This window comes from Trichoplax adhaerens, genomic scaffold (genome assembly GCF_000150275.1).
Source record: "Trichoplax adhaerens TRIADscaffold_4 genomic scaffold, whole genome shotgun sequence".
In the NCBI taxonomy this organism is placed as follows: Eukaryota; Metazoa; Placozoa; class Uniplacotomia; order Trichoplacea; family Trichoplacidae; genus Trichoplax; species Trichoplax adhaerens.
This window is the reverse complement of record NW_002060946.1, coordinates 1413123-1485211: the sequence shown is the minus strand read 5'-3', so window position 1 is coordinate 1485211 and position 72089 is coordinate 1413123. Positions and strand designations below refer to the sequence as shown.

The 72089-nt window shown below is 33.6% G+C and overlaps 12 protein-coding genes across 12 annotated transcripts in view; 7 read left to right on the top strand and 5 right to left on the bottom strand.

The window, feature by feature from the left end:
- Window positions 1–3726, top strand: part of TRIADDRAFT_55287 (uncharacterized protein) — a gene marked incomplete at both ends in the record, with an annotated part of 5223 nt that extends 1497 nt beyond the window's left edge. The window contains 9 exons of the mRNA XM_002111810.1: window positions 1024–1124; window positions 1602–1653; window positions 1751–1813; window positions 2001–2106; window positions 2430–2487; window positions 2632–2702; window positions 2866–2952; window positions 3046–3434; window positions 3539–3726. Of these exons, the coding sequence (XP_002111846.1) occupies window positions 1024–1124; window positions 1602–1653; window positions 1751–1813; window positions 2001–2106; window positions 2430–2487; window positions 2632–2702; window positions 2866–2952; window positions 3046–3434; window positions 3539–3726 (1115 nt within the window). The remainder of the gene's footprint in view (window positions 1–1023; window positions 1125–1601; window positions 1654–1750; window positions 1814–2000; window positions 2107–2429; window positions 2488–2631; window positions 2703–2865; window positions 2953–3045; window positions 3435–3538) is intronic.
- Window positions 3727–5479: 1753 nt separating this feature from the next.
- Window positions 5480–6865, bottom strand: TRIADDRAFT_24239 (uncharacterized protein; the record flags this gene model as incomplete). The annotated part of the gene is made up of 4 exons (XM_002111328.1): window positions 5480–5657; window positions 5777–5864; window positions 6252–6358; window positions 6735–6865. 4 exons carry the CDS (start codon window positions 6863–6865, stop codon window positions 5480–5482), a joined length of 504 nt encoding a protein of 167 aa, XP_002111364.1.
- A 732-nt stretch (window positions 6866–7597) lies between these two features.
- TRIADDRAFT_55285 (uncharacterized protein) lies at window positions 7598–9370 on the top strand (the record flags this gene model as incomplete). Its single annotated transcript, XM_002111809.1, has 4 exons — window positions 7598–7770; window positions 8141–8241; window positions 8726–8816; window positions 9337–9370. 4 exons carry the CDS (start codon window positions 7598–7600, stop codon window positions 9368–9370), a joined length of 399 nt encoding a protein of 132 aa, XP_002111845.1.
- A 1606-nt stretch (window positions 9371–10976) lies between these two features.
- TRIADDRAFT_55284 (uncharacterized protein) lies at window positions 10977–14778 on the bottom strand (the record flags this gene model as incomplete). The annotated part of the gene is made up of 7 exons (XM_002111327.1): window positions 10977–11114; window positions 11200–11418; window positions 11549–11620; window positions 11749–11931; window positions 12053–12187; window positions 12300–13909; window positions 14760–14778. The coding sequence occupies 7 exons, from the start codon at window positions 14776–14778 to the stop codon at window positions 10977–10979; spliced, it is 2376 nt and encodes a 791-aa protein (XP_002111363.1).
- Window positions 14779–24569: 9791 nt separating this feature from the next.
- TRIADDRAFT_55283 (uncharacterized protein) lies at window positions 24570–26269 on the top strand (the record flags this gene model as incomplete). Its single annotated transcript, XM_002111808.1, has 6 exons — window positions 24570–24763; window positions 25016–25139; window positions 25331–25501; window positions 25634–25797; window positions 25904–26045; window positions 26159–26269. The coding sequence occupies 6 exons, from the start codon at window positions 24570–24572 to the stop codon at window positions 26267–26269; spliced, it is 906 nt and encodes a 301-aa protein (XP_002111844.1).
- Window positions 26270–32580: 6311 nt separating this feature from the next.
- On the bottom strand, window positions 32581–35586 carry TRIADDRAFT_23890 (uncharacterized protein; the record flags this gene model as incomplete). Its single annotated transcript, XM_002111326.1, has 9 exons — window positions 32581–32679; window positions 32756–32815; window positions 32928–32968; window positions 33079–33198; window positions 33288–33418; window positions 33520–33751; window positions 34080–34178; window positions 34359–34480; window positions 35369–35586. 9 exons carry the CDS (start codon window positions 35584–35586, stop codon window positions 32581–32583), a joined length of 1122 nt encoding a protein of 373 aa, XP_002111362.1.
- Window positions 35587–36786: 1200 nt separating this feature from the next.
- On the top strand, window positions 36787–41174 carry TRIADDRAFT_55281 (uncharacterized protein; the record flags this gene model as incomplete). The annotated part of the gene is made up of 9 exons (XM_002111807.1): window positions 36787–36893; window positions 38556–38646; window positions 38893–38970; window positions 39468–39524; window positions 39627–39671; window positions 39983–40051; window positions 40174–40284; window positions 40364–40419; window positions 41093–41174. 9 exons carry the CDS (start codon window positions 36787–36789, stop codon window positions 41172–41174), a joined length of 696 nt encoding a protein of 231 aa, XP_002111843.1.
- Window positions 41175–42639: 1465 nt separating this feature from the next.
- Window positions 42640–44489, bottom strand: TRIADDRAFT_24440 (uncharacterized protein; the record flags this gene model as incomplete). Its single annotated transcript, XM_002111325.1, has 5 exons — window positions 42640–42924; window positions 43033–43138; window positions 43260–43597; window positions 44112–44297; window positions 44412–44489. Coding segments are annotated over 5 exons (993 nt in total), but the record flags the coding sequence as incomplete, so codon positions are not given.
- A 3651-nt stretch (window positions 44490–48140) lies between these two features.
- On the bottom strand, window positions 48141–49656 carry TRIADDRAFT_55279 (uncharacterized protein; the record flags this gene model as incomplete). The annotated part of the gene is made up of 2 exons (XM_002111324.1): window positions 48141–48313; window positions 49215–49656. The coding sequence occupies 2 exons, from the start codon at window positions 49654–49656 to the stop codon at window positions 48141–48143; spliced, it is 615 nt and encodes a 204-aa protein (XP_002111360.1).
- Window positions 49657–53468: 3812 nt separating this feature from the next.
- TRIADDRAFT_55278 (uncharacterized protein) lies at window positions 53469–57773 on the top strand (the record flags this gene model as incomplete). The annotated part of the gene is made up of 6 exons (XM_002111806.1): window positions 53469–53607; window positions 55049–55197; window positions 55368–55475; window positions 55650–55706; window positions 55914–56012; window positions 56163–57773. 6 exons carry the CDS (start codon window positions 53469–53471, stop codon window positions 57771–57773), a joined length of 2163 nt encoding a protein of 720 aa, XP_002111842.1.
- A 532-nt stretch (window positions 57774–58305) lies between these two features.
- On the top strand, window positions 58306–63454 carry TRIADDRAFT_55277 (uncharacterized protein; the record flags this gene model as incomplete). The annotated part of the gene is made up of 12 exons (XM_002111805.1): window positions 58306–59326; window positions 59541–60322; window positions 60449–60531; window positions 60720–60822; window positions 60913–61228; window positions 61340–61478; window positions 61684–61724; window positions 61874–61989; window positions 62115–62189; window positions 62356–62418; window positions 62754–62894; window positions 63098–63454. The coding sequence occupies 12 exons, from the start codon at window positions 58306–58308 to the stop codon at window positions 63452–63454; spliced, it is 3237 nt and encodes a 1078-aa protein (XP_002111841.1).
- A 5511-nt stretch (window positions 63455–68965) lies between these two features.
- TRIADDRAFT_24524 (uncharacterized protein) overlaps window positions 68966–72089 on the top strand; it is a gene marked incomplete at both ends in the record, with an annotated part of 6371 nt that continues 3247 nt past the window's right edge. The window contains 7 exons of the mRNA XM_002111804.1: window positions 68966–69562; window positions 69728–70006; window positions 70155–70272; window positions 70445–70633; window positions 71540–71692; window positions 71784–71893; window positions 72016–72089. The exon at window positions 72016–72089 is cut by the window's right edge and continues 133 nt beyond it. Coding sequence (XP_002111840.1) covers window positions 68966–69562; window positions 69728–70006; window positions 70155–70272; window positions 70445–70633; window positions 71540–71692; window positions 71784–71893; window positions 72016–72089 — 1520 coding nt within the window. The remainder of the gene's footprint in view (window positions 69563–69727; window positions 70007–70154; window positions 70273–70444; window positions 70634–71539; window positions 71693–71783; window positions 71894–72015) is intronic.

Genomic DNA, 72089 nt, shown 5'->3' with positions numbered 1-72089 from the left:
ACCTTGATTTACATATTCTGGATGGAACTGTTAAGACAGTCCAGCTTAATAATAGACTTGTGATAGCTCATCATCAAGTAATAATCTCGACTAGCAACTAGATTAGAATAAGACAGTTTTGCTCCAATTGGCAAGAGTCTTTGACCTTCCTCTTGAAATGATCTTTTATACCTACTTTGTACAAGATACCGTTCATTCTTTTACTCTCTACGAGCATCAACGAATTGTTATGCTACTATACTTTTGCATTATTTCATGATTACTTTTACAGTCATCTTACCGGTACAGTATCATTATGATCAAGATGTGTACGTGTTGACTAACATAAAATATAGTTTACATTGGGTTTGGAATAGGAAACTTTGGGGGTTATTACTTCATTCTTTTTTAGCACTGATTGACAGAGCCGTTATTTTCGCACAAACTGGGTGATCCTCATAGGTGTTTAATTACATTCCATTCCATGTAGTTATTAGCTACATGATAATAAATGTAAAGGTTTTGTCTTTATTGCAATAGCTTGCTATTTTTCTTTAGCCCCATGCTTATTGCCAAGATTATCTGATATTGTAACAAAATAAGTATTTGTGATAATCAATATTTTTGGTGTTAATAGTAGATATTTACTCGTATATATAATTCAGTTTGATTCTACCCATGAAATCCTTGTTGTTTGCACTCAAGTTGTATGCGATTAGCGTACACCAGATGTTGGCCTTATATTAATCAAATACAAATGAAACGTTTCTTGGAAAGATATAGGTGGAGATAGCATTTCTAGTTCTCTACTTGATGATAGATATAATACCCCCATTTTGTTCTACAATTTGATAAAATATTTAAATTTGTTCACTATATGCCATTCTTGGCTTGGTATAAAATAGAAAGCAACGCAATTGAATAGATTGCGATATAGGCTGTTCTAGATAGGTCTTCATGTTTGGGGTAGTAAAGCTTTTCTTACTAGATGCTAGTATTTAAAATCAATCAATTACATTAAAATGGTGTATTTATTAATTACAGGTCTAATCAATCGTGTAACTGAAGAATTTCGTCGCTTACGTAATCAGTCTATTGACCATGGTTTTATGGAAACGAATAAATTAGTTTTTCGCCTAGAAAAGGTAATAAACCTATCTTAGGTCTTATCTTTGAACATTGCGACCATGTCATTGTAGCATAGTATAGATAGATTAGTTAAATTATGACACACTTTCTGACTTACAGTACAATTGGATAATCTCGATATGATCAAAGCTTAAACTGTTATTTCAGCAAATAGTTGCAGTAATTATTATGTCGTCGAACTTAAAATCTACACAAGAAATAATATAATATAGTCTGAACGCTACATTTGATGCCCTAATTGTATGTATACTGAACTTCATTCTAGATTAATGATTTTATGTCTGATCGTATAGAGGCTGTCATTGTTACCCTTCTATGATATTCTAAATAGTATTGTTCTGCAATGTGTATCCGTATAACTAGATCAACAAAGTATATTGCTTTTATACTAGCACGAATCTAACCCAAGTATTTACTGTAGAAACTGGCATCGCTTTTTACCAAGAGTATAACTGATTTTTTTCAATCTTTAGTTACTAAAATCGCTAAACGAGGTTAGCAAGGTGAATCCACTTTATCGTAAAGGTAAGCTACATAGATAACTATGATAGCAAACAGTCGAATCTCTCCTGATTTAAATTTTCGCTAAAGTAGAAGAATCATTTCTCTTGTTTCAATATAGCTGCCGAGAAAAAAGTAGTGCCATGGACACAAGATGATGATGTATCTGCTTGCCAATGCTGTGGTAAAAGTTTTAACATTACTAGGAGAAGACACCATTGCCGGTTATGTGGTGTAGTCATCTGTGCAAAATGTTCCTATTTTATCCTTGTGTCCACTGCGAGTATGCTCAATAGATAATGAACTAGAGTAATTAACCATTAAAGATTCTGTAATGAAACTGATAAATTCATATTTTACTAATATCATAGAATATCTAGTTGAACCAACTGCCAGCTCTCGTGCTAGTAACAATCAGAAAGATGATGAAAGCGAACCATTTCGAGTTTGTCCAAACTGTAATGTTCGTTTATCAAGGTAAATAGGCATATATATTTTGATTCACAGAAACCTTTTAGGCTTAAAATTAACGATGTTGTACCTTTGGTGATGTATGTCTATCACGTACAGTAACTGCAGCCGATACTTCTTGTATTGTAGTATTTTGATATTTACTTTACTTTAAATAAATGATTGAATCCATAGTATTCATCCTTATGATCGCGGATTATTTACTCATTTCGTAATTACTGACTAGATAACTGTAAATGATCAAAATGTAACTAAAGGCACATAGTTTATTGGTCTTATAGGTTCGCCACTAGCAATAACATGTTTGTGTCTTATTAACTTAATAATAGGTATATGCAACATCTTAAGGAAAAATTTGAAAGCCCTGTCATTCTTGTATATTATGAGGTAGTAATAATTGTGTTGTTGTAGCAAAGTTAATACAATATTATGAATACTATATATGTACCCGTATGTATATGTTATTCTTTTGTAAAAAATGTGTACAGTACTTTATGTAAGATAATAATGGATACATAATTTGTAATTTAGAAAATGAAAGAAAATATGGATTCTATTACAAAGGGTATTCCAGATTACGAAAAAATGGCTAAATCACTCAGGTAAAATAGTCTTGCGGTTTCTATCTATCTAAAGATGTTTTTTGGTAATGTTAGAGATGTTTATATCAAAACATGTCCCATACCCATACCGGGTCTGCTGTGTTACCAGCTTGAATCTGTATATTTACGTGCATATTGTATCTACGATTATTTTAAAACTTAGTGCTGGAGGGAGTGAATATAGTTTAGAGGTCGCTGCCAATCTTCGCGTTAAGTTACTCAAGTTATTTGAACAAATTGATGGAATAAGGTAATGATATGATATGATTTACTGAAATAATAAATTTACTCTCTTTGTACTGTATGCTAATGAAATAAACATACACTTACTATATTATGGCAGCAAAAAAATCGCCGTTTTAGATGTAGACATGGCCGATTCCGCTACATTGTTTAACTCTGCTTCAGAAAAATTGCGACGCGGTATACGACAATTCGCAACTAAGTTTTTACAAGATAAAATGTTAACATTACCTGGATTACCTACTGAAGAGGAATTGAATAATCTACAACGGCAGCGAAAAGCAGTTATTCAAAGAAAGATTGAATTAGAAAGAGCCGAAAATTTAGTACGAGCAGAATATACAAAAAACCAGGCGTCGATGTCTCCTGATAGGGGAGAATCTACATCTAGAGTTGAATTTTCTAAAAATCAGCATTCTGTTGCTGTCAAATCAGATATTAATACAAATGATAGTTTCCAACGAAGACGAGTTGCTTCCAAGAATGACAGTACGTAAAAGTATATATCGATTTGTGCACTTGTCTAGCTTGTGTTTTATATCTATACAAATATTAAGGGTTATATACTATGGTATGTATTTTTACTGCAATAGCCAACCATGATTGGGTTGTACGCGGATCAATTAGTGCTCCATCGGAAGATGTAATTAATGTCTGGGAAGAGCAAGCTAAAAACTTAAGAAAATACATTGAAATAGCTAGAAGTGAAGGAAAATATGACGACGTTGCTTCATTAGAACGCAATTTATCTGAAATACAGGCCGAAATCATGAATCAATAACAACTGTTTATTATATTATCATATAAACTACAAAAGTTCTTAAATCAGCTGATCGTAAATTTTTTTACAACATTTATGATTATTATTAGCATTTCATACGCTTTAAATAGTCCTACAGTAATATAAATAGGAACTGGATAAGCTATGAAAAAGAAGGTCTGTTAATCAGTATATAACATATATATACAGTCTTATATAAAATCATGGATAAAGGACTAACTACGGTAGCTGTTATTGATTGCATACATAATTTTAGCATTAGTAGTTCGTAACCAGGATTGATTTTTACTTATGTACAGTGTATATTTTAATTGTTACAATATTGTAAATGCGCCAGAGGACAGTACTTTATGCAATCTGATGACAGCATTCTATTAACATTCATTACTTCTCAAATTGTATTCTCTGTAAATTAATAGGCCGATTTGTAGATATTTGAGTCGTCTAAATATACTAAATAGCTGACAACATTATAACATTTACATTGTATAGTAAAAGTAGGTGCGTAGCATGTCAATGTGCACGAACTCTGCTACTGTATATATCCTAATAGTTAGAATAATGGATTAAAATCATTCGATTTTGTTAGTATACAGGTTTATTATACTTAAAAATAGTGGATGGATCTACTAGCAGAGATTTAAGGCAACTTTGATTTATAAATAATAAATGGGTTGCCTGGTTGTTACATTCTCGGTCTCTAATGTTATATTAATGTGTCATGTCAATTAACTGAAAGTGGCCAGTAATAACCCTTTAAATGTATAGCTACATGTCTAATGCAGAGGGACAGTATTATCAATTAATAGGATGTTACAAAAGTAATTTGTCTTTCAGTAAGATATTTAAGACATATTACATACGTCCACCGAGAGGACAAAGAAGCGTAGGTTACGGTCGTACAGTATTGACTTGAGAAATATGGCGTTTTGAGGTAAGATAGGCTTCGCCCTGTATAATTTCACCGACACCTCGGTTCCGGTGAACTTTCTTGAAGAAAATTAGCGGTAACCTTAGCAATGAAATTCATGCAAACGAATTTTATTGCTAAGATTACTATTACGATATTTTTCATAAGTTGTCGGTTATCGGTAAACATAGAAAGTTTGATTGCAATTGAATCGTTTTACTGCACGTTATTGCCGCTACTTATTGCTTCTTTCCTTTTTTTTACAGAAAATACAGTAACTCGATAATTAATACATAATTAAGCATTGAATGAATTGAAATGTTAAGATTTTGCAAGTCTGTGATCAATTTAAAACTATTTTAATATGATAAAATTTCTAATTTGGTCTATCAATTAATTAATTATTAGACCCATATTGCTTTGCATTGCGCTGAAAATAAGTGATGAAGTTTTTAAGCAATATATCGATAATACATGTATCTTCCCTGATAGTAAGCATAACGGTAATATCGTTAAAATGGCACTCTGCACACAGTAAGATTAAGATTAAAATTTAATTCTGTGGTTAATCAGTGAGGTCAAGGCATTATCAAATATGAATACAGCAGAAAATATCATAGAGTAAAAGGATGTCTATTCGATCTATCAGAATATTTAAGGTATGAAGCTTTTACCGAGCTTTATCATATTGAAGTTACTGTATACCGTAGATACCTTGCGTCATAAATTTACGCTTTATTAATGCAGTACTTTATCGAAATGGTTTATATACAGCCGTATTGGAATCACAATGTACATTTAATTGCTAAAATAATGTATAATTTAACATGGTAATTTTGGTTTCTATTGTCCTTTCTGCATCCACGGTTTCTTTCTAAATTTCTCCGATAATAGCCTTTTTGCTGGACAAGACACCTGACCTGGAATTTCGCACATACAGAAATGGCCTTGTCGAGCATCTCCAAAGTTTGCACGGTTATGCTGGCTAGCTCTGGCCTGTTCTTCAAGCAATAAAGTTTTGCTATAACGAGGATAATACTATTGTTAGTTGTATCGAGTAAAATATTGTTATCCATATTGCATTTAAGGCCGATATTGCGACCAAGTTACATCATATGTATGAGCTACACATTTTCTAACCTGTCCTTTTTAGCTACAGACTCAAGTTGCATGACCAGTTCTTGCATAGAAGTTTTTTCAGCATCAATAGTCCATTTCCTTCCATCGTCTGCAAGAAGTATTTTTAAATTTTTAACGTGCACGTACAATAATTACAGAACTTGATATTTGATCAAAATGCATTTTTTTCCCAATTCTAACTGTAGCTACGTTAAACATAACATAAAATGAAATAGAGAGTCTATAATCGTAGTACCAAATGAACATGGCGATTAAATTTTGTAACACTATCTGCAAAGCTTGCTATTAATAGAACTTATTTCATTTTACAGTGAACTTATCAAACTGTACCCTAGCCTATTTATATGGTAAACAATCGATTATTACTCCCTTCGTGCATTTAATTTATTCCTTAAAGGTTATAATGATCAAGTATTGCACATAACCCAATTGATTGGAAGCCTACATGCAAGATTGATAGTTTTATTAGACTTACCATGGAATAGGGTTATGTTCGGCACGGGTGCGCGATTTTTAAATTTTAACATTTGGACTTTAGGATTGTTGTATTGTAGTTGCGGCAGTTTATATTTTACAAATTCCCTATAATTATAGAATTTCTCGGTATTATGAGCAGTAGACACCAATGATAGCTGAAAATAAGGTTAATACTATATTCTTGATGTAAGAAATTTATAGGCAATCAAGTTAAAGCTTTAGTAATCATCCTGTATAATTAATTGAGCTATTCTTCTGTGGAAATACAGTAGAAGACAGCCGATACGATAATCTTGACATAGATAGTGTAATCAGTTTGTAATACTGTACATAATGACTCGAGTACAGTAGAATAGGCGTCTACACCATTGACATTATACAAGATAGGGCAATTTTATGGACTAAATTTGTCAAGTGGCCATCAAGAGAGAATGATGATGGCATTGTTGCTCTCAGAAGAAGGAACATACGTCCTACTTACCTCAAACCTTTGCTTATACCTCCGTGTGTATTATAGGAAATTGTGATACTATTCACTGAATTCTTTAACGGTAGCTTCCATTTGGACAAATAATCCAGTGATCTGAGGAATATTTTGCTTTTACCCCTCATTTTTCTATCAATAATTTGAGTTTGAAGTTATGGCTGAGCGCTGCAAGTGGCCCCTTGGATAGAGAGCATGGAATGAGCTGTAGGCTCTCGTCTGTCCACAGTCTGTCCAGTCTAAGGCATGGGCGATTTTCGTACAGATCTGTTCGGTACGTAACACTAACTCTATACCTAAAATGTGCAAAACAAGTTGTCGCCCTTTAGAGACCTTCTCGTCTCTTTTCAACACGATACACATACGACTTCCTTTGTCATTACCAGATAAGGGCATGACAATGTATTTTACAGCCCCTGTACCTTCCTATACCCTATACAGTAAGCAGTTTACGGCATAACACTGGTCGCTACTGCACCCCACGCACCTGGCCACACAGCTTTCTTAATATTCTAATAGGGTTCTGTATGGCAATAAAGTGTAGTATGGTCAAGCTTACTGCCCGTCCACTACCAGGTCTTCCATAGTAAAACCTTTTATGATGCGTGGGTAACCGCGAGCCTCTTCCTCAGCAAGCTCCTTCGAGTTCTGCCTCCACTCTTCCATGTCCGTATGGTCGTCATTGCTTAATCTGAAAGAAACATTTGTAGCCCAGCTAGTATTGGACAGATGTGTTAATTCTACAACGATAAAGCAGTAGAGAATTGTTTAGACGTTGATAGACTGTTAGGTAGCGCTACTTTGGAGGTATAATCACTGATCGAAGGACCAGCAAGGAGGTGAATCGAAGAGCTGCTGTCATGGCGACTAGAAGTGCTAATAAATTACCACGTCTTGGAAGAGCAGCCATCAAAAGGTCATTCCAGCATTTAAATAGCGATAAAGTACTACTGAATGAGAATGTCCAACAAATGAAAATAGTAGCAGGACGGAATAGTCGAGGATCATTTGGAGCTAGGCAAGTATTCTTCATGTACGCGTATGCTTAAAAATGGGACAATAAGAGTGTGTACTGTATGTGTTGAAGATCGTTTATCCTACTGCTTATACTCGTATAGCATTCTTAAATACTCCTCTCATCACCAGCAACGGAATACAACTCTGGCTGCATATGCAATATATGTACCCTTATTTTTAAATAATTACTATTGCTACTTGATGTAAAATTGCTATGCATCCATTGTAATGATGCAAGTGGTCGAGGACTTGTTGCTGCATCTTGTTATATTGTATCGATTTTTACATTGAGTATCGACGCTGTGATACTTTAGACATGTTTATATATGATCGACTTGAGCTCGGTTTGTTTCATTTTCTCTAACTTTGATAATGCATTCTTGCAGGTATTTTTACTATGACAAAGTTCCTCAGCTAAAATTTCATAATCCTAGCGTTCTATTCTCTAAAAGTAAAGGCGATGTATCCGCTATCGTTGTTGAACTAAGTAAGTTTGTTGTAGTGGTATAAGGCTGATTTCTTCAATCTAATTATCTATTTCTTGCCTATGGGCTTATATAAAATGAGGCCAATGACTTTTTATGTACCATAGTATACAGAAAATTGTACCTACCTTTGAGATCAGGGATGTAATAGGTCTACTACACGTATACCCTAAACTATACTTTAATTCATACTATAAGCTATGCAGCAAACTCAAGCTATTCCAAAAGTATACCTAACGATTTTCAATCTACCGCGGTATTGCCTATCCCTGTTTGAGATAACATGCATAGAGTAATATGCAGTCCACGAGAAGCGATTGCATAATTTCTATATATAAATTAGTGAGCTGAGTCAAACATCCAACTGTAATAATTCTTAACTCCGCTTACCTTAACTGATAGCTTATTCTTACAGTGCAAGTAATTGTAGAAAGTTAAAAGCTAGACTTTATATCTAACGTGTATCTTCATATATTACGGTATAAGATGATGGTAATATGAAAACACTGAATATCCAAGGCAAGGATCCAGAGGAAATTTTGCAGTGTGTTAAGGACAAATTTGCCTTCACTGACACGTGAGTTGACTTCAATCGTGTACTTTAAGTTCCTCCAAATGTCTGCGTGAATACTATAAAATACCATCATCTGCGTCAGGATTATTCATTATTTTACTTGTGCATTAGAAATTGTATGTATATAAGTTTATTGCAAATAGTATAAGCTTTTACTAAGAATTTTGCTAATTTTCACTATCAGTAAACAATCACCGAATGCGAAATAGCAAGTGGAGGAAATCAATTTGGTTAAAATTGCTGGTAATGATATCTTACTTGGTTGCAGTGTACATGCAAATGAATTCGATGTTTTAATTTATATTACTGTGTTCTATCAAGTAATGTTTAATCAAAATCCGCATATAGCTAGACTGGAAACTGTCTTTGATATCATCTAGAATGTATTTATATAGATCACCGAATGATGATAAAATTTACTAAAAACTTCATGCTATGAATTAACGTGTTTAAGTAATATTTGAAAAGAAATATTAAATCTAATTGTATAATATTATAAATGTATAGTATTCCATTTTTGCAGGAGTTATTTTAGCTATCCTATTGTGACGAGTTAATGTGAAATGGTTGCAAATTATAATGGATAGGAATTGTGCGTGATAGTAATAAACATTAAAATCTCCTATGAGCATTTCCAGCGGTAACAAGCTATAACTGAAATTGTAATTGTACGCAAATTAACTAATAATGAATTGCCATTGATCAGTTATTCTACTTTGACTAAGATATACAAGTATATTATCATGCGTACAGTATACAATCTGAATGCAGATATATGCGAATAAACTTGTTTCCGCTACCACAAAATCAGTATTTTTGTTATTTCTTTTCTATGGACATTTTAATCACACGTAGGTCACTAATAATACAACATTATATAATTTTTCTTTACAAGAGCGGCAGTCGTATTAGATTATATATTTGATAGATGCAATGATTCATCAGCAAAGCAGTTCATTTATTAATGTTTACAACATATTTTGGAGCTTTAAATTTTAGATAAATGTCGTGGTTGCCACATTACCAATCAGAAATACTGCAAATACAGTATATAAATATATACTATATAATACATGTACGCAGATGATTTGACTTTAAAACAAAGGATAATTTTAATTTCTACCGCAGGAGTTATGCTGCACCATGCATCACTTGAGAAAGATATATTCAATACTTAAAGTTGTTTTATCAAAACTTAGGCGCAAAGCAAAATAGAATTCGATTAAGTTAAAAAGTGTTGCCTTAATAATTAGTTAGAGTTAATTATATACTGTACATAATAGTATACTCGTATCGCCATTATTACAGGTATGCAATACTTTAAAGCATCATTTTTCACTGCTATTTAAACTATATTTTAAATAAAAATTGGAAATGTCAGCAATTTATCATATCTCGTACGTATATATGGTAGGAATAGCAAGACACGAATATACAAAATATACGGCAATTATAACATAAGAAAAAATTTCATAGCAAACGATGAAATGATCATCAAAAATCGTGTAAATTAGTTAGCGATTGGTTTCATACATGTCCTACATACGAAATAACATGCTTTTTAAATAAATGATAGCACTGTATTATCGCAATTTCATTACAACTATTTTGAGATTTATGGAGCAGCAATGGTAGACTCGTACTATTCCAGCCAGCATAAAATTGAAATCTCACAATGGCAAAATTGCATGAAAGTATAAAATCAAGATAGTTATTGCATGGCATAAATTAATTAATTCGCAAATAATGTCACCAGGCTTAGGCCGTAAAGCTTATACGAAGTTATCGTACCATATTAACATTATTGCAATTATTGCGAGAGGGACTGTAAAAAATATAATTCAAGTTTAGCTCTATTTATGTCAATTATATATGTACTACACATCCAGTTTTAACTGTAAGATTACCCGTATGTCTTGTACAGTCAAACGAAAATTATTCTAGTTACATTAATTGTACATGCTACACATATTAGAACAATCTATAAAAACTTATCCTAAACAGGAAAAGTAAATTGCTGCAATGGATTTACACAATGAACTGTAGTACTTTAACAAGTATTGTGTACAGATGTATCATCTGAATAATTTATTGATAAAGCGTTAACAAGCAAAGCTTCCAAGGCCTTAGGGCTTAAAATATCTACGAGTAAGCCCGAAATCTTCAAGAGACAGTCATACTGCAATGCAAGGATAATAGGTAATTCAGAGTTAAGCGACCTCTTGTAGCTTGACGATGGATGTCACGGTTACTATGTTGATTTAGTTCCCATAAGCTATCGTGAAGTCCAGGTGTACAAAACTAAAGAAATATCAAGTTACATTTTTTAGAATTATTTTGCAAACTTTTTAGGTTAGCGAAGTAGCTATAAAATTATATTACTTACTAATATATCCCGCAATAAAGTACGAAGTTGTCTGTATTTAGATTCACTGCTTTCTACGGCTTTATTTCCCGTTCGTGCTCTTCGAGTCCGTAGTGGTGTCGGTACTTGTCTTAAAAAATGCCTAAGACCCTCTAGTAAGCTCGTAACTAAGGTAACAATTCTTAAAAGCAACTCTTCATCTGTATCTATCTTTAACCACGTTGATATTCTCTTTAAAGTCTGCAATAACACAATTATAATTGAAAATGTATGGTAAGCAAAACTGCATCAAAGATATATGTTATCGTTTCTATGAAAAAATTGGAAGGTAAAGAAGTCGATGTGAATTTTCTTCAATGCCAATAATTACCTGATGCTCAACCAAGTGGATAATATTGTTGATGTTCCAAGAAAATATGAGTAAAACCAATAGTGCGTGCAACTTAAAATAAAATTAATTATTACGTTAGTTCTAGTCCTATATTCGGTACTGTAGCCTGATTAAGATTTCATATGTATGTATGCATAAAGCAGTTTAGATTGTGTATAAATATTATCATAATGCTGTACCTGCATAGGCTTAACCGATGATTCAACCATATCAAGTAGGTATGGAATACAACTAATAATACTTGAATGAAAAGTACGACATGTTGATAAGTTAAGTAAAGCACTTGTAGCAACCATCTGCATGTCTTGATTGGAATGATTAACATCAGATTTTGTCCATTGCTGAATATGCGAAATCACCACCTTTTTGTTCATGGATATTAAAATGTTACATATTGACAATCATTGGTTTTTACATTATCAAAATGAAACAAAGCAAAAGATGAAGTTAAGATTTGTACATAAATGAAGCATTATGCTATACCTTGACTGTATCAAGGTCTTCATCATTAATTGCTTGTATTGACATCGCTTTAAGCGTAGTCTTACGTAAGTTTTCATTTTTGGACTCTAATAAAGGCTTTAACACGTCTTTACCTCCAATTTTAGATAAAATTTTCTATAAAGTGAACTTGTAATTAGTAAAGGTAAAAATATAATATTTAACAGTTAACAAGTCTAATATTAAACCAACAAATAGTTTTATAGATATTTTATTTACGTATTCTTACTCTTTGCTCGTCTTTAAATTCGCTATTGCACATTCGGTTCAATGCTAACTCAACATCATCAAATTCAGGATAAGATGAGATTTTACTTTTTGCGGTAACAAAATTCACTATCTTCCTTCCTAATTCAACCATTTCTGTAGAGTCAACGAAATATTTACTTATAACATTACGCAGTTCTTTATAGTCGCACTCTTTTTCTACCATATCACCACCACTGCTTGGTTGATCTGATGCTTTCTTATTACTATCCACACTTTCGATTCTTCTAGGTATTTTAGAATTTCTACTACTGCTACTACTATAGCTCGTCAAACTCTCACTTTCATCTTGTACTTTTGCATCCGTGTCTGAAACTTTTCTTGACAATACAAAAGTTACATTATTACTCTTAATGGCTGAATTCTCGTTACTTTCACTTGATAATGGCACAACAGCTGAACTAGAAGTCATTATTTTATGTTGTTTCTCGATAAAATTACTTCCGACTCGATTTTCACTATTCACCGTAGGAGGAATCTTATGACGTGTAGCTGCAGCGTTAGTAGTCTGTAACTGATGTAGTAACTTTCTATGATTCACACTAGAATTATTAGAAGAAGTTATACTACGACTATCACATGAGATTTCATCGCATACGTCTGGCTCGCACTCACTGCTCTCTTTTCCTGGATCGCAAGCCTCCCAATCTTCCTCCTTAATCCACTCATTTTGGTCTATACGCCGTTCTTCCTCGACCCACTGTTGAACTCGATCCCACTTCATCTGGCCATCACTATCTATTTGCTCACTATCTTGACGACGAATCGGTTCCGATGAATGTTCATGTTGTGCATTTGATTTCTTTCTAGAATGTATGTTTCGTTCACTTGAGATTGATCGCTGCTGGCGATATTCGTGACCAGAATTGCGAGAGATGTTCCTAGTTTTTCGATTTTCTAAATTAGAATTTATTGTATGGCTACCTTGGGAGACTTCTTCGTGTTTTGGAACAACTTTACTACTAGTAATTACTCGGCGTGAGCGCTGATTACTATTTCTATTACTACTATTAGTTGTCGAAGCACTAGAGTCTTTACCGCGACGTTCAATTTTATTCATTGTATCAGCTTCAATATCATTTAGCTCTTCAATGGATCGATCACTAAAATTTTGAAATAAGTCAGTCCAATTTAAGCAGGATGACTCCTGATTGTCAATGATAACTTGCTCACATATTTCATCCTGTGGGCTAACTTTTTGAAAGTAATCTCTTCTTAGCAACTCTTTATTAGCATAGATTGGATTATCAGCGTATTCTTCTACAGTTGTAGATGTTATCCTTTCTTCTGTATTTGACTTTTCGTCGAGTAATCTATAGGAAGAACTCATGGGCGCATTTGTTGCTAATTGGCAATCAGTACTATTACATTCGGTGTCAATTGAGAATTGCTGCTCTTCTTGTAATGTTGATGAAATTTTGGGACTACTTTCACAGACAATTTGATCTGAATTTAATTGTTGGTCTTTGAAATCGTGCTGTCGATTAATACTTCGTTTCTCAGCTTTCCATAACACTTTAATCACCGTGATGATTATTAAAAGTAATAGAGGGAAGATAAAAGAGAATAAACCTAACAATTAAAAATAAAACAACAATTACTATTATACAACATTGGTAATTCAAGGATTTCTTATTATCACATATCACGGATATTCCTTTGTTGTAATAAAAAAAACAATATAACTTTTCGATTAACATGTATTTTATACCGTATTTCTTGATAATAAAGCCATATACTGTATTGCTTATGATATGTTAAGGTTTTAAAAGGCATTATCCTTTATTCTATGGACAACAACATTATATTTGATATCCATATAAGTAGATATTCTGTAAAGTATTTGGTAACGATAAAGTAAAAAAATTATTGGTATCACGACTTTACAAGAATATCGTTACTAATTACTTTATCGAAGAAGGTTATGGACCGTACACTTTTTTACGAGAAATTAGTGAGTATAAGATCTGCTGATAGCCTACAAACTTGTATAGAAAAATGGGTACTATCGACGGTGGTCTAATATGACATTCAAACAATTTTTTTGGTGGAGCATAATAAAAATACGCACAGTACAGTATATTAGTTTACAACGTACGAATTTATCCAACGCGTATGTACAGAACTTTAAATCTTAAATCTGCGGTATCACGCGGTGGCTACAGTATATAGGATGGATATAATACAATTTATAAATGATAAAATGCTTGGTAATAAAATTGATCGACAAAAACATGTGTGAAAATGCTAGAAATTTAAATTAAAATTGCATGTAATCATTAATCTTGATGTACCAGTAGTAAAGATGATGGCATCAACTTAAAAACGAGTTCTCAGACATGGATAGCAGCAAAAATATGTAAGCATTGTCAAAATAATAGCGTTATAAAATAGACATGGATTTAGTCAATATTACTTATACCGTCATTGACATTTAGCATCACTCTGGTTTTTAGAAATGCACAAGGTAATTGAGTGAATTATTAAAGACGAGAAGGAGACCGATGTAAGAATGATACAATCAAGGAGATTTGAAGAATTAAGTAACGCAAGGCAGTTAGAATCGATCAGTTATTTATACTCGCATACACGTATACCCCATGCAGCCAAGGTTGGAATACAACATTAGTGCTGTGGTTGATCATACAATTATTATCTAATTTTATCTAATGTATTTAGCTTTATCTGATATTCATCAATGTGTATTCGAACAATAAAATTTAGAACTAGGAACTTTTACGCAGTTGCGTCTAATCTTTGTGTCAGTAAGGCAAAACCGGAAACACTGTAAGCAGTTCAATGGTCATTTGCAAATGCGATTTCCAGTACAAGAGAATAATAAATATTTATCAAATCAGTCAAAACATTGTATGATATTAATGTTATGCCCTATTCACGTATTGGTTAGAATTCGCTTTACTTTCAGACGATGCGTAAACTCTGCGCAGCTCTCTTCATTATGGAAATAGGAGGAGTACAGACAATCGAAATGAAGGTAGACATCAAAAAATTAATAATAGTTTTACAAGTCTTAATCCCTCCAGTACGTGCTCTTTACAACGTGCATACGCGTATTTTGAGTGACATTAGCATCTGCACTTTTTATCATTTTAATGGAGAGGAATGCCCCAGCGTCTAGCACAGTAATATCATGGTAAGACAAATTGCATGTGATAATTTAGACTGTACGTCATAGTTTGTGATTTATTCTTGTCATGATTGCTTACAGTTATAAAATAAAATATATAAATGCTGTCGTTTATATGTATGCTTATACAAAATAAAAGAGTGTTATCGTCAATTTGACTAGGAAATTTCCCATGTTGTTTCAGTGAAACATCAGACGTAATTTATGAAAAAGCATGCTGTGGCATCCTATACTAGCAGAAATTGACCAAAGGTAGTTGATAGGTATTTCAATGTAGGATTACTTATACGGTATAAAAACTAAAAATATTGAAGCTTAATATCATTTCGATCTCGCTGGTAATTATAGTAGAAAAGCAGCTTATGTGCAAGTAACGAGGAAGGAAATTTTTACTATCCTGGCTGTAGTTATGAGAGAATTGTGAGGTAAACAAAATTTTCGCCCGAATGTAATGTTGAATTTATGGTTCAAATACTTAAAATAGGAAGGTAATACGCGTCAAATACTTGTAATAAGGGTAAAATGTTCGTTTCAGAGATCTAGCTAATTGATAGGCTAAAAATATAAAGCGTAACGAGGACACCTGCCAGCATTCATCATATCACTGCATTGATTCCACGTTTTAAATTAAAGTATAGTATTTTCCTAATGTTCGAAATTATTCATGAAACTTTGAAGTTAAAATACAGTATTCAGCTTTTTTCTAGTTATTCATTGTAATGATCATTGTAATCTCATTAGTCAATAAGTAAGAATCTATCATTAAACTGTAAATATATGAAGGTATCCTTTTAAAGAATTTTATTAATTAAACTTGAGAAAGTCTTTAACTCAAACAAACAGTAGAGTATAGTACAATGATTATGTATTTTATTAATTCATGATCACGTCAATCTTGAGATTTCTATTACCAATGCATGACTTGAAACATCGTTAATAAAATAAAATAATAACCGAAGAAGATCTATTATTATGTCGTAATTTGCATCATCAATTCTAGCCTCTATCAAGATACAGTAGGCGAACTATGCGATCACTTTCATTTACTCTTGGTTATACACCTTGGTCGTATAGAGCAGCAGTGAAAAGAAAATGCTGTACAGTATTTCTCGTTATATGCGACTCATTTAATAGAGAAGTTGATGTAGAGCATTGATATGAATACTCTTGGATTTGAAGGTAGGAAGCGATACTGTACGAGCGTATATCGGCAAAGTACGCGTACGGGATATTCGTGGATGCCCTAGGCAATGATAGCTTTACCCCCCAAAATATGTCGTATAAAATAAGGATTCTTGCAAGCTCAAGTACTGAAAAATGGAGCACATGAACTATTGTCAAGTGCTGGCATAGCAAATATAGTGATGTAAAAAAAGTGAATCAAGTAGGATCAAAAGTTTCTATATGATGCAACTACACTCTAATCTACAGTTTGTAAAGTTAAAGCTTCGCCTTTAGTCACGTCGCTAGGTTGAGGACTAATCAGCTAAGCAGCCAGTGCAACTACAAGCATGGAGCAAATGGCGAGGAAATGGTAAGCAAAGCGGCCATCAATCAACCTAGTTTATTTAGTTTTAATGGAGTAGTCTCTGAATAAGCCGTTTGTCAACAGGCTGCGCAGTGCTTTTTCACTTTAGAGAATAGTGATTGAGATTTTAATTAAAAGGATTAACCACATGTTCAATAATTTATATATAATAGCAAATGTAAAGAAATCAGTAGCGAAAACAGAAGATTTCGTAGATTGCATATTGTACTGTAGCCTATCTCCAGATTTATCTGGTAAGCTAAAAGATTACAACATTACCGATCATTCTATTATTCGTATCCTTTCACACCGTATACCACCATTTCAAAGCTAAAATATCAAGATGTGATGTTAGAGAGATATGTTGGATCTTGTAGATGCTCCCATAAAAATTGTCAGATTTCACGGTAACTATACCGTACTCTGAATGCAATTTGTCACTGCAAGGGTCTTATCCAGTCGATGCTAAAGTGCATACAGTTTACACACATCGCAATATGAAGTGATCATTGTTCCATGCATCCCCAATTAAGAATTCACAAGGTGAAAGTTATTTATTTATTGAGCCAGGAACAGTGCGATCAGCGGGACGATTTTGGAAATACTGTAGATACTACTTTGCTTATCTAGACATGCAGTATACAGTACATGTAGTACACCAAAACGGCATCGTTTCTTTTCACGAATCTCCTTATTATAGTACAACCCCAGTAGAATACTCATACTTAGTTGTCTACAGTATTTCTGCGTCTAAAGAATTCTTTAGGGTCAATAAAATTGTTTTTATTCGAAAGGTGGATCATACTGTGTCAACATATATACGTATTGTATTCACATGACGGATTATTTTAGTGCGAATTGGCTTGTAGTGTAGTGTACTTTAACTTCATATAATACGACATGCATTACTTCCAATAAAAGGTTTCGTCTCCATCTCCATGTACAGGGTAGTTTAACTGTGATCTAGTGTACAATCTACACTTCATGTTGGATTTCTTGGCGTCTTCACAATCTTCACAAGGTTTAGAGTAAAGCGATGTTGAAGGGTTCAACATGAATTACGATCAAGCATCCTGATTTCTCTTCTGGTGAATGTCTAATATGGCAGAAAAAGTCATGACCATCCCAATGCGTCATACTGTGAGAAGGATAGGGTACTTAAGGATCAAAATTTTTAAAATACAATATTGTGAGTGGTTACGCCATTGCTAGATCAATAAACATCCAATCCAGCCTACTATACGTACCCGTCTGTCTATGCAGTAGTAAGCCCTGCTACAAGTATCTCAAGATTCTTGTTCACCTTGGCTCTATCATTATCCTGGGTAGATTTAACAACAGCCACATCGAGGGAAATCATGATACTGCCATTCATGGTTTCTGATAAGTAAGATCATGTTAAGCATTCCACCACTACCACAATAAGCTCAACTAACACAACCCAACTTTATAGAAGTTTCTCAGAGTAACAAATAAGTGCATTAAGACTAGTAAGATCATGTTAAGTATTCCATCACTACCACAACAAGTTTAACCAACACAAATCTACTCTATAGAAGTTTCTCTGACTAACAAATAAGTGCATTAAGGCTAACCAGAATTACTAATTTTCTGGTTACTTCTTCGTTGTTCTGTTGTCATCTATGTGACGAATAAAGTGAGAATGTCCTTTACCGTGATGCAGCAGCATAGATTACTCAATGTATCACATCCATATTAGTACAATCGCATCCGATAAACAAGTTATACACACGGTCTACTGGACGATCAAACAGCGAGAATATTGATGGCAAGATGAGCAATCTTGAAATGACCATTTTCTTTTTAAATGTAGATTTTAATACTAAAAATGGAAACAAATTTCACTCTAGTCCTATATGAATGTTTTAGTAGTTTACTACTCTTCAGTGTATAGTACAATCCATCCATCGTTGCCATAGAGAAGATACTGCAGTGGATTGCGTTCTGCGCTGGTATACGGTCTAATGGACGATCAAACAGCGAGAATGTTGATGGCAAGATGAGCAATCTTGAAATGTTCATTTTCTTTTTAAATGTAGATTTTAGATTTTAATACTAAAAATGGAAGCAAATCCCACTCTGGGTCTTATATGAATGTTTTAATAGTTTACTACTGTTCCGTGTATAGTACAATCCATCTATGGTTGCCTTATTAATGGACGATAAAACAGCGAGAACGTTGATGGCAAGATGAGCAATCTTGAAATGTTCATTTTCTTTTTAAATGTAGTTTTTAGATTTTATTACTAAAAATGGAAGCAAATCCCACTCTGGGTCTTATATCAATGTTTTAATAGTTTACTACTGTTCAGTATATAGTACAATCCATCTATGGTTGCCTTATTAATGGACGATCAAACAGCGAGAACGTTGATAGCAAGATGAGCAATCTTGAAATGTTCATTTTCTTTTTAAATGTAGTTTTTAGATTTTATTACTAAAAATGGAAGCAAATCCCACTCTGGGTCTTATATCAATGTTTTAATAGTTTACTACTGTTCAGTATATAGTACAATCCATCCATGGTTGCCTTATTAATGGACGATCAAACAGCGAGAACGTTGATGGCAAGATGAGCAATCTTGAAATGTCCATTTTCTTTTTAAATGTAGATTTTAATACTAAAAATGGAATCAAATCTCGCTCTGAAGTCCTATATCAATGTTTTAATAGTTTACTACTCTTCAGTGTATAGTACAATCCATCCATGGTTGCCATCGAGAAGATACTGCAGTGGATTGCGTTCTACGCTGGTTTACTGTACAAGTTGGCAGCAACTCATGAAGCCATTGATGTGGTACTTCGTTCCCATGACTGGTATTGTCGAGTGCACTAGTATAGTATGGTATTGTATAAGGCATATCGTCTTCCCGGCAAAATATTAATCCAATTAGCTGCATTATTTCAAGCATATCAAAAGGGTTGAAAAGATCGGATGATTGATTCAAAAGTAATCAACAGTGGTGAACATTTCAATGATGAAGATGATTCAGCTTCTGTTGAAAGATAGTAATGGATGAGATAAAATGGCGATTAACTGTCAAAACGAGCTCGATTGATGTCTGTCCTCCCTGATGTTATAATCGAAGTGTGTACACTGTACAGTACAGTACTACAGTAGACTACACTTCATACGGTATTGCAGGATTTTGCTAAGGTCCGTTAGCCATTTTTATTTATTTTCCTTGATGCTGTGACTATTTTAATTAGCTATAAAAGTGAAATCGCCTGCTTGTCAGATGGATTGATCGCTATTAATGCTTGTACTATTTCATTAAGCTACCCAATCTATCATCCATTATGAATTCGAATTCTACAATAAGAATACAGTACTGGTTTCATTTTGACGACGACTAAACACTGATCATGTCGGGGAATGGATTCATCAAAAGTGACGTTGTAGTCATTTAATCCATGAATAAACATGTTACTACTGCATTTTAACCAGATCGAATGGAGAATGCAATGAGAGCTTTTGTTAGCGAATAAGTGATTCTCGCTTGAAAATATGGCCGATTATCAATGTTGTAGTCAGTAATTGAAGTATCTTATTAGAAACAAAGTACATAAAACAAGGTCATATAACCGATCAGCTGTGTGGCAATCTTCGTCCACCGATTCTGGTATTCACAATACCTTACATTAAAATTGATTCAGTCATTTTTTGGGGCGATGGATCATCTCTTTTTTGATACACAATGTATATCCATGTTAAGTAGCAGTAACATACAAATTCAACAACAGAAATAATGCGTGAATTGGTACATCAATTCCGATATTCCATCAATTCAAAAATGCTGCTGCAGATTGGCAAACCATATCATACGCACAATCTAACAACGTATGGTGTTATACCTTAACGATTGATGTCGTCAATTTTAGTTGGCAATGTCGCCGCTACCGTACCGGACAGGAGGGAGAATACTGCGATTTCTTTTAGCTATCGGTGGCCATCAAAGTTGCCGAAAAGACGATCATGTTTGAATTATTCATACGATGGATTTCAAGCAGCCAAGCTGTTGCAGTCATGAGAAGATTGGCCACTATCGCACTGGCGTGTTTTGAGTATTTTTAGTATTCTATTTTTTGGGGGGGGGTTAATGATTGAATTAGTTTGGGGTAAACACCAATAAATGCAGACTCGTCCTGTAGACTTGTACACTCCTGAATGGCATACTATGCAAGTGTGCATGCCGTATGGGCCATACAGTCATGTGAGTACAGTCTGTTAACTACATCGATCGAATTGTACTGTACTACTCTATCTAATTTTGTTATTTTTATCTTGTACGAAAAGCCACAACTCCAATTTGGATTAAGATTATGACGTCAAGATTGAATCAGGATGTTTCAATAGTAAACGACAGTGCAACGATTGTGATGTACTGCAGGATCGTAGAGGTAGAGGAAAAAACTATTTTCCTATTATTCTTACCTCTATGGAATGATCAGATTTGGGAATTTGTCGTCGAGTTTATTCCCCATGAATTCAATGTAGTCAAGGTACAATAAGGTAAAGTATACTGTAGACTAACACTGACATGAACGACTTGCTCATAAAGGTCATTACTAGTAGGGTTACAGAATACTACTTTCTACTGTACCACTCTATCTAATTTTGTTATTTATTTATCTTGTACGAAAAGCCACAACTCCAATTTGGATTAAGATGACGTCAAGATTGAATCGGGATGTTTCAATAGTTAACGACAGTGCAACGATTATGATGTACTGCAGGATCGTAGAGGTAGAGGAAAAAAATATTTTCCTATTATTCTTACCTCTATAGAATGATCAGATTTTGGGAATTTGTCATGGAGTTTATTCCATGAATTCAATGTAGTCAAGGTACAATAAAGATAAAGTATACTGTAGACTAACACTGACATGAACGACTTGCTCATAAAGGTCATTACTAGTGGGGTTACAGAATACTAGTTTGCAGTACTACTACTGTACTGCAAACTGAAATGTTTTACTGCAAAGTATGGGTTCAACTGGTTAATTATGTATAAAGTTATAACAGTATTTGGTATTTGGTCGAATAAAACAGCATTGATTAATGGCTGAATCTTACTATTACTCCTGTATTTTCCCAATACCAATTTCACAATTTGATTGTGGACAGGTCTACAGTACTGCAACTCGCTTCCACTAGTCTCACTGCTGTACTGTACAGTCAGTAGTTTCTACTCATGTTATCGATCACAGCCATCCATTTCCTATACTGTATATTATTCAATATTGGTTGGACAACTTGAGCACAAAGAATATCGTTGTTTGCAGCCATGTTTACAGCCGTGATTCACAAGTCCAAATTGCAACAAAATCGAAGCACCTATTTTGTTGTGCACTGTCATCCTGAATTGTACGGTATGACACTGTGCACTACATAGTGTGCAGTGCAGTTAAAGCGCTATACACTACAGTATTACTAAAAGTACAAGTCTGATTTATTTCGATGGCACCCTAAGAAAATGCAGTGGTGTAAGTTAAATCAGGCCCATATCTGTGGAGACATCCTTCTACGAGAAGATATATACATCAATATTAATATTCTACAGGAATTTCAACGGAATACAACTTTGATTTTTGAAGGAAGGGATGCCATTGTAGCCAGATTCTAGAGTACACAGTGTACAGTACACTGGACGATCATACGGGAATACTGTACAGTCCATGACCGTCTGTCTGTACCGTCAGTACGGCCGCGTACTGTACGGTACAGCACAGGACGAATTTTCTTTTCCCAAGATGATTCAGTATGAAACTTGTTGACCAATAGATTTCCGAGACCACTATTGGGACCGGTACAAGACGTCCATCAATCACTTGGCAAACTGTCTTGCATCTGATTGGCTCACTGTCAAATTTGAATCTGAGCGGCCGCATTTAAGGTACTTCTCAGGTCAGTGGTTGTATTCTTGTATTGCATACATAACCTGTCTACTGTGTCGACTTGCATACAAAATACTGGTGTAGACAGGAGTGTTTCCAGCTACAACCAGTCGACCCGTTCACTGCTTTACCAACGTCATTTTGAAAACTGACACTACAACACTTCACGCATTCCCCTGACGTTACTTGAAAGTCGCGGACGTTCGCTATCATTCCAACAGAAAATCTCTCTTCGCCATCATCGTCGTCTCTTCCATCATTTCTCTTGTGATCCATTTTGGCACTGTTAGCCTGCGATAGAGAAATTGGTTAGTGTAGTATCCTCAATTTACTGTAGGCTGATTGATTGTACAAGTTCGATCGTCGATTCTTCTTGGCTTTGCAAAAGGTTATTCCAACTTGCATTTTCTCCTCCTCTTTCTTTCCAATGATGAACCCCCAACTTTGATCTCATTTTCTATCCATCTCTAGGCAACGTCTCCTTGTGATACAAGAAAGTGAATATCCACTCGTTTCGCTCAAATTGGTTGGATAGAAATTGAAATCTTTGGACGGCAAAGTAAGGGATTGAATAACTTTAAATCTTACCTTCATCCATGACATGCAGCATTCAACGGTAGCTTAGGTCGTTGGTAGAATTGACCCTTTATCATTGGATCCACTTACGATTATCATCAAATTAATTCTGGATTGGTATCAATATTGCTACGGTAGAAAGCTTAACCTTACTGTACTGCCATGCGAGTTGAAAGCGTATCCCCTGGTATCAAGGTAGTAGTAGTAGTCAGGGAAGGCTTTTATTCTTTCTACTTTCACCATTAAAAAAGAGACTCAAAATAGAATGTCCATGGATCGTCCGTCAATTGACATTAGCCAAGCAATAAATTAGAATACGCGTATTTCAACTCTAAATCTTTTTCATCAATCGCCTACATAATGCTTTACACTTGTATAGTACGTATTTTAGTATTCGAACTATCCTGCTACCAAGGTCGTAGTCATCCTTTTAAGGCTTTCTACTTGCTAACATTACCACTAAGAAAGTTCCATTATCGGATTCGCGAATCATCCATTTCGATTTAGCGAAGCAATAAGTTGTTGAATTTCAAATCTGAATCATAAATCGCATGGATAATGTTTACACTTGTGTAGTACAGTATCAATCGAGAAAGCTTAAGGTTGCTTGGTTACTGTATGCAAGTGGAAATTCTATCCTATTTCCAAGGTAGTCAAGGTAGTAGCCATCGATGCCTTTATTCCGTCGACTGTAACAATGGTAAAGTCAATATATCCACCACGGATCGTTATAGAATGCAATACAGTACTAGAAGTTATGAATTGAATTTTTAATCTTTACGGTTGTACTGTACACCAGTGTGTATTTGAATCGTTATTTTAGCTACTTGACAGTATCAGTATCAATCTACAAAGCTTAACATTACTTTATGAAAGTTTAAATTCTATCCTTTTGCCTAAGATAATGATGATCCTTGAGCGCTTTATTACTCCTGTTGTAACCATTAAAAGTTAGCGTACCTACCACTGATTGTTATTAGATACAATAACGTTATTGTAACCTCGACGATGACTAACGAGCTCATGTTGTAAACATTAGATTGAGACCGATATTCTTTACCATGGATAAGTACTTAAAAATTGAAAAAATTGGCGAAGGAACTTACGGAGTAGTCTACAAGGGTAAGAACAGGAATACTCAACAATTGGTGGCATTAAAGAAAATTCGTTTGGAAAACGAAGAAGAAGGTATTCCCAGTACGGCTATTCGTGAAGTTTCTCTCCTAAAAGAGCTTAAGCATCCTAATATCGTTGAGTAAGTACGCCGTGATGAATACACACTTGTTAATGCAGTAAATATCTTACTCGACTGTACTTGATAAATGGTTCCTATCAACGTACCTATAACTTTTACAAACGTTATAGACTTTTCATACCAAATGTGCTTCTATTAGTTGTGCGTTCAAAATAATCCGCTGGATGGTTTTAGCAAAATTTTTTTCTTCTGTCAAAAATGCATATATGCGTAAAGACCGCTGCCTGACATTCTTTCTCTTACTAATTTTAGCTTAATCGAAGTTTTATATGAAGAAAGCAAATTATATCTAGTGTTTGAATTCTTGGATATGGATTTGAAAAGATACTTAGATACCTTGCCCAAAGGCAAAACCATTGATGCAATGCTGATGAAGGTAATTTCCGTTATCGTCATTTACTCTACAGTACCAGTATTGTACATGAGGTCAGGTTTTTTTGGTAATGCCTGTTATTAAATAATACATACAAGTTTTTAAAGAAACGTATCAAATGTATGTAATATCAACATACGTATAGAATGAATGATATTAATGACACAACACTTTCTCTTCAATTCTTATATTAGAGCTACTTGTATCAGATTCTTTTGGGTGTGGTTTATTGCCATTCACATCGTGTCCTACATCGTGATCTGAAGCCCCAAAACTTGCTAATTAACTCTAAGGGCTGTATTAAATTGGCTGATTTCGGTTTAGGCCGAGCTTTTGGTGTTCCAGTACGAGTTTATACCCACGAGGTAAAATACATTACTTCATCTCTACTACTTACCATTACATCTATTCTGAATTCAAATCAATGCAAGACTATAGCGGGCATATCTTAATTCCTTAACGCGTACTTATATACATATACCGTATATTACATGTAGGTTGTAACCTTGTGGTACAGAGCTCCTGAGGTCCTTCTCGGTTCTACCCGTTATTCTTGCCCCTTAGATATTTGGAGTACCGGTACCATCTTTGCTGAAATGTGGTTAAGACGACCTCTGTTCCAAGGCGATTCTGAAATTGACGAACTATTTAGAATTTTCAGGTAAAATAACATGCCATTGATGACTATCGCATATGCTATTCACTTACTTTCTTGCCCTCTTTGAATCAATTAATTATTGTTATTGCGTTCTATTCTATTCTACTAGAATTTTAGGCACACCGGATGATGATATCTGGCCTGGAGTTTCGTCCTTACCGGAATTTAAGAGTAGCTTCCCCAAGTGGAGTAAACAGAGTTATGATACATTCGTGCCAAACATGTCTGAATCTGGCATCGATTTGTTATCGGTAATGATCTTTTCTCAACGTTTCTTAACCTTAAGTTGCACTTATCTAATTTTCAAACAATAATATTACTGTAAATTAATTAATGGTAATTTGCTATTCCTTTTCGAAATCAGAAAATGTTGATATACGATCCTGCCAATCGTATCTCCGGTAAACGTGCCTTATCTCATCCATACTTTGACGATCTAGACAAATCAACCTTGCCTACGGATCGTTGGAGCTAACTTTCACAATAATTCTATTGTACTCTACTTTGCTGTCATGCGTCAAAATAAGTGTGGCGTTTTGTTTCCAGTATTAATTAATGATCTCATTTATTGTATTTTATTATGTACTGAAGTATACGTACTTGATAATATTTGAGATAAATAGGATAAATGTAATGTATAACTCTATCCTTTCTAATAGCATAAAATGAAATACGCTAATGCGATGTAGTTACATTGCTCTCTGCTCAAACATTTTGCATAACATAGCGTGGCTCTATCAAGATTTATAACATGAGTGGTATTGTAAATCTACATTTAACTTGCATGCCATCTGCAGTAATTTATATGCTGCAGCTGTAAAATTTCTTTACGTATGATGTATACATAACTCATATGCGCAACCATACTCGTAGAAATTACGTATAACAATGATTATAATTATAAATTGAACTGAATTGTCAGCGTATATATTTGTATTTTCAACTACTGCACATTAAACAGTTTCATTATGATAATTCCATTGTGATGCTTTGAATATAACCCAGTATTCTATGGCGGGATGGGCCATATATTCATACTTACACTGTGCGTCAATTTAGATTTGATCATTTATAGCCCACAGTTGTGCATATTTTGCATATTTGATTCTATCTCATGCATACGTACCGTATTTGTGACGTTGTAAGTTCACACACCAAGGTCGTCGTCGATAACGTACTTAAGTTAATAAAGTACAGTTATTGACCAATCCTGAAAGAGGTACAGACTACAAACTACTGTTTGGTTACGATTTAATAGCTTGTACACACGTAAATCCATATTAGATATAGTCTCAAATATACGAGTATAGATACACGTACATTAGCCTTTCACAATCGTATAATTACAAACATTTTATGAAAGTACTTATTTATAGGAATTCGTATGAAATTGGCCAGCCATAACAAGCTATAGCTGCAACATATAGATTGTGGATATGATAAATTAAAATTAATCACGCATTGGTATTCTACATTTAGGTGTATTTAACGGTAATATGCATACAATCTTTCAAATTTTTACGTAAATCTAGATTTATCAATCTTCAATTTATATAACTAGTAATTTCACTACTTCGAGTGTTATAAAGCGACTATCAGCAATACGCTATTACTTATCTTATCACAGAATCAAAAGTTTTAATACGGGTAATTAATTACTCCCTATTGCATATTAATAACTAGTAAACGGGACGGTCAAAATGATCTTAAATTGACTCACAATCTTTTATGTATTTACTACGAAATATTTTCGCGTCTTTAGTCAATATTTACGTAGCAACAGACTGGATAACGTCTAAATTCTACGGTGATACTAGTATAAAAAAGTATAGAGCAGATGTATTAGTACACGTCACATCTAACAAATAGATGCCATACGGAAAGTTACCTCAGATGTGAGATAAATAAATCTGTGGAATTTCATTCCAAAACGGTAGTTATTACATAGTGCATAAAATTTAATTAGTTATGCTAATTGTAGTCTTTATTACAAGATTCTTGGATGTTTTCGTAAACAGCTGATCGACATATTAGTAAGGTAATTGTTGTTTACTGTATATTTACGACTTTACTTTAACAATCGCTTAATTTTACTTATGTAATAAGCGTAATCCTAGATCATGGTAACAAGCAAATTTGTCATACTTGCAGCATAATAAGAGATTGTACAGTGTGTGTATATATACATATGCATCGATCCGGGTTTTCCTCTAGTGGTCCATGACCTGGCACACATTGTTAAAATTATCATTTATGTTGGTTAGTTATAAAGTAAGTTTTTCGAACGCGATCATTTTCTAAAATTGCAACATAGATTTGACCTTGTATGTATCATTGGGTTAGCAAAATCAAGGCCTCCATAAAAAATATGGTCTTCAGGCTTTTATTATGTTCCGCCCACTATTATTCTTTCAGTCACTGCATTTAGTATATATTTCGCTTTATTTTACAATAGATTATCAATATGAATTTTTCGATAGTACGGAGAGTAAGAAAGTAGAATATTTGTTAAACCAGACAACATGATCAAAGCTGCCATCACGACCATTGCTATAAGGTAATGAGCAATGCTGAAACAAGAAAGTAAATATAAGTCTTATCTTATAAAGGCAACCCGTGATAATTCTGGAAAGGCTGTTATTTTGTCCTATATATGATGTGGGAGGTGTTTAAATAAATAAAAAATTGTACCTAGTTCCAATTTCGACCCAGCTTCCTTGATCCGATACATGTAAAAACTGATGCTAATGTTAATAAAGCATATGATGTTATTAAGAAGTGTCTCATTGATTCTATTCGACCTTATTGCTGGAGTAAATAGTAATTTAATGCAAGCAATTATGGTTACCACTACATATTGGATTAGCATTATCGTACTCACCATTGATATTATGTCAGTTAAACAGACCATTATTAGAAATATGCTGTAAATAAGAAATAAATTTCAATCAGATTAATGTTTAAAGCCCATTTAAGCTGTAAATACTTTAAAATTAGCATAACTGGATCACATTATAACGCCAAATTCGAATTATCTGCAATGTACAGTCAAGATCTATAATCACCATTTTAAGCTGAATTGAAGAGACAGTTGTAAGCTACGTACAGCGGCGATTATCAATACAAAAGGAATCGATATCTATTATCATAATCACATAAACGTTATTAGTTACAAGTTGAGAAACTTGATTAAATATAAAGATAGGCAAATATGCCATTTTTGATAATTTGAAATCATATTATTTACCTTGCAAATATACAATATGACCTTTGCTAAAGGAGTATATACGACAAGAAAGCAATATGTGGGTGCAGGATCGAGGCTAAATTCATCAAAAATAACAATAAAAGTATCCCATAAAACCGATTACATTTCTTTGTACTGTAGAAAACAATCGCAAAATAAAAATTGATATCCATAAAGTTTATAAATTGAACTTGAGTTCAAATTTACGGATGTTAACAAACACACTGCGAAGATGCATACATGCAAAGCCTTTACCTATTTAAACTGCCAATGTTTGTTATGCCAAAAAAGGCCGTAGTAGTAAATAAGAGCTAATGTTTTTACGGATAATACATATTAATTAGAACGTTGAAATTAAATACAATCACAATTGACTTTCAAAGTGGTCTATACCACCATGTTTTACTTACAAAAAGTATCGCAATTCTTAGATGTGACATTTGCAGTTTTTTAAAGTTTTCGACGTCTAAAAGTAGAGTATTACGGTATCAATAATGATATGTCAGTTGTTAACCAGATTATTGTCGCGTATATTTACCATGATCAAGTAATTTTTTCATAGTCTTAGGTGTGCCATTTTCGAAAAAGATCGACGTTAACTACAAAATATAGGTTGGAATATTACCAATTTAATCAGAATAATCAACGAATCGAAGATATTACTGACCAATCGAGGCGTATACTTTGACAATCGTTGCTCTATTCTGACCCAAGTAACCATTAGGTTGCATAACGCAAGGCAAAATAAACTATCATATCTTGCAGTGAGTCAAGGAAATAACCAACATAAATGTAACATTATTCTCAGTCAGTCAGTAAAACTGTAATGTTGTGTGATCATGGATACGATATACTAAGTAAGATATACGTTGTCATTAATGACAAAAATATGCTCCAAACACGTTCTAGAAGAATTGGAGGGCTCAATAGCGGTATAATACAACTTGTTCCTGAGGATTACACGTTTAAGTTGGGCGACAGTATTAATATGTAGTAATTCACAACAGTTACGCGCAATTTGTAACCAGAATTGAACGAATTTACCCAAAATAAACCAACTAAGGTACAGATTCAATACTGGTATCCTGAAGTAATCTTCTTTGGCCTTAGCTGTGCTATTGACTACATAAATAGCAATAACAGCTAATAAAATCTAGTTAGAAAAATTAATATATCAATTGTAAGTATAATTTTTGACTTTAAAACTGTACATTTCTATTACATTGTCAAATCGTTACTTGTCATCTTGTTAATGGCATAATAAACATAGATACTATAGGATAAAAATCAGCCTAATGATATTTTATGCATTTGAGTAAATACCTGAAAACCGATGATTGAACTTTTAACACGATTGTGCCTAACGAAAGTTTTATTTATTTGAGTTACCATACTTTCACAAGCATGTATAATTATATTCTAATAAGTTAATTGTGCGATATTACCTAATATAAAGATAAATTCCTATAACGCCAGTCACAGCACCAGTCATAAATCTAAATAGATACTTTCGTTAAGATACAGTGCTTATGCTATACGGGTAATACGAGCTTTAGTAACTTACACATAACCATATTTAGCTATTCCTTCTATAGGAGGAAGGGAAGGAAAGATCCCAATTGAAATGCACGATAACAGCCAGTAGCCCACAAGAAACTGTTAACCGTATTATTAGATGTAAGCACTGTAATCCTTTATCGAAATTAGGGTCTTCAGAGTTATTTATGAGTAATTCATTATTTATCATTATATGGTACATTTTCTAACCTTGTCTTTCCTTATTAATGACGTAGTTAAAGGCCAAAAACCTTCAATGAATACGATTACATCAATCAAATTAATTTTTTGATGTAATTTGCCATTAAGTATTTTATGGCTGATATTTATTAATAATAAAACATCATCAATGTTGCTAGCTTAATAATTACAGTTATTAATGCAAATGATGTTATTATACTGTACTGCATTATTGTTATTGGATTATTTTGTTAGCCTTATATGTTGTACCCAGACAAATGAAAGCAAGTGTTAGAGTCCGGCGATTGTTAAAGCTGATAGCCTAATTTATAACAAGAAGCAAAGTAACATGGCGTGCTCGGCTTAATAATATAGAATCTAATACTGTGTACTAAAGATACCAGTAATTCGGAAGATAAAATGGTAATTAGGGCGGAAAATATAGCCTTGGAGCATAAAGAACTTGTAAGCAGATATTTTGCCAAATTATATATGTTTTCATGTCTAAGCAGTAAACAGAATGTAATAATTAATAGAATATATAGGATATTAGCTATAGCAATGACTGCTATCAGATATTAACTAACTGATTAATGACCCGATTCCAGAGAAATAAAAGGATACCGAAGTAAGCAAAATATGTAGGAGAGGATTTTTCAACTAAAAAATTGAATTCATCAATTGTTAGTATGCACCAGTTAAACTTGAATCCGTATTAACTACCTAACTTACCTATTAAAATTGTAAATACACCTACATAAAATAGTGTAAATACCAAGTTGATCCTCTTACTTTGAGATTTATTAACAGTAGCTAACTGTAATTACAAATATTAGTTGTTTGAACACATAAATTAATTACTTTCAAATATTTCGGACTACACAAAATAATGAATCAATGTTATTACCTTTAATCTACTAGATTCTAGGCTTGTATATGTCTTTACAATAAACAGTAGGACATAAATGATCCAGCCAGTTAGGCCAGCCATAACTGATGCACTATTTATAATAATAAGATATAAACAAAAATAGGATAATTTTACAGTCGTTACGATACTAGTAATCAAAAAGATTATACCAATTTACGATATCAAAGCGATTAATTTCTGAACCTTATTACTGCTCGATTATATGTATGGTAATAATTTATCCCTTCCAGAGCCAAGCGGGCAAGAGTCTTACTTGATCTTATCTGTAAGAATACGTAAAGGTGATTAATAGCAAAATATTTCTAGCGTCAGTGATTAGCTTTTACATGTATCAATGGCAACCAACATATATTAGTTTACTTACTACTTCTTCGAAATCACCATGCTCATGTAAATTTTCAAGCTTACTAACCCATTTACTCTGCATGAATAATTAATCATAATACATCAATAACTGGAAAACTAAAATTTAGTTTACTAGTTCATCAACTGTACACACAGCTGCATGACGGTGGTCAATACTGCGCAACTACATGTTAAATCAAAATTTTTTTCTGTCACCTAGATGTAGCGATTACAAAGCAAATTACAGTACTCACCGTAGTATCACCTTGTAAAGGCCTAAATTTTGCAAAAATATGCAAATGTTATAAGTATTTCAACAAAATATGAAATAACAATAACTTGCAATACTGTACCTGTAATGCCTTAAAAAGTGAAATATAGTGCCAGCACTTTTATTTTTTCTTTGCATCTGGTGCCACGATAGCCACGATAATCGTGTTTATTATTAATAATTGTTAGATCGGATCTTAAAGTTACTATTCTCTTATTATAAATTTTTTGTTATACTCAAGATATTTATCTCTTTCTATACCTCGAACTGAGCGACGAGCTGTTTTGCATTAACAATCGTACTTTCGGCAATATAAGACTTACTTGCATTTAGATACGAAATGGGTAAAATTCCCTACAAATAACAAATAAGAGATGTCTACAAAGTAGCTCTTGTTTGCGTATTCCAATTTGTTTGTTTGTGCACCTACCATTGAATTAATCGGTATAGCTATTCCAAGCAAGCTCGACATTAAAGGCGGTATATCAATCTACAATAATAATTATCTAAGCAATTACTAACAACGCGTGAACATTTTCATTTTTCCAGTTACTGAAAGATGTGTAAAACTAATTATAAAATATAAACTTGCATTTATATACCTGCTTGATGTCTAATCTCCTATAACCCAGTAGCTTCCATTCTAGATTGTGCAAACGAAAAGCAAAAAGTTATTGTTGTCTTTAACATGAGCAATATACGCTGTGTAGAACATGAAAACTTTTATGCACGATCAATTTATTCATAACATACCACTCGCTAAACGATCATTATAGTCATCAATTGGATTCGGATGTACCGGCCATGCAATTCCGGCTCCCCACGCTATAAATGGAGAATACGTTTCTTGTATTCTACCAGAACCATGCGACCCTACAGCGTTGAAGAAGTTAAATTTAGATGAATTTTAATACATATATTTTATAATAGTAACTAGCACTCTCGTTACTGCATTAGTTCACCTGAATCCATCATCCCATGATCTGAAGTAAAAATAAAAGCCGTTTTTCCATCATGGCCGAAAAAATCTTCAATAATGTTAACCATCTTCCTGACTGCAGTATCAACATAACGAATATTTTCTATGTATTGCCTAGGTTAGGGACCAATTATAACGTTAAAACTTGAAACAGCAGAAAATTACAATTAAATACTAAAGCCAAAAATTATTAAAATATCAACTTATGTTCATACTGGGAGTACGGCTTATAGTAATGGCCATTAGTATCAATTCCAAGTAAATGACAAAATAGCATAATTCCTTCTTGATTCAATGCTCGTTTGAGAGCCTGGTTAGACTTTGCCTGGGTAAAAAACTTTCTGAAGTTTTCAATCACCCACTTGTCCAATACAATACCATTATAGTAAACAGAATTTTGGAATGGTAGTGAGTACATAAACGTTGTCATCTTTCGTTTCGCAGCTCCTTTATATAAAGAGAGAGTCAGAAAATGTAAAAACTTTTTAGTCATCATCATAGATCAAATTCAATGAAGTAGAAAGCCCTTGTTATTCAACGTAGTCAAGGTAGGCTGGGTTCAGTTATATATGCATTGTTTAAATTAAAGAATGAAGGTTAATGCTAGTTTATATTTATAAGTAAATTATTCGTAAGTTTGTTAGTGCTAAGTTTTCACTGTTACAATAGGACGGCTGGGGAGTACATTCAGGACGGATGTATGATAACATTTTTATGCCAGCAGTTTCAAATCAAATATTACATTAGTTCTTTCTGTTTATAATAAATTAATAACCTTTATTAAAAATAGGTAGAACATCTGGACTGCCCCATGACCATGTATGAGTACTTCGATTAAAGACTGAATCGAATTTGACTGGATTTTCTTTCCAACCTGTAACGATACAAAGAATAGGGTATCTTTGATCTGATTGATAGTACGGTTTTATATTTGTAAATATTCATAAAAATCATTAACACATTACGCACAGTTCGATGTATTCGTTTATTGTTTCTATGTAACAATTTAAGACATTTTCACATGCAGTACATTACAATAATTCAATTGCCTTACCTTTCTTGATGGCAGTAATATCCTCAAAAAAGCCAGCGATTAATGCAATATGAGCTGGCCTAGTTTCTGTTGGTGCTCTGGTATGAGATACGCCCCAACTACCATATTTTAAAACTTTTTCCCTGGTAACATCAAGCACAGTAAAATAAATTTCCCTGTTTGTATATTTATTTCAAGCTAAATTATACATATTTCAACTATATTTACTGATTGACTGTTGATCTGACGTCAGTTCATAAACTGCAATATCGATCAATGATAGTATTTTACGATTTCAGGTCAGAAAGTGCGAAGGTTTGCATAATAATGTAAATGTTTTAAATGTCAGAATGCTGATACATTGCAACCTAGTCAACTAAATCTAATGTGCGATCAGTGTTGATAAAGTTCGAATTGAACACTACGCATCTCGTCCAGAACTTCCTCGTAATTTAATATTATGATCATATTACTGGTCTGTTAGCAAGCTAGCAAGTAATTATATAGGTAGCCTTTAATGCATACATAATTGTCACTTAAGGTGTATCAGTAGGATAGTTAACATCATGATAAACTGGGAGGAATTTTTAAAATTTTAATCATATGATTTGCTGCTTCATCAACTGCAACTGCTTATCCGCTTAGGACTGGTATTCGATTATGCGATTTATTAGCGGGTAAATTGATTGGATGGTGCTAAGAATCTGATTTTTGAAATGTCAACTCAATCCAAATTAGCAATTGCTATAGACACCATGTATCATGCTCAGATTTTGTCATTAATTAAACGATAGTTCAATTTTAGCTAGCAAGCTTGAAATTTCAATAGTAGTCAAAATTTAAACTGTGTTGTAGTGTTGCCACTTATTCCAGTCTATAATCTATTCTACAGTATGCATCGATGTAGCTTGTTGATATGCGACGTCAAGGTCAATATATCCATAAGGAAATAGAAATAAGATATTCTGGTATTATAACACCAACATACACATGATGCCATCATGTCTGGATGATGTGAATGAATAAATTACCTCAAAAATGGAGCTCTTGCAATATTATCTTGGATATGAAATAGCTTATCAGCTCGTAGACCATCTCCTACAAAGAGGACAAGACGTTTAGCAGGAGGTCGTTGACGAACTGAATGTCCTTGCATGCCATGGACCAGTGGCGATTGGATATAACTTTCAAATACAGCAATGATGTAAATTAGATGTGTTAATATCCCCAAAAGGATAAGCGATGTCATTTTTAATCCAGTTGAATAGTGGCAAGGAAAAGCGACATTAAACCTTGCAGGAGTCCATTAGCTAGCTGCATTGAGTATTCGTATCCGTTTCTATGGAATCCGCCGGAACGTTGTACGACGTCGCGATTGAGACGTCAAGAGGGTCACTCGCTTAGCAGTCTAGGGTACTTTATACTACCAATTCTACCATAGTATGCACTGTAATAGAATCTTCCGATACTATTTTCACTTAACTCTACAGTATATAATGTAGAGTTTCGGCTTGTAGTTAATGAAGGAGGTCCAGTATAGAATGTGTTCAATACGGTATAGTAATTGTATAGCAAGACGCTCATGTTTGCGTTCCTATATCAAGAACTGAGCTACTTCTTAGCCTATTTACCATCATAACACGTCGATCTAATTTGTCTTCAAAAACATATAGAAGACAAATTGGATGCGCACATCATTTAAATTCGTCATTAGCAAATTAATGCTATAAAAGAAAGCAAGTTTCTAGCTTGAAGATTGGTGTTGTATGACGAGATTGCTTTTCTAATTCAGCACCAACTAATCTATACAACATTGGATCATGTTTAAGGTACTCCATAAAGAATTGTATAGATGACGACATCTAATTTGCAAGTGAAGTCTATAAGCCATCGTAAACATGATATCTCTTACCTATACAGAAACAATAGTCTCCAGATCATTATTGATGTTTCATAAGGATCTATTGAATGTCATTTTTTTGAACGAAACGTCAGAACGTCTTTACGTCACTCTCTAATTAATGGACGTCGCTACGGACGCCTGTACTGCTATAGCATAACGCGAACATGATATCTTCAAGCTATAAGAAAGCAGTTATTTACGAGATACTTTAAATTATCGTAGTCGCTTTAGCCATGTTTCAGTGATAGTACTGTCTTGCAACAAGAGAAAGCAGTAGAGTACCGGATATTAGAACATAGGAATTTGTATGGAGGAAAGGAGAGTCTAGAGGAGGTATTTTCCTTTTTGGTCGTCGGCCTAGATGATTTTCAAGTAGCTGGATTGAATTATTCCTTATTTTCCTCCTCTAGATTACTGCAGATTCCTATTCCTACCTGCTCAACGGATGCAGTAAGTGACAATAAATGCAGTAGTTTGATTAAATTCTCTCATTCACCTCCAACACCTTGTAATACAAGGAATTCTTTTCAACAGCTAGCCGTTTCCATGGAGCGATGTTTACCTGTAGGTGATGACCATCATGGTCGAGATAATATTCCATCGCTGCAACAATCTGTACCAACTTCCGCTGAGGATTACTTAATGAACGTTCGGTAAGATAGCTACTAGATAGATGATGTTATTCTACACATTGCATTACCTCATCGACTGTTTGACACAAGCAATGGTGCATCAATACAGTAGTCCTGCACTAAGATTCAATCAACCTCAAGTAGGCTACTGTGCAAGATTGGATGATGCTCAATCGATGTCATACCAGAATGCTTGATAATGACATCAGTATACTGCTTCCTTATAAATCTGAAATATGGGCAGATGATTAAAAGACTCTGAGATAAACTGCAATGTCGAGATAGGGCCACAAGCAATCTATGAATCTTTTTTACTCCTTTATCCAATGAAAACCATACTTTAATGTAATACGCACTTTCTAACAGGGTTGAACCAATGCACTTGCTAACCTTGCAGTACAATGCTGCTAACTTGAAGTTGGTCTATATATTCAGTTCGTATTTTCTGTCGTACTAGTTGATTTCCCCTTGCATCTACTGTATGCATGCAAGGCCAAAAGTGAATGCTATTTTTTGGTCTACATACTGTATTCAGCTCGTATCTTCTGTCGCACTAGTTGATTTCTCCTTGCACCTACTGCATGCATGATGCAAGGCCAAAAGTGGATGCTATTTTTGGTATACACACAGTCCTGTATTCACTTCGTATCTTATGTCGTACTAGTTGATTTCTACTTGCATCTACTGTATGCATGCAAGGCCAAAAGTGGATGCAATTTTTTGGTCCACATACTGTATTCAGTTTGTATCTTCTGTCGTACTAGTTGATTTCTCCTTGCATCTACTGTATGCATGCAAGGCCAAAGATGGATGCTATTTTTTGGTCTACATACTGTATTCAGTTCGTATCTTCTGTGCACTAATTGATTTCTCCTTGCACCTACTGTATACATGCAAGGCCAAAAGTAGATGCTATTTTTGGTCTACACACAGTCGTGTATTCAGTTCGTATCTTCTATCGTACTAGTTGATTTGTCCTTGCATCTACGGTATGCATGCAAGGCCAAAAGTGGATGCTATTTTTGGTCTACATACTGTATTCAGTTCGTATCTTCTGACGTACTAGTTGATTTCTCTTTGCTTGTACTGTATGCATGCAAGGCCAAAAAATGATGCTATTAAACCTACAAATGTAGAGATTACATTATCCATGTATAACGACTAAATATCGAATTTGTAAACAAATCCAAACAGCCTACAATCATAAAACTTTACGTTTATTGCAATCGACAAATTTAGATACCATGAGACTCGTACCCAAGTACCATCAATAAATTGATAACATTAAAGGTAGCACATGAAACTGTTTACATACAGAGTTAAACCGGTTAGCTATCAGAATGCTTTAACGCACGATCCAAGGATATCCAGAAATTTTTTTTATACTACTCGTATACCTCTATAGTATTTACTTTGTTCATAAAAATACATATTAAATCTTATAAATTACATATGCAGATACGCGGTGTTGTATGATAATCATTGATGATTGTAAAAAAATTGCACCTTCACTGCCTATAATTTAATTTATTTATTTCTAGTAAACTTATTGTTTAAAGTATTATAACCTAATGGATAGAAATGATCGCAAAGATTTAGTATCTAAGTTTCAAATTTATCTCCTTGATAGTTGGTAACACTATTAATTAAACGAGATCGTGCGATTCAATTTTACTTTTATAGGCATGAAGCAAATAATTGTCCAGATGTTGTCGTTGCTGAAAATTTCGATTCTTCACGATTTAATTCTAGGCGCACAGTAAACTACACGAAGGTACTAGTCTTTAAGATGATTAACATAAGATGCAAATACAGCCAATGTATCTACAATGTAGCTACACAGTAATCAATGTAAATCTATGCCTATAATTGCAATTTGAAGAAAATTATAATTTAATTCAATAAGTAGTACAAATTATTCATTCATTTATTATGATTGTAATAGTACAATTAATTATATATTTACTTATATACTCTTTATATTTCCATCATTAACTTGTGAATCAATTAAAATGTCTAGAGTAGCAGTTTACTACCAACTCCTCCATCAGAAGAAATACAAGATTTTCTAATTCACACATTTTCAGAAAATCGGCAGGTACAAGTTATACTGAACTGTATAAAAATGATTTTGTTATTTTGAGCTGTCAAAGTTCCCTCCCTTGCCTAAAAAATACTGTACGCGGCTTTAATTGCATACATAGCTTCGGTAACAGAATCCTAACGACTCTAGCTACTGTCAGTGTTAAACAAGTATAAAACATTTATTGAATGTTACTACTATAAGCTGATTTTTTATTTTCTGTTTTATCTACTATGCAGAAATTCATGCAATACAAAGCCAAATTTATGAAAAGCAACTCCAAGATCGATATTAATTTTGTAAGACGGTGTAAATTTTACCATAAGTGTTATAGTGAACTACTTTTAAAGGCTATTTGTTATTGTACTTTTCGCTAAGCAAATTAGCTGCTTATTCTATTATAGTATCTTGCCAGGAATTTTGTCGTGTACATTCGTCATAACACTTTTCCATCCATCTTATTTCCATATAAATGCATGGCTTGCTTATGTAAATGATCACTGGACTATCAGCCGGCTATGAAGGATGAAAATGGCTGGCTTACTTTTTGCTTAGGATCAAACAAACATGTAAGTCAGACTCATGTTAAACTTACACATGGATATTCAGTTTAGGTTACAAAAATCATGGAATGAAAGTCTACGTTAATAATCATTAATCAACTTTGATAGAGAGGAAATCCTCCAACACTAGCTTTATTGGCAAGCATGAAATATGTAGGTTAAAAATTAATTATAATCGTACGTTTATCGTAGTATGGTGAAATAATAATTAGAATTATCATCGAAGTTAATAATATGCTTACGGTGTGATTATTTTATTTTTTTTCTACTGACTTTAATGATCATTCGAACGATGTAGATTGAGTAGTGTAATACAACAGTTGGTTTACTATATTAATTTAATTTTAGTTATTAAGATAAATTAGGCATACTAGAAGAAACTACTTATATGGATATTATTGTAGGCATGTTGAAGTTCGTATTTCATGCCTTTAGAGTTTAATTAAGATTTCAAATATCCTTAGGCTGTGTTAATAAAAGCATTCGAAAATTTGACTGAAGGCTTTAATCAGAAGGAATTTACAGATCTCTTTGTAAGTGAATAATTTCCCGCATATTTCCTTACCGTTGTGCACTACTGCTGGTGAATGTTTTAGAGTGCAAACTATTTTATATCTTTTATAATAAGATATCCTCATACATTACTTTATCGCAGGGACAGTGGCTGTATGCCCTTTTAGTATGCGTTGAAAAGCCACTGCTACCGGAGACTACGTCTATGCTAAGGATATTGGCCAGAAATTGCTCAGAACGTCGTGAAACTCTGGTAAATAAAGTAATACTGATCATGACCTATATGTATAACTTCATATACAGGTACATCTGAAAATATTCTACTGTATTAGGCTACTGATGATCACCTAGTGTCCGCATTAAACCTAATCATTGTCATTGTTGCAAGGTAAAATTTAAACGACTTCATAAAAGTTACTTTCTGATACGATTATACGCGTATTTTGCTAGCAAGAAGGTATACCAACTCAAGGTACTATCTGCTTTATGATTTGACAGATACTTTTCTCAAACGGACTTAATTTGATGCTATGGTTCGATATTTAAGTTCTTCATTGGAATGATGCAAATTACGATGAATTAGTAATCATCGTACGTAGTGTAATATAAAAGTTGTCTTTCTACCTTTTTCTTCAATGAAAGTCTCACTATTATGGTAATACTTTATTTTTATTGACTCATATCTTCAATAACAATTATATACGTACATACTGTTATAAGTACTTACAAATTCACAGTAATAGCATTTTGCGATCACGTAAATAGAAATAAAACTTTAAAGGTGTCGCTATTCCTTATGATAATTTAATCTAAAATATAAAGAAATATTATCTCAATCCCTTCTCTAAAACGGTCAAAATTTACACGTACTGCACGGTCAATTCTTAATGCAGCAAATGTTAAGCAATAAATAATGTTAATAGAGATTTTATAATATAAATTAAAAATTATACAGTAAAACCGAATAAATAACTCGCATAATATACACTGCCACAATTTTAATACCAGGTAACAATATCATAACTATATCATTTACATAGATTTGGATAATACATAAATAGATCACTTGAAATCGGTGACCTCCAATATACTGTTGCCGTAACAGCGATACTTGACGCACAAGACTCAAAAACTTCGGCTTGAGACTGCCGTAATAAAATTTTATCGATTAGCAATGACAACAATTCAAGATTTGTAAAATGAAATTTTGGAGTATTTCATACAAGTTCAAAGACTACAATTTTTTCGCAATCACCACATATGCGTAGTTACTATCTTTAAATATCTTCACAAAAAAATCACTTATAGTCTAGCTTCTTAAGTTACATTTACAAATCGGAGAGCACTAACAAATTTCCAGATCATAATTGCAGCGTTGTGAATTTAATATAAATTCCATGAAATAAATAACGTAAACACATCTCATATGTACATATCTCTATCTTATATATTATACTTTTGTTTTCATAGTTTTTACAATAAAATTGCTTTCATTGATACTGTTGTAAATTAAGGGCATACAAGTAACATTGCATACATTAATAACAAATATTTTCAACATTTATGACAAGTTATTAATGGCATTACGATTGTTGTAGTTAATCTAACACTTTTTTTCACGATGACTCGTTTGAAAGACTTTTGGCAGAAGGATATTTATTCATTCGTATCATAGCCCGGATACCATTAATTTCAGCAATTTTTTTAGACCGATTACTTGCAGCCGAGTTATTCATAATAGTACCAGAGACATCGTTCGTATGACCAATTCCGACTTTAATAGATTTCTTTAATCGCTTCTCTTCTAATGCACCTCGAGTAGGAAAAGGATTAAAGTTTGCGGTTGCCAACGGAACGCCAAAGCGCGATTTTTGACCAGAATTTGATACTCCTTTTTGCGTACTTTCATCTGAATAATAGGATGATACGGTATCAGCACTTCCAAAAACGCTACTTACAGATACACTTTCAGAATTTGTCCGTTTTATTTGGCTGATTAAATTCCTCTCTTCGTTCGTTGATCCACTATTTTCACTAAAGTCAGTCATAGACTTAGATCCGAGTTTTTCGTGGTCTTCTTCATCGATTTGCTCATCTAAGGATATATGACGCGAGCGAGGTTTATCTACGTATCCTCCTATTTTTTGCTCTTGTGGATAAGCATTCATACTTGAAGATTTTCCCCCACCATATAATCGATTCCATTTTTGGCCTTTACTAACAAATAAATGATTGATAACATGAGATTCATTTTCTTCTGACCCTTCGAAATTTAACTTCGGATCATCTTTAGGTAAAGAGGTCATGCCGGAGCTTTCCGCAACCAGCTGCATATTCTTTTGTTTTTGTCTCATTTGCGAGTATTGCTTTCGTAAAGCCTTTAGTTCTTTAGCAACTGACTTCTTCAAAACAAAGGTATTATCAAATGCTTGCTTACGCCCTGCAGCGGACGACTCTTCTTTATTCTTTTTAAATTTCCTTTTATACTTAAATAAACCATCTGTATTTTTATCTACATTTAATAATAAGATGATGGCATCAAAAAAATTCAATTTTAAATCTTCATCCGGTATTTGCATTAGTTAAAATTATAAGTTACCCAGCTTCTTCATTTTAAATACTCTAAATAGTCAGTTATTGAGGCACAATAAAAATTACCTTCTTCTGGATATGGAAAAAATCCTCCTAAGCACTTCGCCGGCGGAGTTTGTGGACATTCAACGTAATTCTCGTCATCATCATCACTATCACGAGTACTTCCGGTGCTACCTGATGTAGAATATTTCGATGGTACTTCTGAAGTTGAAGACGTAAATGGCGTAATATTGTAAGTATATTTATCACGCAGTTCTTCGATGATTGGATGAGGGAAGGATCCATTAGAATATATTTTCTGGACGAATATTAAAAATATTTTGTGAATTGACAATTTTCGAAGGCTTAAGACTTATGTTTTCCGTAAATTTACGAGTTATGTCGCGGTAGTTTAAATAAAATTTACCTGAATTAGTGCATCACGATCGATAATTCTGCCCTCTAACATTTTCTGTGAAATGTATCCCATCATACTATAAAATTCATGAGCATTTTCTGCAGCGGAAATACGTCTATAAGGATATAAATATCCAGTTAAGATTACATTACATTTATACAAGATATCTGCAGTATTCAAATTGATAAAGTAAATCCGACTGCGCTTCTTGTGCAACGTTTATTCAGAGTACTTACTCTCCGAGTATCGACCACAACGCTAAGGATGTACGAACCAAGACAGTTGATCCTTCGAGAAGTACACAATCCCAAATTCTAAGAATTGTGTCGCGAGGCAGGCAAGTAGCAAAAATCGTTAGAAACCATTGCATAGTAAATACGTTTGTTAAAGGCGGTTCATAATCGCTGCCTGCTTCTTCTGCAGCTTCTGCTTGTAATTTATCTAAATGTTGGCATAAATCTGGCTCTTCTTCTCTAAGTAAATCTCTAAATACGGCCATATCGACTGATAGTGCTCGCAAGTTGTTAGCGAAATAATTCTTAGGGAGCACATAATCGATTAGGTAAATCATAACCTATGTTGGATAGAAATATTTTACAAGATCTTTAGTCTAGGTATTATCTTCCTGATTTTAAGGGATAATGTAAATAACACAAGTTATGCGGAACAATATAAATTCAATCAATACTTTAAAGAATCAATATTACAGCCAAAAAGAATACTGTCTACTATTACTGTATAGCTGAATGAAGTACGTTACTAATCCTACCCTGTCAATCATATTAGCGTAAGTAAATAAAAGCAGTTTTGCATAAAATCTTAATAAATCGATAATACTGTATAACAACTTATTTTGTTTACTCAAGCTAAGGGGCAGCGAATTTATGAAAAATTGACATTTAGTTCCAAGAAATGTTAGCAAGATATACAATGACATATTTTTCGAGAAACATGAAAACAATTTACCAAACCGCGATGTCAATGGCGTAAACTTGATCGTCTTAGATTTCTTATTATATAAGTATTAACTGTATGCACTGTAACCATACAATTAGCATTTAATGCAGCAAGATATTTTTTTTCATTACCTTCAAGGCTTGTTCCTCATTTCCCTCAAATACATCTAGTATTAGCGCTGCAATGACATTAAATCCTTGGCAATAGCCAACAGCTTTGTTCCATCGTGCATAACCGAGTAATACCCTTTTTAAAGCCGCTCTATTTTCCGGCCTATTTTTATCACAGAACTTGCTATAGCCAGTTCTATGCAGGTCCTGAGTGAAGGATATCATATCACATATTAGTACCATTGTATAGCACAGAATTAAAACAGTGAATATAGCAGTATCGCCAAAATCAAACGTAAGCTATGAAAGGTAATAAATAACCTTCACAATTTGTAGCCCAAGCTTATCATCATCTCGATTGCTCTTTTCATTGAATGCAAATTTTGCTATATGGCCCCATTTATGACCAGTCAGTTTGCTTTCAGCTAATCTAAGCCAAAGCTAGTAGTTAACGATAAAATTTACCGTAAGGCGATTAAAAAGATGTTTTTATGCACAGAAATTAAAATTTAAAAGAGTATCAACATACAAAGTCCCAATTGTTCTATCCTAAAATGTATACCTTTTTTCTCCACTCTGTTGGAATGCTATTAGGCAGTCGTACGAGAGCTTTACAGCTTTCTACCCACTTCGTAAAAGTCGCAAGCATAAAAGATCCAATGATGCAGCAAAGATTCCAAGATAGAAGCAGGAATAGTAAAAAAATGTAAAGCAATAAATTAATAAAATTTAGACAGGAAAAATAACGCAACAACTCTAGTCAGAACTGCTAGTCGACTTGTAAGCTATATTTAATAGCATTGCAAAGATAATTTACCTGTCGAAAGCCATCTTTACCCCGAGCGGGATTGAGTATAAATTTCAACTGGGTATCCTCACCTTTACGTCGTCGTAACGAAAATTTACGTATTAGAGGCATGAAGCACAAAGTACAAGTCGGAATGGTATAATACTAACAAATGCAAGTGCAACGGTAAGAAATGTAAGGTATAAAATCTTTATCAATTCTGAACTATTTCTCCAAGTAATATGACACAAAATATTGCGTCGTCTCTGTATAACAGGCATTATATACCGCACATAACATGCAAATTAGTAGCTTACTGTAATAAGATAAGTAGGCCCTAGAGGGTATAGCGATATAATTGGCTAACAGCGCAAATTTTTAATTACTGTTTAAAGTTGGTACGACTAAGACATAAGTAGGACATTTGCACCACTTTAAACATATAGATAGCGCCATGGCATTTATTGTAAAATTTAGGTAAAAGTAAACAGGTGGCATTCTCCATTTTTTACATTTAATGATAGACAATGTATTTCAGGAAGCGATGGAATAAGATTGGCTATCAGCGATAGAATGTAAATTGAAGCCCACACAAGGCATTTATAGCTACAATATCTCAAATAAACGGTGACGTCAATTGTCTAAAGGACCTTAACCTTCATTTCGGGGACCATTGACCTCTTAGTTTAGCACTATTTACTTTTATATTCCTAAAAAGGTTATACAGTATAATGCTAAAAGAGACACTGTGATAAAAGTGCAATCCTCTAACTGTTCACAGTATGCTGTTCGAAAACAATGATGAAATCCTGTATAAAATCATGCACTTATTGCATCAATAATGTCAATATTAAGTTATTATCTTCTATATCGTATATGATATCTTGATCATTGAATAGACAAGTATAATTATGTTAGTCTTTTATCCTTCATTTTCTGGAAAAGATAGGTAATTATGTTAATTCTTTTTATCCTCATTTTCAGGAACAGAAGGGTAAATTATATTATTCTTTTATCCTTCATTTTCGGGGAAAGTCAAAACGTTTAACCTCCTGTGTGATATCTATACAATGTATAGTTAATATTACAAGATTCTTATTAAGACCACATATAACTTAAGCACTTCGTATTAAATTCCAAGACTACGATCCAAATGTTAGCAAACGGCCGATAGTCAAAGGTAGCACAGTTTCTGTGCTTTAATGCGATATACTGTAGCACAATAAATACTGTATGTTAATACTTGATAGATTCACATACAGTATCTAGCAGTTCTATTAAACATGTATGAGAATGTCTGCAACTTTCCAATAACATTATGGTTCAATAAGATGCTGCATAAATTAATCGATAAGTAAGAAATGTGTACTCTGCACTCTCTACAAAAAGACAAGTAAAAAATTTTTAGCACTGAAATATTAAATGGCGGCAATTTCGAGAGCAAGACGATTTTGATGAAATTAGCTAATGACCTAAAGCATATTGTTTCGTGGTATATTGTGCATGTGAGTGAATTACTTTACATGCTTATCATATGCTACAATGAGTAATTATGATTACCACTTCAAACAGTACGAAATCAGGTCATAGCATACCTTGAAAATGAAATTATTCTGATTTTTAAAGTAACCAACAACTTTAAATGCCTTACAGTCTTAAATTGTGCTATAAAACTGCTGATGCTAGCTGAAATTATTAGTCTCATTACAACAAGATAAAATCTATTAGTCATACAGTAGATTACTATCACATGATAAACTTGAATTGATCAGCTGTTCATTGGTATTTTTATGCCGGATATCGACAAGACATGAGTCGATTACCTGCAAAGAAAAGTTTTATCACGTTGGGTTCGGATCTATGTTACGATAGTATTTAGTATATGTTCGAGATTAATTAGGGCTAATAAATTAACGTTATCATGATGTATTTACAGACTTGCAATCTGGCATCCCAAAATCGATTGCCTTACTTTATTTACGAGGCTGTATTACTACGTTGTACAAGTCACAAGAAAGATTTTAATGTAAAATGTACATAACTGTACATAGGACTTTTCACTTTTGTTAACGTGCAATATTTACGCGTCCGTAATTTAAATTTCTATCGCAATTTATGCACGATGTTGTACCCAAATCACAAGGGATCGTTATAATAATATTATGAAAGGCTTATGTGGATAAACATGACGGATATCTAAGCAGAACGCCTAGTTGATGAATTTTGATATCATACAAACTGGCTCCATTGAATGATTTTTGGTCTAATCAATAGTCACTAATGCCTATCGATCGAAATATCAAATTAAAGTTAGCCCTTGATCGCTTAGCAAGGGTTAACGGTAAGACTTGCATAAATTTATTATTGATATAACGTTATTAACGACAAGACTTGATTAGCTCAAGATATTTCATTTACGGAAAGGAATCTAATTAGATTTACGTCATGACTTGTCAGGAATTCAAATAAATTAAGGTAAAAACGAAAACACTACATAATAGAACTTTGCCTATTTCACTTCGCCAAAAGAGTCAAAACAAAAACATTTAAGCCCAAGAGAAAATAATTTATCTTGTACCATTAGTAGATCATTTTAAATCAGTTATGTAATCTTTCGAATCCAGCAGTATGATGGACAATTTCATCAAATTCTCATCCGTTCTATTCCGTCTTATATTACGGCTAATCACATAGCGAGCGATTTTATGAAGCATAAAACTGAATGAATAATTAAGTAAACTATGACAATGACTAAGGGAATCTATTCTAAATACTTAAAACCCATCAGATTGTATGTAACTGTATCACCTTAATTGCATATAGTATCAAACATTGAATATAGTGGAAATAGACAGATGAAATGTCTCTTAAAAGCATGCAGGCAGTATTGCTGATTTCATGGGTAGGGCCAACTGTTCAATATAAATTATGTACGCTGGCTGATGCATGTCAACAAACAATCAATACGATCAAGATGTTAAGAATAGACATGGACACAACGTTAGTACATGTCAGCATCTCTAAATGCGTCGTAAATTGAAAATATATCACGAGAGAAGCTAAGAAGCGATTGATAGCTACTCCTTCAAACTTCTAGCTCTAAACTACACCAATAACATAAGTTGTACTTTCCAAACGAAGAATAATATAATCTTTCTCAACATACGTACAGATCATCATTTTCGAAATACTAATTAAAATGTATTCTAAATAGATAAACTAAGACTGTGCCGCAATAATCATATCGTCAGAATATCCTCGATTTACTTACGCCTTTTAAGAGAACACGCTTGAATAATCGCAGTTAATAGATCGCAATTTAAGTTCAGTCGAGTTTTTCGACGATCGCGTCTTTTCAATTCTTTAATTAGCCGAGAAGATATCTGAGTAGTTCTTGCTTGTAACTCTTTCACCGTCGCTTGTAATACTTGAATACCTAAGCGAATGGTATGGCAAAAAATGAATTTCAAAGATACAACCGGATGTTGTGTGAAAGCCATTTAAGTGATTTGGCCGCTAAGGAAGATAAATCAATCCTAACATATTTACACATACACTATACGATCAAAATCGTACAGCATGACATAAGATTCATCAATCCTGAAATCTATTCAATTGGAAGACATTCTGCTTTATTATACAGTAGAGAGGTGAAAAATGGATATTTTCAACCTTGCCAATAAACTTGGGAATGGGCCACAATAAATTCAATTCTTTGTACAGTTCAACGACTCGTATTAGGTCCTTATTCTACAGTAGCAAATTTTGTATTCCATAAGCTAGTTGTTTGTAAGTATTTAACTATCCAAACTGCTTTGGTAAATTATTGTAGTATACAGTATTGATGAAGTTGATGATGATCTTACGGTCTATTGGATGAGATTGGGAAACTTTCTAGTACCATGACTTGATTTCCTTGGTGATGAAGTTATGTTATCACAATGTGCAATTATAATAATAGAAACAACTCCTTTCCCTCCCTAATAGTATATAGTAAAAATAAAAAGAGTAATTCTTGACAGACTCATGTTTAAACTTCCACTTCTTTATGTCAAATTGAATTAGATACGATATTCAATATGAAATGATTCTTGTCCATTGTGTATGTTGTGGTGGAGGCCCAGTTATTTCTAGCTATCATCACATATGCGACTAGTTGACGAATTGTACAGTATGTCCCATCTATTTAGTTGTAAAGTACACATCATCTACTAGTGAATTTTCAACATTGATCCAAGCCAAATATCCCAATGGAAGTCAAGACATGGCAGAAGAATCAGATCGTATAGACTGTATGATCGCTGTTGGAGTTTATTGACGTATTGTTGTTGGCTTACCTTTAGTTTTTAAAATTTCTTCGGTCAATTTAGCGTCTCCAAGGAATGAAGTTGTTCTTCCTACACGAACATGATCAGAATGGCTGGCTAATAAACTATCACGACCATTTAGATCATCTCCTTGGCCAACTTTCTTGTTATAAATTTCACATAGTAAACTATCGACAATGGAGACTTTTTGATTGAAACTATTGGTAGCAGCGTTATGACTACTACTTAGTTCACCGGAAATTGAACCAATGTTATCCAAGCGCCACTGTTGTTCATCGTCTTCATCTTCTTCACTTAATTCGCTATCATCATCGTCGTGATGATAGAGCAAAGTTGATTCACAATCTTTAACACTTAAACTTGCGCTAGAACTATCCGTTAAGCTATTGGTTAATAAAGTTTCATCGAAATCGAATATCAATTGATTAACATCATTCTCATCGTTGGCCATATTGAATTCAATTCCATTGATGTCGAGACTGTGCCGTGCCGTTCCACCGGGGTCTATGGGGGGGGGGGTTATGATGGGGGTTGGTGTCCTACCCATGTCGTTACAGTACGTCGGTAACACGGACGTCATTGTCATAGTATACTGTATCATACAGTGCTAATCAGCATATACGTTAGGTTAGAAAACGCCTGCACTGACTTAGCCTATGCGCGTAGTATAAGACGATCGTACTACACATGCAGCTCACACTAAAGAGGCTCAAGTCAACACCGTCACCCGTAGTAAAGTCAGAGGCAAACCTAGGGTCACTTTGTAAACCACTAGCGTCAGCTGGCACAAGCACGCCAAACAGGTCTAGATCGTACTATACATGCAGCTCACACTAAAGAGGCTCAAGTCCACACCGTCACCCGTAGTAAAGTCAGAGGCAAACCTAGGGTCACTTTGTAAACCACAAGCGTCAGCTGGCACAAGCACGCCAAACAGGTCTAGGTACAGTACAGCATTCGCAGTGCTGTACCGCGCACAATACTGCCAGTCAAACATGCATTTTTTTTTTCTTTCACCTGTCAGGAGGACAGTGGAAAAACAATCGACAGTCAATACACTCCAAATCGAACTCGTGTATTAGACACGAGTGTCATGGTTACGTCATAGTACTGGAGACCATGGTAGACCATCTGTCTTATTATTGCGGTTGATAAAGACTCAACAAGGGATGCTAAGGTGAACTGGCGGTCTTAGGCCATCGCAGCTCACTGCAGAAGGAGCTTTGATCTATTTCAGCTGGATTGCATCTGCATGACAAAATTAATGCTAAGCAATGCTGTAAGATGGCATGCATTCATAGCAATGGTTGATTGGACTAAATGCGTCATTGTAGACCATCTGTCTTATTATTGCGGTTGATAAAGATTCAAGCAGGGATGCTAAGGTGAACTGGCGGTCTTAGGCCATCGCAGCTCACTGCAGAAGGAGCTTTGGTCTATCGCAGCTGGATTGCATCTGCATGACAAAATTAATGCTAAGCAATGCTGTAAGATGGCATGCATTCATAGTAATGGTTGATTGGACTAAATGCGTCATTGAGCAATGTATAATATGCAACATAAGCAGTAAATCAACAATGGAATTGGATGGAGAACCGGGGCTTGATGAATTCAAGGGTTTAATGTCTCCAGAGCAAAGAGTACTTTAGCAATCTCGTATTACGTAATTTTAAATCGATACGGTGCTCGTGTTAATAGCGGCTAATGTTCTAGCCAGCTGCAGTCTTCCTACAGGCAACAAATTTGAAAGAAATTCTAGCATACAGTACTGGACAGTATGGTCAGACCATACGGTCATGCAGCAGCTTTTCAAAACAGACTATAACGAGAACATAGACGATACAGCTAAGGTCATCATTCAAAGAAAATTCCAATAGCCAACATCGTACCCTGCTAGAATATACGATCTAGACTGGAACTTTCAAGAGAAGACATTCTTATAACAAAATCAAACAGATAGCCAAGCTGAAGATAAATATCGAAATTAAAAATGGTTCTTACTAATAGCCTATTTTGTCACTCGATGACCCAACTCAAACATGATTGTTGTTGTAGGCAACGTTATGTAATATTACCAAATATTGAGGCCACTACACGTAAACTCTAAAGTGGCAATAATATCGCGTCATAATTTCCCTCATTTTCAAGAAATAAATGCGGTAAAAGTTTACTAATATAGGTATACTTATTCTTGCTGCGGCTTTACTCGATCAATAACACAAACTTATGAGCAGAACATCTAAAATGCCATAATACGTACGAGTATCAAAAACTCCCCTATAGTAAGTTACTACATGTACGCATAGACGTATTCGTTGCTATATTAGAATCAAGTACAGTATGTATATTTGCATATCTCAGGTGTCTCTTGGATATGACTTTACTCGTAGACAACAGACAAAGTCATCAATTAAAGCATTAAAAACACTACAGACATTTTAATGATACAACTATCTCAAAAGTAGCATAGGAATTACTCATTCTTAACGACCTTATAATAGTTATAAAAAAAATTACAAATACTTAAAGCGAACATCGCTATCACCGAACAAATCAGTTTGCATTGACAAGTACTAGATACGAGCAATTAATAACATTTCCATCCTAATTGACTTAATTTCATAATAGACTCGTTCGTAAATACAAACATGTTTCGTTACTAGCCCCTTTCGGCCACGATAATTATACATATACTATATCAAGACATCGGTCCCACCATTACAGGTCAAGCGTAATAACATTCTACAGTCAAAAATATTTACGGTATGTATTGATCTGCAGGCGCTTGAAATGAATACGTAATGAAAGTAAGCATTCGTACCAACACATTATTTTACGTATATCCTCTGAATAGCCTCTTAAGGCTTGACGAAATTGAACGTCTTCAAAACATTGATCAAAGTAGCCCTAAATTTGTCAATGAATATGCCATGAAATTTCATCCTGATATTATTTTTATCCATGATGGTATTGAGTATTTAGCTTTTAATCGTTATATTAATAGACTATACAAGTATAGGTGTTAGTAGAACGATAAAGGGATGCGTTAATACAATCAGCCAGTAAGACTATACAATTAAATGTACTTTGCGCACAACTAAAAATAAAATCTTTTCCGTTAACTAATAACAATGAGATTCACTAAGTGCTGCACAATTGCGATATTAGCGTGATTACTGTTGTCGGTATTAAATTAAAAACATTTTTAGTGAATACCTATTGTCATCACGGTACGTTCTAACAATAGTAGCTAAGCGAACAATTTATCCTTAAAATTATATTCAATAGATTTACTTTGTTGCCTAGAGTCAGAAATCAATAATGTACATGTATACCACGGTAATCAATTAGTCATTTGGTAATATAAAGCTTTGCGATTCTGTCTATGTATCATGTGCTTGTAATTACATCATCATATTATAGCATTAATCAAGCCATCCCAGCGTCATTTCCTTATATTAATATACGACAATAATCGCGATAAAAGTTATCGATGCAAGCATAATAATTACTACGCTATATAATCTATAACCACTACTATCAATTCTTCTAAACACCCTCATAGAAAATGAATTAGTTTATTTAATTTTGTTATACAAAATTGTTTTATACCTTTCTTAATAACTAGTCTCCACACATTATTACATTCAAATCGCAGGTGGACAGAACAGAAATAATTGTACTCTTCAACAATAGATATTAATAATTCGTATGATTTTTGCCCATAGTCCTCAAACAATGCAGAATATGGCTTTGTGCGCTGTTGTTTTGACGTAGAATACCAATAAAGTTTCCTACCATTTATTACCACGACATTAGCATTTCTTGGATCAATATAAAGATACTACTTAGGAGATGAAACGAAAATTAGTATCGTAACTACAGTTATAAGTTTTACCCATAATTATCGATAGTGGCAATTTTGGAACTGATTTTTATCAGGTATGATACCGTTTCTAGCTTGTCAATGTTTTGGCGTGATTGCTAGGATATCTAAACTCCGATTTGTTAAAGGTCATTGTTAAGAAATTAATCTCAAATATTTCTTAAAAACGATATGGTAACTATTGCAATTCTAGCCTGATAACTTAAGGGCTACTACATATAATGTAAGTACAGTGAAATTTTAACTACATAAAATAGGAAGAAACTTTGTTATGTTATTATTTTGCCCACTTGGAATTCGTTCAAACTTTCAATTTTCTCGAAAAATAAGAATGCTCTTACGTTATTAACCTTTGAAATTAAGTTAGATCGGACATAATGCACCAAACATTATATCGTAGCAAGCGTGAGGACATAAATGTTAAACTACCTCCACTGCCTTCTAAGTCAAGTGAACATATCCGTTTTCAAAGTTCTCCTCCATCTCCTACACTGACTACATTCCCAAGAATCAACGGTAATTAAGTAATGGTTTGAAGTGTTGTACCTTTCACAGGGCTTAAATTTCACATTATAATACAGATTCAATAATTGTCTCTCATCTCTCACTTCAATATTTGATATACTATTTTAAGCTACAGATGCACGAGATCGCAATCCACCAATAACATTAACATCAGCAAAATTTCCAAACATTCATGGCAAGTGTTTTCTTATTCTGAAAAATGATTCATATTAATATTTACTTATTAGCTAGTTTAACTTGGTATTTAGATTTGATATTGGACATGAAGTACTTTAAAGTTGAATTACTCAATATTTGTTAATCATTTTATTTACTCATATTACGGCCATTTCAATTCAGCTATTACCCTACATTTTATCATTTTGCTATCCAGTTATTCCCATGCGGTTGCTAAGATACGGCTTTATAAATTTGAAATGCATCGTATTAAATTAACTAAATGGATGAATTGACTAATCATAGCAATACTGGATTTTTAAATTATAATTTATGGGTCGTTTTCAACGCAATTTACTTACATAGTAGTATTTAGAGACATCCTGCTTACTGATGTGTTTATATCTAAACCGCTATAAAACGGATACATTTGATAAAAGGACGAAAAAGATTGACTCTATCCATGATCGAAATACTCGTACACACGAGGGCATTCTAGCTTAATAGGAACAGTTAAGCATTCAAACTTTTCAAAGCTAGACCTATTGGCATAACTGAGAGTGCTTTATTCACTTAGTGTGTATCAAAGTAATAGAATGATCTAAATTTAAGAATAATTATTTACTAACAACCGTACTGTATAGTACTAAATAAATACTTTTTATTGGAAGCGAATACTTTCGCTGCAATATCATCTAATAAATCAGTTCTATGCTCGAGAAAGTACGGTAAATACTAGATTTGGTAACATAAATTAAAACCCTAGTTGATTGTACAAGAACAATTAAGGTAAAGAGAGATTTTTTTATGTTAAAACTATTATTCACTAGCTACTGCATCAAATTGAATAATTATTTCATCAATTCTGAAATATACCTATACAGAACATAGTACGTTAACTTTGAAGTACAGTAGTAAGCTTTCAAACGCTCGAGCAGATACTCATCTGAGCGCTTGAAAAGATTTTTAAGGTCGAAATTATTAAGAATAGTATATTTATATTTAAATACGCCGTACTTAAACATAGATATTAGTATTGAGACCTACGTGATCTGAAATAAAATTCAGCACCAACGATGACAGTTATCCGTAACAAGATTGAATGGTCTAAAAGAAAACTTTATAGTAGACTGCCGTTGATATAGGGACTCTTGTACTGTTTGACTGAGCATGTAGCTTTGATTTTTTCACGATAGTAAGAAATACACGATATTCTTAATAAAAGTAAAGTAGTGTGTGTTGCGCAATTCTAACTATTACCTACATTATAATTTAGAACAACAGTCTGTTAATAATGACAGCCCTAGAAATGAAAACAGAAATGTTAGAAATCTCTACGAAAACATTCGGTTTTGGCGTGAAAAGTATTACTTACAAATACTTAAGCATAAACTACCTTCATTACAAGGACAACATGCTTTCCTGGTAAGATTACCGTACATTTACAAGATGCAGTTTGCAATAACTGCAAATTAGAGTAAGAATTTTAACTTTACAAAAATTAATTCAACTTCTCGTAGAATGAAATCTCCATAATATCCTTCGGTGCCATTTAGATAATTAATTTATTTAACCTTTACTATGTTCGACCATAGCAAAACGAATCAAATCAAGTATATTCACAATATTTCAATATGATCCAAGCACCACCATATATGAAGAGACTGAGATCGTCTTCAGATGTTCGTGATAGGAAAATACACGTAAGTTAGATATTGTATGTTTATGCTCATACATTGATTTTAATTATACATAGATATATAGAATAGAGTAACGGATACGAAATAATGAAATAGCTTTGAAGTAATAAAGACTGTATCGAATGTGTAAAGATAAAAATAGTAAATCTAATGCTGGGCCATTATTTTTAATCTTAGCCAAAAGGACTTTGCAAGTATTGTCAATCTCGCGAAAGGGACAACACTAACGTTAAGGTGAAGTTCAATGCTATATCATATAAACCACCTCCATTAGTGAAAAAATCCACAAAGATGATCACTTTTCTCTATTTTTAAATCCTTACAATAAAAAATGCTACTGTCTATCTTAACTTCGAGGAATTAGCTAATATCAATTTAACAGTTTCAATTGATTAATTTATAGTAGCTTAGTTGAAACTTAGAAAAATTCTTATGATATAGGATCTATACTCAACAACTGACGATAAGCAATCGCCACTTCAAGATGATTTTTCTGTTCAGAACAGACAGGCTGTTAAAATTAATAAACTCAAATTTGATGTAAGTATAAGTATCATTCAAAGAAAAGCGATAAGCTACGGTACATTATTATTTTACTAGTAAGGAATCTTGAAGTATCAAATATTTTGACAACTGAAAAATTTATAGATTAAATATTTTCATTATAAGAGTTCAATAATACTTCTCTAGGACATGACTGATGTTAATATTAGCTTATCAGCAATCATAGAAAATACTGAATACTTGAAAAAATACGTTGAAGAAGAATTCTCTAAAAATGTCTATATGGATCAAAATCAAGATTTAAACCAAAAAGATGATATTGATTCTGGTCATAGCTCGGGGGAAAGATACGATTTAAACAATTGTAACACTTTGCTTTATAGTAAAGCTGCCGATAAAGTAGAACGCCTCAGCTCCAATTTTATGCAAAATTATGAATATAGACGACGCCGATATGATCACCAAAAGCAGTGGTTAGAGAAAGAATTAGCTGATAATCATGTGTGTCCATGTAGTTGTGGTAGGCGTAAGATAACGACAGCTGAAGAGATACTTTTAGCTGACATTAGGAAAATACGACATTTTCGACGACCTAATAAGAAGAAAATTATTCGTCGGACTAAAAATCAACCCGGTATAAGTCGTAAATTTATGAAATTGCTAAAACAACGACAACGACTAATTGCACGTAGAATATCTCTCACTGGTAGCTTAGATGGAAACTCCAGTGATAGTAATGACGAAGCTAAATCAGTCACAAGTACAGCCCCTAGTACAGCAATAAGTGTAGCAAATAAAGCAGCAACTGAAAGTGCTATCAGTGTAGGTCGATCCTATCATAAAAGAGGCGTAGAAAAAGATCCTGTGAACATTTCATCTCGTGGATTTAAAATGACAATTTGGAATATATATAATAAACTACTTAAAAATGCCGCTGCTGCTGAAGAAGAATTGCTTCATAAGAAAGGACGTAAACGATCGAAAAGAAGAAAGTTTAATTACAAACAGAAACAAAATGATTTAGCGATAGAGACATCGAAACATTTACATTTGACGGCCGTCAAAAATAGGCATAAGATAAGAGAAGAAGCTGCTACGGTTACCAAGCTCATTGATCGATTACCTGTAATCCTAAAGGAACATCCACTAAAAAGTATAGAAGGGAAAAAATTAGAATCTCGGAGTGTCATGTTTAATTTTAAATCTAATTTTAAGAGCGGTGATGAGAGCAGTGAACTAGAAGATCAGCCAATTCGTTCCTCGTCATCAAATTTCGATGATCGACAATCGTCTGATGATCGTAACAAAAATTATAAAGATATCGTAAAAATAAAGAAAGCAGTTGCTACTTTAGAAAAGTCTGCGACAAAATCATCAGGCAAGGAAGAAAATGCTGCAAAATTGAAAATTGAGCGTAGACCACCAATAAAACTAGCTACACATATCAGGAAAAGACAACCTAAGACACAAGTAGCTTTATTTCAGCCAGAATCACAAGAGAAGCAGGTAGATGGTAAGAAGGATGGAAAGTATTCAAGAGATGAGGTCCAAAGTTACATCCAAAAAGAAGCTACTAACAATCATAATAATAGTCTGGATGAAACCAAAAAAGGCTGGAAAAGCAAGAAGAGGAGATTTGAAAGATATCGTAAGAGAAGAGAAATGATGCAAGAAATTTTTAACAGCAGTAGTAGCGATCCAGAACTTAATGCCTATTTATATGGTACGGATACTGAAACAGAAAGCGTCAAGAGCAAAAGATTAAGCCAACTGAAATCAGGTGAGATCGTAACTTAAGCAACCCACTCTGCTTGTTAACCAAGACAAATAAATAATTACGATATAATTAGTGATTAGGGTCGATTTATAGCAATGCACAGGTGTAATGCCTTTCTGGATGTCCAATAACTGATCATCTCTATTGTGATAGTCGTTTTGTAATCAAGGGTATAATATATATCATATTTCATTGATTGATTAAAGAGTAAATAACTGCATAAGAATTCGGTTCTTTTTAATTAAATGAAATAAATATAAAAAAATATTTTAACAAGATCTAAAAGATAATTTATACTCGTGACAATTAATCCAAAGCAGCATATTATACTTTGCTCATACATAGTTGCACCGTTGCACAGTTGCCCAGTACCGATGTCACAGTCATAGTAAAATTGAACCGTAAATTATAAATACTCATATCATCAATTTTATCCTTTGCAATTTAAAAGCTATCGCAATTACTGCTCTATTTGCAATATAGGGATTGCAATCAGATTTCAATAGTAGGTAAATTAAAAATCATTCTCTACTTGCACTAGCTTCTGAAATAATGCCTATTCGATCATCTGGTCAGAGGATAACATCGGAAACTGTAGAACCACAAGGAGTTAAAAGGGCTAGTATTGGTAGCCTGTTATCCGATTCGATCCCTACTGATTTTGAAATGGACATTGCTGATGATGGTAACATTTCTCCTTACTTCCTAAACAACCATGACTTATGGTCTGGCCCACCAAGATCGTATTATGATGAATTATTGCTGGAAAAAAGTGATACAGTAGAGCCTCGCAATATATATTCACCAACCCATCTAAATCAAGTCGATCCATACAAAGATAAAGAATGGGAAATTATAGCCAAACTTTGCGACGTGGAATATATTTTGACCGGTAAAGAAGGTCATATGAAAAAATGGTCCGACTTGATCCATATCAATCATAAAATTACTGCAGAAGAACGTCGTCGACGTAAACTTCAAGCAGCTAAAGAGAGAATCCTATTAAATAGAAAGTATAAAAAGCACATTATGAACGAGCGTAAAACAAAAGATAGTTCATCTGAATGTGATTATGTGGATTCTGATTTATCCAGCGTGGAATCTTTCGATTCTGATGTTTCTATACCACAGGATATCATTCAGGAAAGCAAATTTATTTCACGCAAAGCTGGTATACTAGAAGGCAGTGTAGGCTTAGCTGCTGCTCCAGTTGCCGTCAAGAAGAATCGTGGTAGGCGGCCAGAGAGAGGGAATTGTGATAGCATTAAAAGAAGAAGACGGTATTTTTACCGATTATGGCTATCTGTCGAGCCAGATAAGGAATCGGAAGAGGAACAGAAAGAGAAATCGCCAGTTGCTGATGAAGGCGAGGATCAAAATACTGAATTGCCAACTCAAGCCAGTGTACCAACAGTTAGCCTAAGCGATATTCCACTGGTCGAATCATCGAGTGGTAATCGTATGTGGTTGAATAAAGCTTATAATGGCGATTTAGTTAGCGATTTTATTCCAGAAAAAAAAGTTATACCAAAGCCTTTTCAAAAGCCGATCAATGATAGGATCAATTATCGACGTAAGTTTTCTAGGGGTAATTTCTGGCAAACCTTTGCTATCAATAGGAATGCATGATTTCGCTGATTACTAGTTAATTGCCTTATATTCAGGTTAATACAATTTACATCTGCGTTTGGTGGCCTTTATTTTTTACATTCGTCGATAATTTCTATTTCATGCTTGATCAAGAATTGACATTTTGAAATGATTTTGGTATTAAAATCTATTATTAGGTCGTAATACAATATCAAGATCGTTTCCTAATCTACAAGCGATACCTGAAAGGAGAATAAGTCAGCTACAAAACGAGAATAATAAGCAAGAAGATGAATTGGAAAGCACCATATCAACACATCATTTTCAAGAAGAAATATCTGACCCATTGCACGATATTAGTCTTGCTTTAGCGAAACATCCACTAGGCCATGATAAGACGGATCATAATGTTTCAGAAGGCCATAGTGAAAGTATTTCAGCCAATAAAATATCTATTTTAGAGGCTATTAAATCACACCAGTTATACGAACAATCGTTAGAGGTGGAAGTTGAAAGCAGTTATATCAGTCATGAGGATGGTCCAGATTATCAAGTAAATACGACTGAAATGGGCGAAAAAGTGCCCACACAGCGTGCTACTAGTCGAGTTGATAGCAAGCTAAGTGACAGCAAAAGCAGTTTAAATAATTCTGATTTTAATCTCAGCGAATTATTTTTATCACAAGACAGTGTGACATTAAAGGAAGAATTAGAGGTAATCGGTCAAAAATTTATAGATGGTAGCCCAGACGAAAGTAAAGAATCATCTATTATCATCAGAGAACAACATAAAGATTCAATCGATTTAAATAAAGTAAGAGATCGCCGTCTATCATCTATACGGCCAAGACAGCCTAGTGTAGCAAGTGAATCAGTCGAGAAAAGGCTAAGTCTGGATTACTGGGTTATTGTAGCCGACTCAGCAGAATCACAAACCAATGATGAGGATGAAAATCACGTCGATGTTGATGAGATCCAAGTAAGATTTTGACCGGTTTTGTGACAGTAATAATGTCGATATTCTTAATATAATAATTAAATCAAGTTTATTGACATGAACTAAAGTGTTAAGTATTTGATTCTGCATGCTCTACATCTTGTAAAGGATATTTTAAAGCAATACGAAGCATTGTATACTGAACAAAGTAAAAATATGGAAACGGATGCTATAAAATCAATTTCTGAAAGGTAAAGTGAATATATCATCATGTTATAGTGCTGTGCTGTTATAAAATAAAATAAATTAATATCTGAGTCCAAAATCAGTGCTATGTATAAATTTGATATCCATCCATTTATGATAAATTTGTGGATCAATTATACAAATCATCCATGGGAAGTGTTATAGCTACATCTTATTTGTCTTTAATAAATAGGTCTACGGAAAAAAAGAGAGACATGCAAAAGCGTACGGCCAGCGAAGATTCCTTCAGAACGTCGATAGTAAAGAAAGAAAGTCCAGTCATACGACAGCAGAAGGTAATCATCATAGAAAGATCACTTATTAAATAAAATCGATGGCAATTCAATGTTTTAAATCATCTAAAAATAATTCCTTTTTCTAATTAGTCTGAATCTGACATAAAGGTATCCAATTACAGAAAATATACCGAGTCATCACTTAGTCAGAGTAGCGTTTTATCCTTGGCCGAACTAGCTAGCGAAGGTGGTAATAGTAGTGAATCTAGCTATGTTAGGGTAGTAGATAGTGCAACAAGGAAAGAAAGTTCAGTCTCATTTGATGGTGAAGAGATATTATCCGCTGTGGAAGAAATAGTCGATAACTTTGTTGAAAGGGATGCGATGATGCCATCGCAGGAGGTTGCCGATATAGGTTCTGCTAGTAGAGAAGGATCGCCAGCTACGGAAGAAGCAATCTCAAGAGGTTTGAAAGCCAGAATTATAATTCTAAATATATATTTCTTTCAAGGGTTATGAATTGAAGTGAAGGGAATGAAATTATAAATAGATGCTTAAAATGTAATTACTATCATAGAAACGTTTACGGAAAAGGTTAAACTTCGCAAAAGCAACAGAAAAACAGGGAGTGCGGCAGAAAGACGTAATGCAAAGATTCGTGAACGTAAACAAAAGCATTTAGCCTATATCAAAGCCCGAAGCAAAAGCATTATTAAGTAATTTTTAACGGCCAATGTACCAACACTACTGATTAGTTATCAGGAAATAACTGTAGAGCAATCTAACTATATTATCTACTACATATAAAGTAAAAATTTTATTTTTATCATGTATTACTGCTTCAGTACTTTTTAATCAAATTCTTGCACATAATTTCGTCTTGATAGCTAATATTTAATCTATTATCATTAATACTTATAGGGAAGCTAAGGCTGAACAGCATCTCTTTGCTAAAAATTTAGGTAAATTGAAAATAAAGTAATTACTTTATACTAATATTGAGATGCTATTTTAATTCGAGTCGCCATAGTTTATATAATTATCGGCATTCTGCTGTGAAATGTTCTAATATCTATTAACTCGTTTAATCGTTTCACTAATTATCCACTAGATCCTTCAATTGATATTCTCAATTACTTCCATTTGGTCAACAAAAAGAATATTCATGTATACGCAGCTGCATTTGCATTGCATGATAGAGATGAAGACGGTTATATCGCCGCTGAAGTAAGCTACATAATGATCTTACCATAACGTAAATATAATAAATTGAATAGCTATAGTATTTAGAATGGTGATATATCATGGTTAATGATGTGACAGAATCTAACGTAATAATTATTGTATTTAAGACTATCGGCTCTGCCCTAAAAATGATACCAACTTTATCTTCAGTAACTCACTCACAATTAACTTACGTCTTGAAGGTAGGCCATGAAATGTTCTTATACAAACTGTATTACTTATTGAAGATTGCTATCAAAAAATGATGATAAAAATTTTATGCAATCACCTCTTTTCAATAAATCTATTTTCATTAAGAAATTTACAGAGAAAGTTATACTGTAATGATTTCTTATCATTCTTTAACAGGTATTGGAAATGGAAAGGTTGTCCGAAATAGATTTCAAACTATTTTGTGTTTGTGCTGCACTGGTAGAAAGAGTTACCGCTATGGAGTATGCAATCTGATATTGAAAGAGCTCTATACTATCTACTATTCCGTAGTGATAAGAAATCCTATATAGCCTTCAGCAGGAATAAATCTGTCACATTTGTTTTCAAATAAAGTCCTAACGAATTATTTTTACAATCTAGACCTGAACTTCAAAATATACTGAAATTGCTGAACCTTGTTCCGTTGGAGGCTAAACTTATGCAATTTAAAGTAATACCTGAATCTATTGTTCACAGACACAGTTACATAAATTAGTTCGTATAATGATAACTGCTGTTGAATTAACACTTAAATTAACATTTTATCACAACAGAGAATGTTTTATTGCAATAACGATGACAACGGATACTACATTCCTGCTGATACCTTGCGAATTGAACTGAAAGCTGGAGGATTATCTAAAGCGCAAGAGAATTACATTATCAATTCAATGCTACCGAATGAAGAAAACTTGGTTCGTTTATGATAATAGCGTGTCGTAATTTATTTTACTACATTTTAAGATTATCATTATATTGTTATGATAGTAATAGGTTACCAGCGTAATATACCGTCTTAAACTTAATGCACATCTGATAGTATCTTATATTTACAAACCTAGCCATAAAACGATAAGATTTAGTAATATAACATTGCTGCTTTTCAACATTGTTACAGATTTCCTTTATCAACTATGCCGCTTACTTACCACTATTCTTTGTATTGCATCATAAAATATGCAACGAGCCATTAGCTAGTTTATCAAGTGATTATCTCCATCAAATTAACCCAGTTGAAATTCATGCCGCAAGATATTTCAAGCCACGTATTCCACCCGCAGAAATATACATCAAGGAGAAATTAATAAAGCCATTGATCGTTACAAATACTGAAAATAGGCAAAACTTTTTAAATCCTGGAGAGCCGAATGAGTCCGGTAAACATTCCGTTTTACTTGAAATTATGACTGGAAGCTTTGATTATAACTCTTACATTGAGAGCAGTAGTGAAGATGATAACGATGAAGACGATTAATGATTTTAATGCTGCAGCCATCTACTGGTACTTAGTTTACGCTATATGGAAGCTAGCATTAGTGTATTCGTATAATTCATTGCCTGATATAGTACATTTATAATCAGAACTGCAGTAATATTAAAATTGTAATATTTGCCAAATTTGCAGTTAGGTAAAATAATGCCTATAGATTATAATTTTAATTGATAAAGCACCACTATCTCGATTCGATGTCATCATTGCAATACTGATGGACTTAGCCGATCTGTATGACTCCTAAAGTATTCTTTTTCAAAACGCCTATGCAAACATAGATATTTTATATTAGTTTTCGAAACATTTAAAGTTGAATAACTTTTAGTCTTACGTATTTATTAACATTTTACTGCCTAAAGTAATAAAACATGATACCAAATTGTAAAAGAATGCCTCCGTGAGGCAATTTATGAATAAATGCTTCAGCCAGTATCTAATACTTTCTCTTTGATTTATGAATCATCAGATCATAATAAAGACGATCTCAGTCTATTTAATGCCGTTGTTGATAGGCGTTTTATTAAGTTCGTTAACTATTGCTACATTATGTTGATTAATTCCAATGAAATATCACTAAATCGTACCATTGTATGACTGTACACAGCTACATTTATATTCCACTATCAATTAGAATAAAATGAACAACTTATGAACCTGTTAATTCAAAAACTATGGTACGTGTTTCAAATATACGAATTCAGTTACACAGTACATTCTTCTTAGGAAACTTTACCCTCCGAACTCGAAACGGCTTTAGTTGTTAAATTCTATACACCTGGCTTATCCTAGTATGTTTAGACTACGTAAAGTATGTAGTGACTCCTCAGAAATGATGCTACCGGTCCATGATCAAAGTTAACAGCGGTTGATAATATTCCAGTTAGTAATTAATTAATGAGAAGATACATTAATGAAATAGCATGGCAGCCACACTATGTTCGGCTAGATATAGATTGTACTGCGGTATGGCTTCTTTAATATACCTAAAATCTTATAATAATTTTTAATCTATTATTAGGAGCTTGGTGATACAGTACGAGGAATGTTAGTCGACGTGTGAATACGTTGTTTAAATTTATTATCTTTCCTATGTTTTATTAAATGAGAGATCTTCATTGATGTCACAAGAGTAGAGGTACCGCTGTTATTAGCCTATTAAATTTAACTTAGCAATCGCTTCCGTTCCACAAAAATTATAGAACGCTAATTCTATATCAGAGTCGAATTTGTCTTGAAATACTCGTAGAAACCCGAACAGTATTTAAAATTTTATATTCTGTGATTAAAGCATGGGCTATGCCGCGAAATATCATTTACGCCACTTTATTTATTATACAAATCAACTATACGCCTTGTAGAAGGCTAGTTTGTAAAGGTAAGAAAAAATGACCTTGCTTTCGTTCTTACTGCCCGATCTCTGGCTAATGAGCAGAAAACTAGTAATAAGGAAAAAAATATCTCTTCCACATCTACCCTTGACGGGACTCGAACCCGCAATCCCCGGCTTAGGAGGCCGATGCCTTATCCATTAGGCTACAAGGGCGTACCACCAATTGTGGGCTATTTTACTTTATATGAACAAAGGAATAATTTCGAACATGCGTAGAAGCTTTGGAATCGGCATTGTTAAAATTAAGGCCATCCAGTTGAGATTATTTAGCTAAAATTTCGAATTTGCATTTGATAGTTCATATAATAGATCATAATGTTGGTGTGAAAATCTACTTTGGACTAATATCGAATCAAAGTGGATAATTAACAAGAATTTTTTTTGCATTAAAATGAAAGATGAGCAATACTCGCAAGGCGACGTAGGCACGCGCAAGTCTTTACTGTTCTAGAATGACCATAAAAATAGTTCGCTTTAATATAACACAAATAGGATCTTTGCTACTACAGTAACTAAAAAAGATTGGGGAAAAAGCCAAGCTCCGATGCGAAGCCATTATCTGATTTTCAAGGAAATAGAACAGCCTATTCAGTTAGCGTCTTACTGTATATTGCATGCAGTTATTAATGAACCAGTAACGACAGCAATTTTCAGTTGGAGAGTACAGTAGAAGCTTTTGGGATTTGAGGATATTGCCGGTTTATCAAAGTCTCTTGAGAGATTATTTTTGTTTGCGGATAATTCTCCAATAACCTTCTTACGGTCTGCATATTGCAGTCTGCTAAACAAGTTCCTTGCAGTTAGCACTAGCATTCTCACTTATGAACTGCAAATAAGATTCGATTATAATTATCTTTTCTTCTTTCATAAATTGCAATCAACAATGTACTGTCTCTGACTCTCTAATGTTCAATTAATTTTAATTTAATGAACTACAAAGAGCCGATAGAGTTCTCATCAACCTAGAATACTGCATAACCTTTTACGCGAAGTTTAAATTTTTAATAGGTAATCACAGCGTGCAGCCTGTAGGAGAGCAGGGACGGCATGGCTCTAATGTCTTGATATCATAAACATCTTCAACATAGTTTGAATAATATAAAGAACATTATATACAGACTCTCATTATAGGATCGACAATCTTATGTGCATACTGTTCTATCATGCGGTTGTGGCCCCTTCAGCCATACCGTGGTCTGCACTGTATACCGAAGTTCGAAGTCCATCTTGATTACGTGTTTGAATACGTCTTTGGTTTCATAAACCGTCTCCTTTAATTAATTATAATTACTGTTCTCGAGAGTCCATAGATATCCAAATCGTAAATGGGATATACTTTTATCCTTGTAAGAGAAATATTGCAGTTACTTTAGTTTGCATTAGAAATGAAATGAGAAGTCTTTGCCAGTTACAAGGGAATTTAGGAACGAAATTACTTTACCCAGCGGCTAATATCATTAATGCGTCACAATGAGTACGCGTAATGCTCGGGATCCGGAAACACTTTAATCGCCTGTATATGAACCAGCACTTAAATCAAGGGCTATTACTATACTCGTATACTAATTAAAATGTTGCTGGTAGTTACAATTTTAAAGCAAATAATTGTTCAATTATTCGTTCAATGGGAATTTGTACGCAGCTAAAACGAGATTGTGTAAGCTTTTTACCGGGAAAAATAGTCATGTTAGGCCACGCTATGTTAAATTCCAGTCTCGGAAATGTAACTTCTAAAATTAATCACGTTCTTACACGATAGCCTAGACTCATAATTCTCAGTATATTACACACTAAAACCGACTAAATGATACCAGAATAACTACTATTAATTCTAATGTAACTTTTACGCAAATCACGTCAAATTGTCTATAGTATATTGTGCCACTGTGTTATCATTTACAGTAGAGAAATTTTAGAAAACTACATGCATTTCATTCTTCTATTCAGTAATTTCAAATGATAGCTATATATAGATCTTGATGAACGGCGGTTTTAAGCCACCTCAAAAATCTGCTGCAAATCACCAAAATATTCACAAAAGCAATTTATAAAAAGAATCTTTTGTATGCTGATGCCTAGGTCGATAAGCAATTCCGGTTGTATCTTTGTGGTTGTAATTTATATATAATGAAATTACTCTGCATAGCCAACAGCCTTAGCAGCATGAGGCAACGATCACATGATTCTTATATAGTTTATTTACAGTATCTTTTATTAAATTAGGACTAGTAAGAATTATTTCATAGATAAGTGAATTAAATTAGAATGCTTGTTACATTTACGAAATAGGTCATTATAGAAAAGCAAATGTGATCTTCACTCTAATTTAAGAGCGAGAATCTAGCTGATTTTTGTCAGAAGGTGCCAAAATTTTTCTACACTTTCAAGAATTCAATTCAAATAAGAAAAATGAAGGAAAGATGATTAATATTACATGTCATATTGCATATTTGCTTATCAAAACCTTTACCAACATGTCTGTCATAAATCGGTTTCAAGTTATGTACTACTAGGAATTTATACATAACACAAATCTAGTTACAAGAATTAGGTATTCTAGTATGCTTAAGGCAAAAAATAATTATAAAATTCACAAGAAAAAGTTCAAAAACTTGAAACAAAATAATACGAGAAGAACAAGTAATGCTTGTAAATAACATAAAATTACCCAATATAAAGGGGCATAAGTTTGGAGCAATTTCGAGCAAGTACGACCTCTTGTATTACTTGACTGTGTTGCTAATTATAATTATTAAAATCATTTGCATGGCAAATAAGTATAAAGAGTACGGTATAGGTCCATTCTAATGTAAATCAATATTTTTATAATAAAAAGAAATGCTTATGGTATGCACATAGAGGATTGAAGGTCAATTGTAGCCTCTATACCTCGGCATTAGAGGCGGAACAGTAGATTGACTGTTTGCTGGATCGGTTTGCCATGCTAAACATGCGATAACTTGATTTGAAGATTGAATTCATTGTGATATTTAATAAAGTTAAAGCTGAGTAAAGAGAACGAATAGTGGCTAGGAGTTTTTCCGTAGGAATCAGTTTCATGTGATTGAAGAAATAGTTGAAGAACAAAGCATGAAGCTGAGATATTTACTTCTCGCTTGGGCCATTACAGCCTTAGGTAAAGTTTTAGTTAAATCTTTAATAAACCATTTTGTACTTGTGCACAGTATTAAATTAATCACCGATATTTATGGCATCTGTTGCATAGATTTGTACAAAACTAGTAGCAAATCTTGTTTCATTACTTTATGCAATACAATGACCATAAACATATTTTTCCTTGAAAAATGGAAATCGTTTCTTTAATTAAAAGTATTGTTCAATCGTGACTAAAGAATATGTTATAAATCAATTTAGTAGACTAAACCTAGAGCTGATTATTAATTTACATCACGAATACATACGAGATTCATTCTAATAGATCAATTTACAACCAATACTTGACTATCGAAGCAATGATGAATACAATTTTAGCGATCAATTCAAAGTCTTTTTTTATTACTAATGTTTGGCTGGAAAAAAGATTCTATAGTTTCTATATTTGATATTATTCGATTATAATATTTGTACGAAATAGTTAGTCCTTGATATGACAAATTTTAGTTTATCCTTGCAAAAATATGTTATTCAAGTCAAGAAGGCAGAACGTGAGAACTAATGAGAAACTAATGCCAGTTTGAGTAATAATCACATCGAAATAGGCTACTGATCAAGTACTTCTAATGCATGCATTTTGTTGACTTATTTCTACAAAATTTCGAAGTGTAAAATAAGTATTAGCATTATACTCAATTCAACGCTCTATAATAGATAATATCTTAGTTAGTTTAAAGTGACGGTATATCATTTAATAAAACCAGGTATTCCAATGCAGGCGATTAAAAGTCACTAACATTAATTAAGACGACATACTCTATTTACTATCCTGGATAGTAAAAACTGATAGCGAACAACCTGTTAAAAACACTGTTATATTTAAGGAGAATGAAATATCTGAATCTCAGACAATGACGAATTTTCATTAGGCCAACGCAAATTGACTTTGGCTACCATATCATTCGCTTGATGACATGAGTATAGGTTAAATGAGACATATTCATTCTTGCAATTTTTTAAATTACGTTAACCTTATTTCAGTTAAGCTAACCACCGTCCAGTGCCAAGATTGTCTTGGTAAGACGTGTTATCCACCAAGTGGAGAATTATTATTAGGCCGTGGCGATCAATTAACGGCTACATCGACCTGCGGTTTAAATGGACCGCAACGCTATTGTAGAGTAAGTGATTTAGATTCGGAGAAGAAATGTTTTACTTGTGATTCTAGACCTGGTAGAAATGAGACCGAGTCTCATCTTGTCAGCAATATCGTTGCTACATCTGATACCAATCGAACATGGTGGCAATCAGAGAATGCCGTTGAAAGAGTAACACTAACGTTGGACTTTGAGGCAGAATTTCAAATTACTCACTTAATAATGACATTTTTAACATTTCGCCCTGCCGCTATGATAGTATCCAGATCTAAAGATGGTGGTAAGAATTGGAGGCCTTACCAATATTTTGCCGAAAACTGTGCAACAGCCTTTCCTAATATACGAGAAAGTATAAACCAAAGAACTTTTTTTTCTGATGTTATATGTACCAGAAGATATTCACAACCGAAACCAGCATCAGGTGGCCAGGTAATTCCGATCAATCTTCCTGTAATAAATGATACAGAAATGACATATGTATGAATGAAAATTTCACTTGACAAGATTATTACAAATTTAATTTACGAATAGCTTAGCTATGTACTAGATAATTTGATTTCAGCATAATAATACTGGTTACAACTATTCATTTAGGTCGTATTTATTGCAATGCCTCCTGGAACAACTAACGATTATGGCCGCTCGGATCCTCGTGTTTTAGATTGGATTACCGTTACCAATATTCGTTTTGAATTTAGCAAATTACAAACACTAGGAGAAGCAATCGGGCCGCGCTATCCTGATAATAACGAAAAATATTACTATGCTATTTCTAGCTTAGTTGTTTATGGTAGCTGTTTGTGTTATGGTCATGCATCGAGTTGTATCCCAATGCCAAACACTCCACCAGCAAAGCTAAACATTCGCGACATGGTAAATAGTATGACTATATTTATACTTTTGTAGATTATATTCATTTATTAGTTAGTATTAAGGAACATAACAGCTTAAAGGCTAATACGATAATTCATTTCCCTACTTCAATAATTTTAACATAAACTGTTTTCTCATCGATTATCAGATTCATGGCAAATGCAGTTGCCAGCACTTTACTTCTGGCACACAATGTAATGTTTGCTTACCAGAATATAATGATCAGCCATGGATTGCTGGCTATCAAGAAAATAAAGGCTGTTCAGGTATACTCTAATCGATATCGAAATTTTATAGAAATTAATTTATTGTAATTAGAGTTTTAATAGTATCGATAAATGTCGGTATTAGTTATAGAAACATCTTTAAATTATATATGAAGCCGCATATTTTACGTAACATGTATTACTGATGGATAAATACTATCTACTTTTCTAGGTTGCAAGTGTAACAATCACACATCTACCTGCAGTTTCTCATCTACAGTTTATGAGCGTACCAATAATGCATCAGGCAGCTTTTGCACTAATTGCCAAGATAATACACGAGGCGATCAATGCAATCAATGCCAGCCTAATTACTTTCAACAAGCAAATAAATCATTGGACAGTCCTGATGTTTGCGCAAGTAAGAATATCGAGAACTATACTAAATTATTTTATAATTTCTTAATCTGCCTAAGTGAAATAACTCGCTACAGAACGTACGTCATCATTTTTTGATCTAAATGTAGTTTTTCAGCCCTTTCATGATGCTCAACGATTCGATAAAACATATTACTAGCAATTAATTCCAATTTTCATACATTACCGCAAATGTAAGAGTTTATTATCAAATTTGGGTTAATATTCCTTATTGATCGAAGAGTAATGACGCAAACGGAAATTATAGATTTTATTATAATGAGTTTAATACATAATTCTGTGTCTACCGCTGGGTAAATTTAATCTCTAAATATCGATATCGCACGACTAGTTCAGGCTTTGATATCAAGATATTTTCCAATGTTTTCATGCTACCTTTTCATAAATATAACTGTTCGGTATAAATGAATGCCTTAGAACACAAGCCATGTACGTCATATTGCTACTAAGATTGCATCGATTTCGATCCGAACTTTTACATAAACTACAGTACCATACCATATATCCTAAATCTATCATTAAGAGAAATAAAATTTAAGCTCGTGCAATTATCACACTTATCATCTTAAGCAGATAGAAGCAATCGTATTATTATAGCACAATCTTCACTAATAGCCAATCATTTTTAATTTGATGGCAATGACATTCAGAAACATAACATATACGGTATATGACAGGTCTCAAAAATGATTGTTTTGCTCTACTTAATTTGACTACTCAAGCTACTAACTTCTAGAATTGCAATAAAATCAGTTTAGATATCGGTTCCATTAACTTATGATTGATAAAAACGCTTTTACAATGATAATATTGGCTTCAATGACTGTCGTCGAGACAGTTTATAAAAGAATAATTCTGTCTTATGAGCATTGCGTTTCTACAATTATAGGATGTGATTGCGATGCAAGAGGTACTACGAATGAGCCTTGTAATCGATTAACTGGAACTTGTCAATGCAAAAGCAATGTAATGGGCAATAGGTGTGATTCTTGCAAGAGTAGCTATTATGGTCTAAACGATACCAATCCTTTGGGATGTTTGCGTATGTACAGCACGTTAAGATGAATAATTTGATTCTGATCAGAATAAAAATGCATTGACATCTTTTAATATCAAAATCTTTTATTATTTAGCTTGCAATTGCTATAATGATGGTACCGTAGATAATACTGTCTGCGATGTTAACTCTGGCCAATGTAGTTGTGAATTAAATGTTGATGGAAGAAGATGCGAAAGATGCAAGGTGAATTTATGAAGAAATGTTTTTTAAGAGATTGAGTCCAGGATTATAGCATTACAGTACTTAGAATTTACTTCCCGTTGCAGCTACCAGATTAAGTATTTAAAATCTATTCTGTCATCTAGGATACTTACTGGGGTTTGACATCTCCATCTGTTCAATGCCGACCTTGTTTATGCCATCCTACAGGATCTTATAG